This window comes from Populus alba, chromosome 19 (genome assembly GCF_005239225.2).
Source record: "Populus alba chromosome 19, ASM523922v2, whole genome shotgun sequence".
NCBI lineage: Eukaryota > Viridiplantae > Streptophyta > Magnoliopsida > Malpighiales > Salicaceae > Populus > Populus alba.
In genome coordinates this window covers 8,063,821-8,120,100 of record NC_133302.1, presented here as the reverse complement: position 1 = coordinate 8,120,100, position 56,280 = coordinate 8,063,821, and the positions used below count along the sequence as shown (strand labels likewise).

Below are 56,280 nucleotides of genomic sequence, written 5' to 3'. Positions count from 1 at the left end.
TGTGATGGATAACAAACAGTTATTTTCTACATAAATACTTGGATTGTGTGAAGAGAGAAGAGCGAAATTTTCTTCACAATCTCTCTCCAAGACCCAGAAACTGTTCATTTTCTGAAGGTTTTTTAGAAGAAGAATATGCTTAAATGTGCAGAGAAGATTATGAAGAAACTCTTGTATATATTTTTTGTATTTCATCAATGCAGTATACTCTGCTTTTATACACAATTTATGTAACTGATTCCGTTATTTTAGGAATCAAGATCATCTCATCCATCCACTAATGGAGGGTCATGATTCTTAAACATGTAAGAATGATTTGTAACAGTAAAAACTGATATAACTGCAATAACAGTTTTAACTGCCTTCTTAACTGTTTTAACAGAATTTCTTCAATCTCTTCATCCTTCTTGCTACAGTCCACGTAGTCTTCTTCAAAGACTTCAATCACAAGTAATCAGCTTAGCTTTCAACAGCCTCTCCTAAGCTGTTTACTGATTTAACTCCAAGATTTAGTCTTAGTTTCTTGAATCTGTCTTTGGGTAGTGTCTTTGTGAAGATGTCTGCAAGTTGTTCTTCACTTCTGCAGACTTCACATTAATTACTCTTTCTTGCAGAGCCTCCCTTATAAAATGATACTTCCTGTTTATGTGCCTTGTTCTTTGATGAAAAACTTGATTTTTGGCCATCGAAATTGCTGACATGTTATCATAGAATAAAAGTGTTACCTCAGCTCGCATTTCCCCAAAATCATCAAGAACAAACCGAAACCAAATGGCCTGAGCAGTTGCTTCAGATGCTGAGACATACTCAGCTTCTGCAGTTGCTTCAGATGTTGTATAACATCTGTTCTGAATATACACAGCTTCTGCCCAGAAGATTACTGGCATTCCTTTCTCTATCAACATGGATCTTCCCATTTCACAAATTGTTCTGTTTTTCCTATCTGCAACTCCATTCTGTTGAGGAGAGCATGTAACTGTCAGTTGCCTCTCCATTCATTGTTTCTCACAGAATTCTTCAAACTCTTTTGAAGTATATTCTCCACCTCTGTCACTTCTCAGCTTCTTCAATTTATATCCACTTTGCAGCTCAACAAATACCCTAAATTTCTTGAACACATTTAGTGCATCAGATTTTTTTTTTGAGGAAGTATACCCAGCACATTCTTGAGTAATCATCAATGAATGTGATGAAGTATCTGTTCATTTTCATACCATGAAGTAATCAGCTTAGCTTTCAACAAAAACCCTCTCTAAATAATAGGGTTCTGATTTACAAAATAAAACATTTAACAAGACACGCAACTGTTATAATTCCATGACTTATAGATAGATGCCGGAGTGGAGTGTATTGAGCATAACAAAATGATGATGTTTATATCTTTGAGATTTATTTTTTTTGTTTTATTACTATGAGCGATTAATAGGTTAAGGGTGCAAGGGCCATGGTATAGTAAATGAATATCATAAAAACATATTAATATCTCTTGGATGCTTTTTTGAACAGCAGTTTAGTGTGTGTGTGTATATATATATATATTTTATTTAACCTAAAACTCGTGATTCTAGCAATTACTAGACATATTAGCTTAGTATCACTGCGTGCCAATGGCTTTCATTGTAAAAGAAATATTTGGTCATATTATGCTCAACATATAATAGCTAAGACAATACAGACACGCCATCAACCAATATGTAAATCACACCATATATATATGATTTTTGGAACTTTATTGTCTGATCATTGTAAATTCTGAAAACCAAACCTGTAATAATCTTTAACAAGCAAACTTAAACCTGTTGTATATGGAGCATTACTAAAGCACAGCTTCATTTCCTTTTGAACCTCCTGCTTCGATTTTCTTCTTCAGTGACCTCAATCTGAATGTTCAGAATGTTGGTCACTTTTGGAAGCTTCCTCGTCCTCGTCTTCCTTCTTTCCCTTCTTTCCCTTCTTTCCATGCTTATCAGGACGAAGTCCACGGTGTTCATCATAAGTATCCCAAATGTCCATATGAACACCAGGATCATTAGTGCTGTAGTTGCTACCAAACATGATAGAATTGTTAAGAGCTTGGAAATTGCTATTAACGTAAGTCCCTGTGTTGGTTCCAGCAACTTGTTGGATTTCTGATCGTCCAACTCGCTTCGCATTGAAGCTCCTGTGTTGGTTCCAGCAAGAGTAACGATTCTAATGCCATGACCATCCTCATCAGCCACGCTTTCCTGGTTGTGGAGACTTGCACTTGGCTTGTGAAATTGATCAACAATGCGGCGTGTCATGTTATTCACCATGTCTCTAACTTCACGATCGAGAGGTTTGTTCTTGTTTCCGTCAGAAGCCATGATTTTTTGAGGTTGACAAGGTCGGGGCTAGCAAGGAATGTAAGAAAATGCAGGAGAATTTAAGTTATGGAATTTGGGTTGGAGCTAGAGGGGCTCCATTGAATTTAAGAGGAAATGTGAGGTGCCAACTGTTGGAAAGACTAATTAAATTAAAGGGAGGGAATAACTTAGAAGACACTATAAGAATTTGATTTATTAAAGATGGAAAAGAGAAAGGATTGCTTGGCAATGAGTTTACCTTCCACAATTTTTTTTTCTTTTTCTTTTGTGAATGATAATGCTCTCTTCTTATTCCATTAGTACCATGCTTGTGAAACAAAACAAGTACTCCATCTCATAAAGGGTCGACTGCCAGTGTGAAATTGTGGTAGAAAAATAAATTGAAAGAAAAAATTTTCACATTTTCAATTTCTCTAATTAGCTCACACAATAGTTTTTCCCTTTTCTTTTGGATCCTGCCAAAAGAATTAAATAATAATAATAATAATAATAATAATAATAATAATTATTATTATTTCATTTTGAATTGATTAACAAGCATGCCAATTGATTTTTAACCATGACATAAATTTATATTGAAAATTAATTTTATTTTAAAATTTTAGTAGAAGAAAACCATTTAAGGAAATTAACTATTTTTTCCAATTATGTTACATAAAAATTATCTGCAAAATATTTAGGATTTCACAAATAATTGAATAAAATAAGTAAATTATCCATGCATCAATATTAATTTGCATCGCTAATATAGTTAAAACTTAAGAGTAGGCTATTCATACCAGAATGAGAGGTTAATTATAGAATTTAACTTCTTACAACCAGACTTTAGATTTAAATAAATCAAATAAGGTTTTATACTTAATTATATAAAGAGTATTAAAAAATGAAAATTTAATCTCAACTCACAATTAATTAGCATATGAGTTGTTTTGAAGATATTTTTATAAAAGATTGTAAAGTTACAATCAAATAAAAAAATTTAAATTCTTAACTCTTAAAAGTTTATGTGTTTTTTTTAAATGAAAAAAAAAAAACTAAATTCTCACCTGTTGTCATTCTAAAAAACTCATGTTTTAAGAAGATGATTGGTTTTAAAACTCGGACCGACACTAGATTTGAACTGATTCAAGTTGAATAAAAATGAAAAAAAAAACCTAGTAAATCCAATAAAAAATCCGGATCGATCCTTTAAAAAAAAATTACAAGTCAACATAGATCATCCCTCTCAACCTATAACTGGAACCTTGCTCTAAGTTAATTGTATGTCATGTTTTACAACTATGGTTTTAGGACTGCAATGATTCCTTATTTACCGTGGTACGTAGTTGTAACATGAAGGATTCTCGGTTAGAAGTTGATAAGGTATATAGGTTCCAATAAATTTTATTTTTACCTTTAAAGATTATCAATATTTCATTTATTTTTTATAGTTCTAAATTTTTTAATTGCACCCTGTAATTCTTAAGAAGTATGAATTTTTTCTTTTTCTTACTAGGTAACTAACAAAAGTTTTGCTTTTTTTCAAAAAAAAAATTTCTTACTTTCTCTCAACCCATGTCTTATCTATCCCTCTCTTCTCCCATCAAAGATCCATTTAGCATCAGTACCCCCTACCCCCCTATATACATGTTTTTTTTCCTTCTAAATCCCTACACACATTAATACTAAATATTAAAATGCTTGGAATATTCACTGTACATGATCTTTAAATTTTTATTTTAGATAATTCAATCCTAATTTAAGGTCAATTGCTTCTTATTTTTTAGGTGAGGGTGAGATTAGAAGAATAGAGACATAAATAAACAGGATGCCAAACATAGGTGGCGTTTAAATTTTTTTAGAAAAGATATACTTTGGTACTCTAACTTTTAAAATAACACAAATTATATGATTTTCGTACCTTATTATTATTATTTTTTTCAAATTCAATTTTGGTATGAAAGTTCATTTTTGTTATTTTTTAATTCATGGTTGACAGAGAAGAGAGAGAGGTCGTCGGATTCCAATGGTAAAGAGAGAAAAACATCATTGACATCGATAAAGCCTAGAAGAAAATGCAAGTGAAAAACTTGTGGCCATATCTAATTCTGCTTCTTCTACCATTTTCGAGGACGAAATCATGTATTGATGCTTCACTGTTTTGTATGATCCGTGATGCTAAATGATTCTCTTGTAATCTCCATTTGTTGGAAAGTATCACTCAAAAGAAAGTGTAAAGAAGAGAATAAATAACAAACTATTATCGATGTTGGTTGCTTAAAGCATTGATGTGATTTGAAGAATTCAATTCTTCTTTCTACCCAATTATTCCAGAGTCCATTTATTTAGGGCAATATCTCTGCACATAAGCTTGTAGTACTGTCTGGTAAAGGAAATTGTTTAGCAAAGAGAGTGATAAGAAAGGTGCTACTCTACTTCTTGTTGGTCTTCTCGTGTTTTGTTAGAGAAGAAGAAGAAGAAGATGATAGAAAGAATAAAGCTTTAAATGTGCAGAGAAGATTATGAAGAAGTTCTGTATATTTTCTTATTACTTTCAATTCTGTAACCATTGCTTTTATACACAATTCATGTAACTGATTCCTTTATTTTAGGAATCAAGATCATCTCACGTGGGAATGATTTACAATTAGTTTTGTAACAGTAAAAACAGAAAACAGAAATAACGGTTTTAACTGCCTTCTTAACTGTTTTAACAGAATTTCTGCAACTTCTTCATCCTTCTTGCTGCAGTCTTCTTCATCGATTTTTATCACAAGTAATCAACTTAGCTTTTAACAGCCTCTCCTAAGCTGCTTACTGGTTTAACTCCAAGATTCGATCTTAATTGCTTGAATCTGTCTTTGGGTAATGCCTTTGTGAAAATGTCAGCCAGCTGCTCTTCACTTCTGCAGAATTTCATATTTATCACTCCTTCTTGCAGAGCCTCTCTTATGAAATGATACTTCCTGTTTATGTGTCTAGTTCGTTGATGAAAAAAAGGATTTTTAGCCATTGAAATTGCTGACATGTTGTCACAGAGCAAGGTTATTGCTTCTGCTTGCATTTCACCAAAGTCATCAAGAACAAATCTTAACCAAATTGCCTGAGCTGTTGCTTCAGATGCTGAGACATACTCAGCTTCTGCAGTTGATAATGCCACTGTATTCTGTTTAACCGAAGCCCAGGAAAATGCTCCACTTCCAAAACTAAATGCATAACCAGAGGTGCTCCTGCTGTCATCTTCACTTCCTGCCCAATCTGCATCACAAAATCCAACAAGAGTTGCTGATTGATCCCTTACGTACTCAATCCCATAGCTTAGAGTTCCTTGCACATATCTTAGGACTCTCTTTGCAGCTCCCATGTGAATTTTGGTAGGTCCAGTCATGAACCGTGACAGTAAGCTTGCAGCATACATTAAATCAGGTCTTGTTGCTGTCAGATAAAGTAAGCTTCCTACTATTTTTCTATAAAGACCTTCATCAGCCAACTCACTCCCATCCACCTTCTTCAATTTCTCACCAGTGACCAAGGGAGTAGAAACTAGTTTACAGTCCTCAAGCCCAAACTTCTTAAGCAAAGACTTTGCATACTTGCTTTGATGGATGAATACTCTTTGCTCAAATTGCAGTATTCCCATGCCCAGAAAATGATGAAGAAGTCCAAGATCAGACATCTCATATCTCTGCATCATTTCCCTTTTGAACTCACTAAGCATTCTTTCACTGCTGCCAGTATATACTATATCATCAACATAGATTGAAACAATGATTAGGTTACCTTTTTTATCAGACTTTGTATACAAGGTAGCCTCACTTGTGCTCCTCTTGAATTTGCACATAGAGAGATATGCATCAATTTCACTATACCAGGCCCTCGATGCCTGCTTTAAGCCATATAATGCCTTCCATAGTCTGTAAACTTTGTGTCCTGCTTTCTCTACAAGAAAACCTTCAGGCTGCTCAACATATACCTCTTCTTCAAGTACACCATTTAGGAATGCTGACTTGACATCCAATTGAAACAACTTCCACCCCTTCTGTGCTGCAAGTGCAATGAGAGTTCGAATTGTGTCTAACCTTGCTACTGGTGCAAAGGTTTTATTGTAATCAATTCCAGATTTCTGTGCATAACCCTTTGCTACAAGTCGAGCCTTGTGTTTCTGAACTGATCCATCAAGATGAAGCTTGGTTTTGTACACCCATTTCACTCTTATCATAGGTTTATCACTTGGTCTCTCCACCAGTTCCTAAGTATTGTTCTTCTCTATCACTTTCAACTCTTCCTTCATGACTCATGACCTCTGATCATCTCTTGGACCCATAGAGACACCACTCAAATACTGAAGCACAATTAGACCGATACAAGGTCATCGATCAACTTGCAAATGCGCTGTAAACAAGCAGATTTTCTATTTTGGATTAGCCTTTTTCTGATGTGTTGGATAACAAACAGTTATTTTCTACATAAATACTTGGATTGTGTGAAGAGAGAAGAGGGAAATTTTCTTCACAATCTCTCTCCAAGACCCAGAAACTGTTCATTTTCTGAAGGTTTTTTAGAAGAAGAATATGCTTAAATGTGCAGAGAAGATTATGAAGAAATTCCTGTATATATTTTGTATATTTCATCAATGCAGCAAACTTTGCTTTTATACACAATTTATGTAATTGATTTTGTTATTTTAGAAATCAAGATCATCTCATCCATCCACTAATGGAGGGTCATGATTCTTACACATGTAAGAATGATTTGTAACAGTAAAAACTGATATAACTGCAATAACGGTTTTAACCGCCTTCTTAACTATTTTAACAGAATTTCTTCAATCTCTTCATCCTTCTTGCTACAGTCCACGTAGTCTTCTTCAAAGACTTCAATCACAAGTAATCAGCTTAGCTTTCAACAGCCTCTCCTAAGCTGTTTACTGATTTAACTCCAAGATTTAGTCTTAGTTTCTTGAATCTGTCTTTGGATAGTGCCTTTGTGAAGATGTCTGCAAGTTGTTCTTCACTTCTGCAGAACTTCACATTAATTACTCCTTCTTGCAGAGCCTCCCTTATAAAATGATACTTCCTGTTTATGTGTCTTGTTCTTTGATGAAAAACTGGATTTTTGGCCATCGAAATTGCTGACATGTTATCACAGAATAAAGGTGTTACCTCAGCTTGCATTTCCTCAAAATCATCAAGAACAAACCGAAACCAAATGGCTTGAGCAGTTGCTTTAGATGTTGTATAACATCTGTTCTGAATATACACAGCTGTATTCACAGCTTCTGCCCAGAAGATTACTGGCATTCCTTTCTCTATCAGCATGGATCTTCCCATTTCACAAATTGTTTTGTTTTTCTTATCTGCAACTCCATTCTGTTGAGGAGAGCACGCAACTGTCAGTTGCCTCTCCATTCCTTGTTTCTCACAGAATTCTTCAAACTTTTTTGAAGTATATTCTTCACCTCTGTCACTTCTTAACTTCTTCAATTTATATCCACTTTGTAGCTAAACAAATGCCCTAAATTTCTTGAACATATTTAGTGCATCAGATTTTTTTCTGAGGAAGTATACCTAACACATTCTTGAGTAATCATCAATGAATGTGATGAAGTATCTGTTCATTTTCATACCATGAAGTAATCAGCTTAGCTTTCAACAAAAACCCTCTCCAAATAATAGTGTTCTGATTTACAAAATAAAATATTTAACAACACACGCAACTGTTATAATTCCATGACTTATAGATAGATGCTAGAGTGGAGTGTATTGAACATAACATAATGATGATGTTTATCTCTTTGAGATTTATTTTTTTTGTTTTATTACTATTAGCGATTAATAGGTTAAGGGGGCAAGGGCCATGGTATAGTAAATGAATATCATAAAAAATTATTAATATCTCTTGGATGCTTTTTTGAACAGCAGTTTAGGATCTACTATATATATTATTTAACCTAAAACTCATGATTCTAGCAATTACTAGACATATTAGCTTAGTATCACTGCGTGCCAATGGCTTTCATTGTAAAAGAAATATTTGGTCATATTATGCTCAACATATAATAGCTAAGACAATACAGACACGCCATCAACCAATATGTAAATCACACCATATATGATTTTTGGAACTTTATTGTCTGATCATTGTAAATTCTGAAAACCAAACCTGTAGTAATCTTTAACAAGCAAACTTAAACCTGTTGTATATGGAGCATTACTAAAGCCCAGCTTCATTCCTTTTGAACCTCCTGCTTCGATTCTCTTCTTCAGTGACCTCAATCTGAATGTTCAGAATGTTGGTCACTTTTGGAAGCTTCCTCGTCCTCGTCTTCCTTCTTTCCCTTCTTTCCATGCTTATCAGGCCGAAGTCCACGGTGTTCATCATAAGTATCCGAAATGTCCATATGAACACCAGGATCATTAGTGCTGTAGTTGCTACCAAACATGATAGAATTGTTAAGAGCTTGGAAATTGCTATTAACGTAAGTCCCTGATGCCTCAGGATCACCAAACGACACCCCATCAGGCAACTTGTTGGATTTCTGATCGTCCAACTCGCTTCGCATTGAAGCTCCTGTGTTGGTTCCAGCAAGAGTAACGATTCTAACGCCGTGACCATCCTCATCAGCCGCGCTTTCCTGGTTGTGGAGACTTGCACTTGGCTTGTGAAATTGATCAACAATGCGGCGTGTCATGGTATTCACCATGTCTCTAACTTCACGATCGAGAGGTTTGTTCTTGTTTCCGTCAGAAGCCATGATTTTTGAGGCTGACAAGGTCGGGGCTAGCGAGGAATGTAAGAAAATGCAGGAGAATTTAAGTTATGGAATTTGGGGTTGGAGCTAGAGAGGGGCTCCATTGAATTTAAGAGGAAATGTGAGGTGCCAACTGTTGGAAAGACTAATTAAATTAAAGGGAGGGAATAACTTAGAAGACACTATAAGAATTTGATTTATTAAAGATGGAAAAGAGAAAGGATTGCTTGGCAATGAGTTTACCTTCCACAATTTTTTTTCCTTTTTCTTTTGTGAATGATAAGGTTCTATTCTTCTTATTCCATTAGTACCATGCTAGTACTCTATCTCATAAAGAGTCGACTGCCAGTGTGAAATTGTGGTAGAAAAATAAATTGAAAGAAAAAATTTTCACATTTTCAATTTCTCTAATTAGCTCACACAATAGTTTTTCCTTTTTCTTTTGGATCCTGCCAAAAGAATTAAACAATTATTATTATTATTATTATTATATTATTTCATTTTGAACTGATTAACAAGCATGGCAATTGATTTTATACCATGACATCAATTTATATTGAAAAATAATTTTATTTTAAAATTTTAGTAGAAGAAAACCTTTTAAGGAAATTAGCTATTCTTTCCAATTATGTTACATAAAAATTATCTGCAAAATATTTAGGATTTCATAAATAATTGAATAAAATAAGTAAATTATCCATGCATCAATATTAATTTGCATCGCTAATATAGTTAAAACTTAAGAGTAGGCTATTCATATCAGAATGAGAGGTTAATTATAGAAATTTAACTTCTTACAACCACACCTTAGATTTAAATCAATCAAATAAGGTTTTATCCTTAATTATATAAAGAGTATTAAAAAAATGAAAAATTTAATCTCAACTCACAATTAATTAGCATATGAGTTGTTTCGAAGATATTTTTATAAAGATTGTAAAGTTACAATCAAATAAAAAAATTTAAAAATATTAAATTCACCTAAATTAGAAATTATTTGATTTTTAAAAATATTTTAACTCTTAAAAGTTTATGTGTTTTTTAAATGAAAAAAAAAATTAAATTCACCTAAATTAGAAATTATCGAACCAAATTTACTTTCTCACCAGTTGTCATTCTATTAAACTTAGAAACTCATGTCCTAAGAAGAGGATTAGTTTTAAAACTCGGATCAATACTATATTTTAATTGATTCAGGTTGACCTAAAAAAAATTATGAGTTGACCTAAATCATCCCTCTCAACCTATAACTCGAACCTTGTTTCGAGTCAATTGCATGTCAAGTTTTACAACTATGGTTTCAAAACTGCAATGATTCTTTATTTATTGTGGTAGTTGTAACATCGAGGATTCTTGGTTAGTAGTTGGATAAGGTATATAGGGTTCCAATAATTTTTATTATTACCCTTAAAGATTATCAATATTTCATTTATTTCTCATAGTTCTAAATTTTTAATTGCACCCTGAAATTCTTAAGAAGTCTGAATTTTTTCTATTTTTACTAAGTAACTAACAAAAGTTTTGCTTTTTTCATAATTTTTTTCTTACTTTCTCTCAACCCAAGTCTTATTTATCCCTCTCTTCTCCCATCAAATATCCATTTAGCATCATTACCCCCTACCCCCTATATAAAGGTATCTTTCCTCCTAAATCCCTACACACATTAATACTAAATATTAAAATGCTTGGGATATTCACCGTACATGATCTTTAAAGTTTTATTTTAGACAATTCAATCCTAATTTAAGATCAATTGCTTCTTATTTCTTAGGTGATGGTGAGATTAGAAGAATAAATATATAAATAAAAAGGATGCCAAACATACGTGGCGTTCCAAAAATTTCAGAAAAGATATACTTTGGTTCTCTAACTTTCAAAATAACACAAATTATATGGTTTTCGTGTCTCATTTCCTTTTCAAATTCAATTTTGGTATGAAAGTTTATTTTTGTTATTTTTTAATTCTTGGTTGAGAGATGAGAGAGAGAGAGATTGTCGGATTCCAATGGTAAAGAGAGAAAAACATCATTGACATCGATCTATGCCACTAAAGAGAAAATATTATTGTTGACATCAATTCACGATGCACAACATGATGGGCCTCGTCTCTCACCAAGGGCTTCTCCTGCTGCATGTCGGGGTTCTCGATCTTTAAACCGAGAATCTCCCTTGTCTCTTTTGGGAGCTCCTGCTATGGTGCCATCCCCTTGTACTTTTTCATCACTAGGACCTACAGGTACTGCTTCTGTGGAACCCAGTGCTGGTGGGGTTTTGCTTGCTAACACCCTAGGTTCTCCCACATTGAATAATGTCGTGACTGTGATTTCATTTGATGATGGGTTGGACGGGAATGCTCAAGCTATTTGTTGTGGGTTGGCCTCAAGCCAAGGTCTTAACCACTTCCCTACCTTAGGGCCTGACAAGCGATACTTTGCATCAAGGGTTGCTAGGGACCAGAAGCTTCATGCTAATGGCCCACCTTGCTCTACTTTTCCTTTATTGGTAGTGGATAGATCTGCTAATGAACCCCCTTCTAGTGACAGTGGGTTTTTTGGCGGTTTTGCCTATGGTACGTCCTCTGCCCTGCCACTTCCCTATTCCACCTCTTCAGGTATTTCTCTGCCCATAATTGATGCTAGACCAACTATGGTTTTTGCAATTTCTACTCCTAATAAGGGCCCATATTGTAAATCCCGAGAAAATATAAATAAAAAAAAATCAAGGCTAGATTAAATTTAAAGGAAATAAACTAAACTAGAAAGAAGTGGGGGCAAAACAAATACACTTAAAGAAGATGGGGCCTAAATGCAAATAAGAATAATTATAGAGCATAAGTACTCCTTTTGTCACAAAAGAAAACAGATCTGGAGATAACGTAAAGAAAGAAAAGAGGGAGTTTTATGTTCATTTTTACAAACCATCCAAGATTAAGGGTTGTAGGTAAAATAAAACACTGGTGGGAGAGGGGTTAACAAGAAGAGAAGAGGGAAGGGCCGGCTGCCATTAAAAAGAAAAAAAAAAGGGATCAAAACTTTTATGTGTATCGGGTAAGGTATTCTAAACCTGTTTTTATGAGTCATTTCAAGTTGATTTTGAATTGATGCCTGGATGTTAAACTATAGATTTTAGTTCTTAGACTTAAATTGAGGAAAAAGTATGAGTTACTAAATTAAAGAACTTCTTGTGTTGTGTGTAAATGGAAAGGCTGACGAATCTGGACAGTTTCGTCTCTTGATTTTCAAGAGATTTCAGGTAGGAGGATGAAAGAATTAGGATCAGATTCCTTATAGAAATTGTAGTTTTGAATGTTGGCTAATAAATGAAATTGGTCTTGCTCAAATTGGAGTTATAGAACTCCCGTTATGGGTCACCAAATGAGACAATGACAGTTCAAAAATGTCTAGACAGTAACAGTTCAGACAGTAACAGTTCAAAAATGTCTAGACAATAACAGTTCAGACAATAACAGTTCAAAAAATCTAGACAGTAACAGTTCAAACAGTAACAGTTCAAAAATGTCTAGACAGTAACAGTTCAGACAGTAACAGTTCAAAAATGAGACAGTAGCAGTTCAAAAATGAGAAAGTGACAGTTCAAAAACGAGACAGTAACAGTTCGGATTTTAAGTAGAAATAGTTCAAATATATGAATAAAGAAATGATGACTGAAAGAAAGACTTATTGGTTGTTGATATGTTTATAATAAAACATATCTGTGAGTGAGAAGAACTTATGGGATAAACCTGTGAATTTCAGGAGGGACCACAGGCGTGGGGCAATAACAACAGCAGCAGCAAGGGAGTACGAATAGAGCTTCTATTTCAAGTAGGTGAATCGCACCTATACTTCCTAGTAAATTTCCATGATTTATTTATATTACCAATGTGAAATGTGCATTTCTGAATGTATGGGTATTCAAGGTGAAAAGTTGTGTAAATTGCCAAATGATGAAATTATCATTGACAAAGGAAATATGAGAAGTACGAATTGAGTCGTAAACTAGCATACATTTAGTGTATGTTAGGATCCCGGATAATGGGATCACCATGTAAGGACTAACATACATTTAGTGTATGTTAGGATCCCGGGTAAGGGGATCACCATGTATCGGCTAGCATATATTTAGTGTATGTTAGGATCCCGGGTAAGGGGATCGCCATAATTGGACTAGCATACATTTAGTGTATGTTAGGATCCCGGAAAAGGGGATCACCATGTATGGGCTAACATACATTTAGTGTATGTTAGGATCCCAGATAAGGGGATCACCTTGGAATGACTCATATGGAGTGATGGTGATGGTACCGGTGATATTGGTATCGGTAATGTGATAAGCAAAAAGAAAAAAAATGATCATGTTCAATCTCTCATAGAGTCTATAATGAAGGTTGAAAGTGGTAGAGGGAACAATTAATAATAGTTGGACAAGGAAGGGATTATAATAATAATAAAAAAGAAAACTAGAAGGGAGAGGCAAATGAAGTATGAATACATGCTACTTTGTTAAATTGTTAGGTGTTCATGTTGTCATATTTATTGTAATATTCACCTTTCAATAATATGTATTTTGTTTCAGGATCATCCCATGCACGACAAGAGTAGGTCCTAGTTTATGCTCCTTTCTTGTAATCTAGTTTCTAGGGAGTATACCCTTGTAGTTTGTAAATATGAAAATGTTTGTATAACTTAATTTGTATAATTAATGTTTAAACTAGACTGAATGAATGTAACCATGTAGTTCATGTAATCATGCTTATGCCGATGTAATTATACTTATTTATTTTTATCCATCCATAATGATATCTTGTTATATAATGCATGTCGTAAATATTGTGGTTGATAAAAGTGGGCATAAGTGTGGAAATTGAAAACCCATGATGATTAGGTCAGGAATTTAGTTAGGAGATGCGAACTATTAGAAATGTAAATAAATTCATGTCAATAACCTCGGACCTTCCGGTATCATGAACATATATGTATATATATAAAAAAATAAAATTATTAAGTGTTTTATTTCGATTGATATGAGATTGTCGTTTATCCCGAAATGGGGGATGTTACACATATCTTATTCATTTTCCTATGACCAATAATGTTGACTCTTTTTCTCTGTTAGCTGAAGATATCGATACAAATAGGGACATCTAGAAATTTTGCCTAATTGGTTATGTTATTGACAAGACTCCTAAGTACAAAGTCTTAGGAAAATCCATAGCCAGCGTATTGAAATTGATGTAACTATATTATTCGATAGTTTCACCCATATTTAACTAGTGTTTTACCCATGTTATATATAAAAAATGCCTTGATATTCTTTGTTTTATTTTTTAAAGGCACTTTTGGATGAAAGATGCAAAAAGGAGTAAATTGGAGGTAATTGATAGATTTGACGTTCAGTCGATGTTTTGTGCAAAGCGTGAATTCTAGAGGTCGAAATGAAGTGATTACAGTGACACTAAAAAGCTAACATCCATATATTTTTGGAAATTTAATGCAAGAAAAATAAAAAGAGAAAGATCATGGAAATCACATTCTTCAAAGTCAAATCTTGCATTCTGTTAATGTTGACCTTTGGTCATTCAAAATTCAATATTTGGAGCTGTAGAAGTCCAATTGATGCAAACTCAATTGTTTTGGATTCTTGACATAAATACCTATCAACGCCCAAAATTTCAACAAAAAAAGATGTCATATGAGGGAGATATTAATTTTCAAAGATGACAGCTGAATTCTACCAGTAAACAGGTTTCGTGAAGGAACATGTCCAAATTATGTTTTGAAGCATCTAAACCGGTGTTCAAGTTTTTATTTCAGCAATTTAACTCCTCTAAGTCAAATCTTGAAGATTTAATGCAAATCTATTTCTTATTTTTAAGAAAATAGTTATTGAAGTACTTAAATATAAATTGTCAACTTAAGGGAGGGCTATTTTGTAAAATAGGGATCAGGGTTTCTTAGCATATAAACGGAAAGATAGATGAGAAAGAGGGCAGAAAGGGGGCAGCAATCAGAAGTGAGAAACACAAACTCTCCTCTCTACAAACCAAAAATAATGCTTTCTTCTATCTTTAAGGGTAATTGTTACATAGATATGCAAAGCTAAGCTCGTTTTCTTGGTTGCAAGGACACAACAAACCTTTGAATTTCAAGAATCATGAGATTTATTCTTCTTTTTATTTTTAGTTTATATTATGAATGAGTATGATTGTTTTCCTATACATATTTTCTATGATTGAACGGACTCTAAGTTGTTATTGTGAACAATCTATTGCTAAGTTTGATATCAAAATCGGAGTTGTGATATATGAACTTGTGAAGCAATTAAGCTTAATAATTATGGCAGAACTATGTTATTAAACTTAGGGAGAACACTTAAACAAAGGAACACAAGCTGCGGACAGCTTGGTTGTCAAGAGATTAATCAATTTATCTAGTTCTTAGGGCTGCCATTGAACTAAATCATTAATGCAAACATTATGATTGTTTGTTGGTTAGGGTTAATTATATGGAAAATCCATTAATTAACCAATGTTAAAAAAAGATAAAAATTCAGAATATAAATTGAAGTTTTGTTTCAAGGATTGGTTCTAATTTTTGTTGGTGGATGTGTGCTTGCGACCAAGGTTTATTTTCTTGATAAATTTCAGTTTCAATTGATTTTTATTGTTAGTTTAATTTCTTTCATAGTTTAAATCATCACAAATCAAAAACCCCCAATTGCATAATGTATAACATAAAAATCTGAACTAAATCTTCCTCGTGGGATCGACCCCTTACTTGCTCTATACTATCTTGTGTGCTTTGTTTTAAGCTTGGGTAATTAATTTGTGTGACCGCGACATCGCAACAGAAATTTATTTTCACTTTGACCCTTCATGACTCTAGCTGGTTAGTCTTCAGATTTTTTAAGTTGTTGTGGATGGAGGGAGGCTAATGGCGCTGCCACAGGAAAAAAAAGAAAGAAAGGGGAAGCGCCTGCACTATCGTGATTGATGATGGGGGGGATGCGGTGATGGACTATGTACTACTCATAATGTGGCTATGGTTATAGCCTATACTCACCATGGGTATGCTAATAATGAGTTAATCATGAGTTGGTTTGGCAAAGAGAGGGCTAGGTTTTTTCTGTGTGGGTAAGGTTGGATGGGGCTACCATGAGAGCTGGTTTTGGTTAAATAAGGTGTTGCTAGAGAGGAAGGGAGTCTATTGGTGGGGTGCCAATTTTAGGTACAACAATCAATTTTGATTGAATAATATGGTTTTGATAGAAACTTGCCGTGCATTGTGAATTATGGTTATGAGGATGGTGATGGTTGTGCTATTGGTTCATGGAGTTATCATGAGGAAGAAGTTGGTATGTTGTGGAAGGAGTTAATTATTTTTTGTTTGGCTTTTCGAGGGAGGGAGGGCAATGAATGTCATGTTTTTTTTTTTTCTATGCTTAACTAATTCTTTTATTTTTTTCCTTCTAAATCTCCTCATAAAATTATACCCTCTGATCTTTCTCCCTCCCTTTTAAATGTGTATATGTAACCACCTATTTATAAGTGAAATTTTCTTTGGCTTAAAGGCAAAGCAAACTAAGATCAACCATTGGATTTTTTAAAAAAATCATAAACATTCATTCACTAATTGTTGTGGGTGCGATGTTAGGTCGTTGGCGAGCTATCATGCCTTTTAAGAGGTATGTTGTTGGGAAAGGAAATGGGTTTGGGTTTGGGTTTGATCATAAGATTATGATTAAAGTTTATGAGTCACCACCTAGTATTACGGTTATTAGAAACCTATAGTCTGCGAGAGTCTAGGTATGAAACTAGTTATGTAAGGAGTATACGCATCACTCCTAGTGCACTCTACCTAAGGTAAGCTGCATTGTTGTTTGATTGTTTTTCTAGGTCGGATTTATATTCAATGGTCTTGTTGCTACTCAAATTTTGATTAATTTTTAGAAAAAAAACCAAAAATAAAAAAAAAACAACGAAAACCCCAAAAAAATGCATTCTTGATATATTTGCATTGTTTTTAGCATTTTCAACGTATAAATTAAAATTTCAAAGGTATTTTGAACGCGTTCAACTTTTAAAGCGTAAATTTTGCAATCACTGATTTTTCTTATTGAGTCGATGTTGATATTTTTTTGTTTTTAAAATAAATTTAAAATACCAAAAAACATTGAGGGACTAGTTTAAAAACCTAGCAATATTTTGACTATAAATACAGTGAAAAATGTCAACATTAGGGGAGGAGAAAATTTTTCGAGGCAAAGAAAAATTAAGGGGAGAAAAAAACCCCCTAAAAACCTAATCTATCCTTGATCTCTGAGAGGGGCCACCGCCTCCCTCGCTAAAAAAATTGAAAAGAAACCCTTGTTTTGGGGGGTTTTGAATTCTTGGCTTATTTTCTAAAACCACGGCAGCCGCCCACTCTTCCCCCCATCTCCCTGATTGCAACTCCCTTTCTCCACATCCACAGTCGACCCCATCATCCTCCATCTTCCCAATGCTTCTCCAAACCGAAGAGCCCTCACGCTCTCCTTCCACCTCTAATAGAGTCCATTCCCCTATCTCCACAGACCCGTTAATCTTCAGTTGCAGCCCCTCACCAAAATCTCTCTCTTTCAACCAAGGCCTCCCAAAACTAGAGCCCCTAACTCGGCCAACCATGCATCAAAACGGGGGGAAAAAAGAAGAAGCTCAAACCCTATCATCAAAAAAAGACAGTTTACTTAGGTTCTGGTTAAAGAAAATCACTAGATGGGATTTCAGGTTAACCCAACCAAAGATAGAGTTTGGAAGATAGCCTGATCGGGATCTCAGAATAGCCCGATTGTGCATGATATTGATCATTAATTTTTGATTGAAGGGGATTAATGTAAAGATAAAGTTTCAGATCAACCAAGCTTTGAGAAGATCAATTTTAGAAGTTTAGTTTTGTTTATCTTTACAAAACTTATTACGCAAAGTCTTTACTCTGTAAGTATTGTAAAGAAAAGGCATCTATTGTAACCCATTTTTGAGTCCCTGCACAAAAAAAAAAAGAAAAAATATATATATCAAAAAAATAATTGAAGTGAAAAGAGGATGCCAAAGCACCTAGAAAATGGTCAAAAATTGATTGAGGAGGTTAACAAATACAAGGATTGGAATTTGACAATATATTGTTGATTGGTGAGAGCCTTGTTGATGAAAAAAATTCAATTTGAGGAAGAAAAGTCCAAAATTAGATGTTTATGGACTCAATTAAGTTTTATTAAAGGTTTAATTGAATTTATAGAGGGTTTGATTGCACGAAAAATTTATTTTTAAGTTAATTTGGGCTTTAATTGGAAGAAATTAACGTTATGGGGTCAAATTATAATTTTTTAGAGTTGATTTGGTCACATCAGGGATTTAATGGCATAAATATTGAAGTTTAATGGCCAATTAGGGACTTAATTGAAAAAATCCAAAACCAATGACCAAAATAAAAAAGCACACAAATTGAAGGGTTGATTTGGAATTTGACGCATTTTGGCGCCAATTTTAGTTTAGATGAAACGGCGCATTTTGGTCAAAACGGCGTTATTTTGTGCATTTCACTAAAAAAAAAAGGAAAGGAAAAAAGCAAATGGTGCCTTTTTGAATGGCACCATAAGTCATCTTCTTTCCTTGGACGCGCAGATGATAGGGGAAGAAAATTTTGTTCCCCTGCATTGTCCACTATCTCTCTCCTCCTCTCTTCATTTGCAAAAATCCTGACACAGTCCACACCCCTCACTTGGCACCATGATGAAGACTGAGCAGGAAAGCCATACCCTGCGGGCGGTTAAGGCTACTACATAAAGAAGCCTCAGCCACCCCACCCTTTCTCTAGGATTGGTAGGGTACCTGCTCCCTCCTCCTGCCTATAAATACAAGGGACAAGAGCAGCATAGAAGAGGGGAAAATTTTAGAGAGATGGGGTAAATAAAAAAAAAAACAAAAACACATGGTGAGAAAGAAAAGAAAAAAAACAAACGAAGTGTGGAGAGAAGAGAGAACTCAAAATAGAGGGGAACGACAGAAAGAGGAGGAAGATTTGTGTGAAAGAAGGGGAGAACAGAAGAGAGAGAAGGGAAAATTTAGTTTGAGGAAGAAAAGTCCAAAATGAAATATTTATGGACTCGATTAAATTTTATTGAAGGTTTAATTGAATTTATAGAGGGTTTGATTGGAAGAAAAATGAATTTTTAAGTCAATTTGGGCTTTAATTGAAAGAAATTAAAGTTATGGAGTCAAATTATAATTTTTGAGAGTTGATTTGGTCAAATCAAAGATTTAATTGCATCAATATTGAAGTTTAATGGCTAATTAGGGATTTAATTAAAAAAATCCAAAACCAGGACCAAAATAAAAAAGCGCGCAAATTGAAGGGCTGATTTGGAATGTGACGCGTTTTGGAGCCAGTTTCGGTTTAATGAAAAGGCGCATTTTGGTCAAAACGGGGTTGTTTCATGCATTTCACTAAAGAAAAAGAAGAAAAAGAAGAAGCAAACAGTGTTGTTTTGAACGGCATTATAAGTCGTCTTCTTCCTTTGGACACGTAAAGGTTAGGGGAAGAAAAAGATTTTGTTCCCTTGTGTTTACCACTAGCTCTCTCTTCCTCTCCCCACTTGCACAAATCCTGACATAGCCCATGCCCCTCAACTGTCACCATGATGAAGATTGAACAGGGAAGCCACACCCTGCGGGCGGCTCAGGCGATTACACAGAGACGCCTCAGCCACCCCACCCTGTCTCTAGGATTGGCAGAGTAGCTGCTCTTTCCTCCTAACTATAAATATGGGGGATGAGAGCAGCACAGAAGAGGGGCAGATTTTGGAGAGATAGGGTGAAGAAAAAAAGAACGAAAACACAGGGTGATAAAGAAAAGAAAAAAACAAAAAAAGTGTGGAGAGAATAGAGAACTCGAAACAGAGGGGGATGAGAGAAAGGGAGGAAGATTTGTCTGAGAGAGGGGGAGAACAGAAGAGAGAGAAGGGAGAAACTGAAAAAAAAAAAAAGAGAAAGAAGCAAAGGAATTAAAACAAGGGAGAATAGAGACATGAAGGAGAAAGAAAAAGACACAAAACAGAATCAAACCAAGGATGAGCAGAAGCAAAGACAAGGAAAAAACAAAAAAACCAAGGAAGAAGAAATAGAGGAAGAACGCCCTTCTTCACCGCAGTAGCCACCTCAATCTGCGACAATAACATCGCCGTCTGGAATCACCATCCACTACTAGCACACCACCAGCCAGTTAGTGCCACCGTTTGCAGCTGTGTTCTGCTGCCTCCACCACCATAAGTCATCGTCAACCCATCAACCACGCTCCCTCATTTCAAGTAATCTTCTACCCTTCTCTATCCCCTCCTCATTTTGCATGTAGAACGTGAGTAATTCACATTTTGCAGCAAAAGATGAAAGATAATGAGCTAGTTTACTGTGTTGTGTACACTAACTAGCTAATTATAATTAACTGGTTACTGTGCTCAACACAGTAACTAGCTATTTGTCCCCTTGGGCTAGACAGTCTAGCACACATAGCTGGGCTAAGTCCAGCCATGTAGAAAGTAGGTTCTTTGTTTTTTGGGTCGGCTCTGGCCCGATTTCATTTTAGGCTGATCTCGACCTAGTTTCCTTTTGGGTTGGGTTTGGCTCATCCCAACAAAAAAAAAAAATTCAAAAAAATATTTTTGAAAGTTTGTGATTTTCTTGCATATTTTTCTACTGAATTTTTCTTAATATGAGTTTGTATTTTTATACCGTAAAAATATAAATCCGGTATTAAAATACCCGATTTTCATCAAAGCATTAAAAAAAATATTTTTGTTTCATGCATATGGCTAGGTCTCCCAAAAAAAAAATCATATCATATTTTCATACAATAAAAATTTTTAAAAATAAAAATATTTTAATATGCATTTTAGCTATTAAATAATTTAATTATTATTGTTGTTATTATTATTACTATAAAATTATTTATAAACTATGTGCAAGAGAGAGAATAAAAAAAAAAAAATCTGAACCCACTCGTGGGGTCATGTCACCATTTCTCTTCTACTTTCCATTTCCTTGTTGTGAAGCAGTGAAGGTTTAGTCTTAACAACAAAATAGAGATTACTTTTGTTTTTGTCCTTTAAGCGAAGGCATTTTCCAGGTAAAGGGTTTCCATTTTGTTTCTGTTTTTTTTCCTCTCTAAAATGGAAAGCCATTGCCTATTCAAGTTGCTTTGCCTTTACTTTTGCTGTTTTTCTATTGTAATCCCATCTGGGTTTTAGCTGTTTGACGGAATTTCTTAATTGGGTTATCACTGTGTTGCCTGTCTTTTCTATATTTGATATATATTTGGACAAAAGAATGAATATTTTTGTTTGATTCTACTTGGGGTGCAAGGATGATGCCTAAAAAGATAAACCCTTTTAATCTTTTTAAGAGTTAAGTGGTTTCTAGGGTTTATTTTAGTTACTGAAGTTTTGTTGAATGTTTTTTTTTTTTAATAGAATCAGATGCAGAATGACGTGTCTGATAGAGACAGCACCACCAGAGCTGGTGCTGGTGATTTAGCCCTTACTGAGGTTGACCTGGAGAAGCAGGATAACAGTAAGGCTTTGCCGCAAGAAGGCGGTAATGAGTTCTTGTCAGGGAATTCTGGTTTTCCACCAGTGATTGCCATTGCGTTTTCTAATGGTGAGTCTACTGTGGCTGCCAGCAAGGAAGAGTTGCCTGGTGTAGATTCTCCCAGAAAAGGGTCCTTGTCAAGGATTTCAAGTCTGCACGAACAATGCAGGTTGGTACTTATACTTCTTAGTTCTTGCTCTAGTTATAATTTTGTTGGAATCCATCATGTATTGTGTATTTTTCCCATTTTGATCTTGCTTGATTTGATTGGATTATGACATTAATTGACTATGAAAATCATGAGTCTGTTCCATGTCATAAACTTGTGAATTTTCTCCTTTGAAGTTGAAAGTTCCAGTGTGCTTTTATATGCACTTGATTTTTGGAACTCCTAGTGATCCCCTGGTATTCGTTTAGCGTTGTACAACATTAGATACTGAAATCTAAATCTTTATTGGCGTATTGGGACTTAATTTGCTGTTTTCCTTAACACCACATTTCAGGGATTGACAAAGTAGCATCATCCAGCTTGTGTTTGTAGTTCAGCGAACCAGAAGTATCATTTGTCTTATAATCTCATCCATCATCATGGTTTCGTATTCTAGAAGGGAAAATTGTTATATAATTTAATTGCTAAGATTAAAAAGAGAACCAGAACCATTATAGAGAAAAGAACTAAGATGAAGAGAGACATGGAACTCATCACATAAGCAATAATTAAGATTAATTCATTATTCTTCAGAGTTTGCCAGCAGGAGAAGGAAGAAGTTCTCATAGATCTTGGATGCAAATGTAAAGGTGGTCTTGCAAAAGCCCACCGCACATGTATAGATACCTGGTTTAGCAGAAGAGGATCCAACAAATGTGAGATATGCCAGTAAGTCAGTCCTTCACCATGTCTGTTTATGCTATGAAGTTTGGCACAGAGAGGTTGCTGAATTAACTTTATATAATTTAAACCTTTTATTTCAGGGCCGTAGCTGTAAATGTGTCACCTCCAGAATCCCAGCCAAGTGTAGGTATTCTATTTCTGAGAGCAAAGTTACAATGTATGCTTAAGATAGCAGTTTTCATTTTTATCTGGTCTAAATTATACATGCATTGGATTTGGAATGTGCTGCAAGCTCATACATCTTTTTTGGGGCCTGTCTAAGATAGTTTATCATGTCAGCTTCTAAAATCACAATGACACTGCTGGAAATGTGGGGTATGTTTTTCCAAAATACCAAAAGGCCAAGTGGCATGCTTTAAAAACCTGGATAAGGGTTTACAATATCTGGAAGCACTATTTATAGACTGTTGGTTTGGCAGCACAGATTGATGACAAGAACTTTTTATGATAAACCATGCAGTGCTTAATGTTGCTATTCTGTTTCTGTGATTTCATGAAGCAGACAAACTACTGGGTTTGGAGAATCGACCCTAACTTTAGACCACGAGATCACAATAGGGTAAGGGAATTGAGAGTATTTTTTTGGATATCGTATTCAGTGTGATGACTTTGAATGAATTCATCTTCAAAACAGGGTTGTTTTAGTCCACTTTGGGTGGCATTCTCAATTCTTACTGGTGGCCTCTTGTTGGATGTGCTGATATCCATCACCCTTGGTGTCTCTGCCTTACCTGTTAACATAATAATCGGTAAGCACGTCTATACTAGTTTTCAACAGTTAACTGACTTGTCCATATGCAAATAGTAGTTTTACGAAATGAAGAACAATATGCATGCTGATGTCAAAACTATGACACATTACACAGGGGTCATTGTTGTGCTCGGACTTGGAACCGCGCTTCGGCTAGCCCTGGACTTCTGCATTAAGTGGAGTTTTAGGAGACCAGTGCAGAGGGCAGATGCCAATGTGAATCACGGGTACCATCCAGCTTTGTAGGTAGGTAAACATGTATAGAATGAAGATAGAACTCACAAGAGAAGTCTTAATTTGTTGGGGCAGTAGCACACAAATTATTCACCTCATATATAGTATGTCATGTTATGTTTGGCGATGGTTGTTGATTATTACTCAAGTGTGCTCGCGTATGACAATACACCATTAAGTTTTGCGAAACTTCATTTCCCTACAGTTGTTGCCTTGAAATTTTATTCAACTTTATTTCCCCTTCAAAGCATGAAAAAAAATGAGTTACATTGGTGGAGAAATGATGTGGAGGGATGATCACAGAGATAATTGTCATCGGCCTTGGCCCAACGGGCTCTGTTCAATCAAGATTTGAAGTTTAGCAAAACGACGAGGCTTCCTCAAATCTTGATGATTTCTTTCAAAGACTATTATTATCAGGTTCTCTTTTCCAAAAGTTCTGGTGTGCTGCTGGACTGGAAAGGAATCAGCTCCATGTGTGGGGTCCAATTATGTACCCTCAGCCCTCACAATTCAAAAGACTGTTGGCTCTTTAGTGGGGTCGGGGTCTCATGCTGGCTCACTTTATGTGAGGACACCGGCTAATGAGAGCGGTATCATAGGCATGTGCCTGCTAAGAGGGCTACACGTAGGTTTTGACAACTATAATACCATATATGGGTTATATAATTAATGCAGAAAATCTACAATTAATAGAAAGACGACTCTAAGAAGTAATCGCATGTGAATCAATCTATTAGAACTTAGAAAAAGTGAAGAAAAAAAGGTAAAAAGTGAAAATATTCCTTGGAAGATAAGGTTAAGGGAAAGAGACAATTGAGCCAATTTGAAGATTAGTTTATAAAATGTTTTTTTTTAAAATTGTATTAAAATAATAATATTTTTTTTTTTTAAAATAGTTTTAATATGAAACAATTAAAAATATAAAAAGATTAGTCTAAAACTGAAAAATAATTTTTTTTTAAATATAGGTGAACAGTAAATGTGTACTTGAGAGCCAGCATCTGCATCTGGAGACAGGAAGGTTCGTAGTCCATTCACCAATCCACTAGTATATTGTTGTGTTTTGTTTTTAGAGAAAAGAATATATATAGGTCCCCAATATGGTTATGATTTCAAACCAATCCTCAAACTTACTAAATCTTGTAGTTTTAACACTTGGATGCCTATTACCTAATAATCCAATCTCCTCTAGTTAATTCCTCTTGGTTTAATAAAAAAACTAGCAATTTTTCAGGGATAGTTGTTAAAAAATTTATGGTATTCAGGAAGTAACTAATAATATATTATTAATTATTTTTTTGAAAAAAAAAACAGATATAGAGATTAGAGAACATAGAATCTATGACTAAAAAAACAATGATAAGAATATACTCGTGTAGAATTTATCTCCCACTTGTATCTTTCTTTTTTTTTTAGAAAAGTGAGTGTTTTATATTTATTTAAAAGCACTTGTAAAATTATTTTTTGCTAAATAATCGTTGATAATATATGCTTTTTTTTTTAGATATACTTTATAAATAAGTATCATCTACTCATGTTTTAGATGATATTTTTATATTGGCATCTTGATTGCATCTTTTTTTGTAGGTAGATTTTGCAAACAAATTTGGGAATTTAATCCATTTTATTCATAACTTAAATGATCCATCATTCTTAGCATTTATAAATTCTGTAGTTGATACTTGGTATCTAGATATTTTCATTATTTATTGAAATAGTCTAATATCAAACTCATTTTTATCTTCATCTTTGTGATTGTTCATTGCTAATATATATGTGTGTGTGGGGGGGGGGGGCGGGGCGGGCACGCGCGCGCGCTAAAATTTAATGGTTCAAATGTATATTTATTTACTCTATTTTAATGAATTAGATAGATATTTTTTCATTTCTTTAATGAAATAATTTTTTCTAGTATGATTATAAAATGATGCAATTAAAATAAATTTTACTTTAAGACGTGACTTGAATACATATCGAAAGATGAGGACTGAATCGTACTTGTCTTCACGCCAACAACATCGTACACATAAAATTCTTCTTCAGACCTGACATTGGACACTTGCTGTTTTGTCATGAAGCCATTGGCCAGTAGTACAAACTAAAGAGGTTGAATAAAAGAAGAACACGTGTGTTAAAGACTGATCATTTTAGTTGATCACAGACCCTACCGCCAATAACAACAATAAAATAGCAGGCAAGTACACTGAGAGATTGATAGATTTTGGAGTAACAGATGCAAACACTCAAACTTTGATTGAATTTTTTTCTTTGTTGGGTTTTGGTTAAAGAAAGGAAAACGAAGACAGCATGGTGGCTATGGTGTCTATGGACTCCCTACCTTTAGGGTTTAGATTCAGGCCAACTGATGAAGAACTGATAAGACACTACTTGAGACTCAAAATCAACGGTCGTGATTCTGAAGTCGAAGTCATCCCTGAAATTGATGTTTGTAAATGGGAGCCTTGGGATTTGCCTGGTAAAAAAAGAGAAAAAGAAAAATCCGTTCTTTTTTTTTTATTATTTATTTGTTTTTTAGGTGGGTTTTCTTTGATTTTAAAGGTTGAATCTTTGATATTTTTTTGATTGGTTGTTTAATTTATTTATTCCCTATGAATAAATTCCACTTTTTGCTTATCTGGGTAATTCCTTCATCACTAAGATTCCTTGAATTTACTAGTAAAAAATATTGATTTCTTAGAATCAGGGTATTTTAGTATCGTTTCTATAATTAAGTGCACTTAGTGTATAATTCTGATATTTTTAGCTAAATTTGGAGTCATTAGGAATGTGGGGTTTTTCTTAGGGTTACAAGTAGATTCCCTTGAACTTGCTATAAAGATTATCATAATGTTTTGGAAATTGGGTATTTTAGTATCCTTCCTATAATTCACTGCTGTATAGTTTACAATTCTGCTATTTTTAGCTAAACGAGAAGTGAATTTGAATGTTGGGTTGTAGGTCTATCTGTGATAAAGACTGATGATCCAGAGTGGTTCTTCTTCTGCCCACGAGATAGGAAGTATCCTAATGGTCATCGTGCAAATAGAGCAACAGATGCTGGATATTGGAAGGCTACGGGGAAGGATCGAACAATAAAGTCTCGGAAATCGGCTGGTAATACCACCTTGATTGGTATGAAGAAAACATTGGTTTTCTACCGTGGTCGTGCTCCAAAGGGAGAGCGTACGAACTGGATCATGCATGAGTATCGTCCCACTGAAAAGGATCTTGATGGTACCGGCCCTGGCCAGGTTGCTAGCGTTCTTGATCTCGTTCTTGTTATTAATTTGTTCATTTTGACATGCTATACTTGGTTGAAATGCTCAGTTTTGATTTCATTCGTTGGAAAAACTGAGGAAATTTTGTCTACATGCTGTGTAATTACTTTTTTGTGTTATGCTTTTTCCTATTAACCATGCATTCAATGTTAATTTATTTTGATGTGCGTATGAACATAATGCCGGCAGCTAAACTGAAGGAATTCAGTTTTAGTAGTAAGTGATGTACATGGAATCTATGTTTTTTTTTTCACTGTTGATTTTTGAAGTTACCAAATTTCATTTTGTGTTGTATCTGTACAGTGATGCTATTGTTGAAATGAATACCGATGATTCTCATTGATGCTGTTTATATCTTCAACTCACTTAGTTCCTCTTTTCACCTGGATCAGGTTGCATTTGTCCTTTTTCGCTTATTCAGAAAGTCAGAAGAGAGAACCAATGGTGTAAAGTATGATGAGATAGAGCAGATTGGATACTCTCCTACAGCTGCTAAGTCCTCTCCTGATAATGCATCATCAGATCTAGTTCAAGAAACAGCTACATCTGACATGCATTCAGGGAAGCAGTCAGAAGATATAAAGATATGGTTGCCTGAGTCTGACAACGTGACTACTAATTCTGTGGTGCCTGTTGATAGCTGCAGTAATAGACATGCAACTTCAGATATTGAAGATCAAGTGCCAGAAGCAACAGCTGTGGAGGTGAGTACTGGATTCTGTATTTTGGCCTCTTGTACTCCACTCAAGATAAACATTATGAGAAAGTTGATTTTCTTAAGTTTGTTTTTCAGGCATGTCTGCTGCTGGATGAAAGTTCTATTATACACGAGCCTGTATCTGGTGAACTTGATCATGAAGTTTTCTCCCCAGTGCGATCACATATTCCGGCAGACCTGGGATGCTACATAGATTCACCTTATGCCAGTGACTTTGGCAACGATCAAAATGAATTTCCTTTTCAGGATGTCTCCATTGAACAGGATGTATCCATCACAGAATTGTTAGATGGCTTCTTCAATAACCATGACGAGTGTTCTGGTGAAGAAACGAGTAAGAACAACTTGGGTGTTGGAAGTGAGACTCAGTTGTGTGGTCAGATACCACCAGGAAACTTTTATGCTCCGGACAATGGTATATACAGTTTCATGAACAATTTACAGGTAAAACTATGGTCTTTTGGTAGCTTTCAAATCACCATGTTGTTGAATCTATCTTAGCTGTCATAGCTCTTAACTGGTAAATCTTGTATTTTCTTATATTGCTGTTTGAGCAATTTGATATAGTTGATTTATTCTTATTTGAAAATAACCTCTGAAGCTCTAAAATCCTGTTGTAATTTTGATGTACACCAGCATGTTTCACTCATGAGAGTCCCAGCGTGGCCTAGTGATCAATTTTGTAGCAATGAGCTATTTCAAATGCAGCCTGCTCTCGGAACTTTGAGAGCACCCACTCCTGTTTTTTATGGAGAACTTGGAAGGGGAAATATTAATCATTTCGGCAATAATTTTGTTGGACAAGATGCTCCATCTGCCAAATCTGCAATCTCATCCTTTGGTGTGTTTAATAGTATGGAAGAAGCTACCAGTCAGATGACTTCTGTAGACAATGGCAGTGGTGTTAGCGGAACTGGAATCAAGATTAGGACCCGCCAGCCTCGAGTCCGACCACAGTCAGACATCTTCATTGCCCAGGGCAGTGGCCCAAGAAGACTCCTTCTGCAGGTGCAAACGAAGCTTTTGTCCGAGTCACTTGGATATTGCAAGGTTAAAGATGCAGGCTACATTGAAGATGAAGATGAGGTGCAATCAGCTGTAACAGAGGTAAGTGCTATCGCTCTACGACAATGTGGGGTTTCTGTTGAATGCACCCATCGACAATTGATTTCATACAATTATTTTCTGCAGGCCACTGGAGATGCTGGAAAACAGACCCCTACAGCTGACTATCTGCAGAAAGAAAGCCCACTTCCTAGTTCCAAGACTAGCAGGGAAATTGCTGAAGAATCTTCTTCAGATTTGAGGTTAGGGGCGAAAAAGGAAGGTGAATCCGAGAGCAGCCAGATAGCATCATCAGCATTTCCACCTGCACCTCCAGTTTATATCAGCATTTTCCTCCTCTTAATCGCAATCGTAGCATTTTCCGGAATATGGAGATCCCTTATGACCGTGAAGTTGCTCTGGATACAGGATGGTGCAAGTGATAATTTGTAGTGCATGTTTTCTTCCACGAGGAGCAGAATAGCACTTAAGAAATGACCTGTTGGTGGTGTAAATTGTGTAAGTTTTTTAGTACAGTAAGTAGCTCTGATTGTAGATGATGCCTTTGTTGTATGCATCTAGCAGCTTCTCATTCTAGTTGGTTTCTTTGCATTCGTGCATGTCTTTCAAATACAGTACAGGAGCTTCAAATGAAATGGCACAATGCTCATTCCAAGTTTTCACAAAGATTTGGATAATTTCATCTTTCTTTGGATTAGATCAAAGATAAATCATCCATATACCGGCTGTGAGAAGGTATTGTGTGTTCCTTGGTGGTTTTAGTGTTAAAGAATTAAGGGCGGTTCTGTAGTTTTGCTGCAGCATTGGAATCTCACCATCAAAATGGTGGGCTAATGCGGCAGAAAGCCAGAAACAAAGGGCTAACAGTACAAGCATTATGACAATGTGATCAAACCGAAGTGAAACTGGCTGTTTTGGAAATATTTTAGTAAAGACAATATCTATGATAATATTAAAAAAAGATTAGTATGTTAGCAACATAGTCTGTCCTGACCTGACCTAACATATTAACATGATGACTCGAAACGAGGTCAAGTTTTATTTTAAACCGGATGTTCTTACAAAAACAACAATGTCTTAGTTTTTTAAAAAACTGAAATTATGTTTGAAAAAACCACGTGAATGTTTTATAAAAAGCACACACATATAATTCTTACAGAGTTTCATCTCTTCAAGTAAAAGTTTCACAAAGCTCATCTCTCTAGACAACACTGATACCAAAGCTTAAGGAGCATTTAAGCCTAGACAATATTTCTTCTTCTCATCACCTAGATAAACACTATACTGAATTAAGTTTCATAGTATTTTTCTTGCAGATGTCACCGTTTCACCAAGTCTTTCAGGTCTAGTTTTATCAACCCAAGAAAAGCCCTTTAATTTTTCTATTGAGGATTTTTCTACCCTCATCAATTGGTGTCGTCTATGAGAATTCTATTCCTATTTCTCAAAACCTCTTTCCATGGTTGACGAAAACCCGATGCAACAACAACTATGCTAGCAACTATGTTTATGACTATGCCAACAAAATGCCAGTGGCTATGCCCCACATAGATGAGGCTGGAAAAATCTCCAGTAGAAAGACTGAGAGCGCTTTCCAAGGGATGATAAAAACTAGACCTGAAGTACTTTGTGGGCCCGACGAAACCTGCAAGAAAAACACTCTGAAACTTAAGTCAGTATATTGTTTGTTCAGGTGACAGAGAGAGTAAATATTCTCAAGGCTTAAATATTCCTTAAACCTTGTTTAAGTTTTATATCAGACTTTTGTTTTCTTAGACTTATGTTGTCTAAAGAGATAGACTCCAGAGAGATGAGCTATGACAAACCTTTCATCTAGAGAGATGATATATAGATTTTTTTAAGATAAATATCTTAAGAAATATCTAAGATATTGAATATAAATATCTAGGATATTTATAGGGATATTTATGGAGGTGTATACATTATATAAAAGATATGTGTAGTTTCTTCATGTATCATCAAAGCCCCCCAAGTGTGTTTGGAATACTTGACCTAGTAAGAGTGGGAGATAAAATACTTACAATGGGTAATGTTATCTTTTATGTATCATCATAGCCCTTCAAGTCTTGATGACACTTTTTGTGTTTACAATCCACCATAAAAGTAGTTTGTGGGTGTAGCCTTGGTGCATAGTCCTGTGCATAGTTGTAGTTGTGGGCATTACCATGGGTATAACTATGTATAGCAGCTGATGTAACCTTTAATGTAGCCACGTGGGGCATATACAAGGCATAGCTGCCGCTGCATTGGGGTTTCATCAGTCATGAAAAAAGCTTTTGAGAAATAGGAATGACCTGGCTTTTTGCTCATTTTCCAAAGATAACACCAATTGATGAGGTTGGAAAAATCCTCAGTATAAAGATTGAGATGCTTTCCATGGGCTGATAAAACTAGATCTAAAGGACTTGGTGGACCTGACAAAACCTGTAAGAATAACACTTCGAAGCTTAAGTCAGTATAGTGTTTGTTTAGAAGATGAGGAGAATAAATATTCTTTAAGCTTAAACTAGATAGCTTGCCTGCGTTTTGCTGCGGGCTGACCTAATTTTTCGGTAGTGTAAAAAAATGATGATTAAGTTTTGTAAATGTATTTTAAAAAAGGAAAAAAAATTAACAGCTCCACATTATATAAAGAGAACAAAAAAAAATATCGACCATTATCCTTCAGGAATCCAAATGGTGAAAGATAAAATAGGAAAAAAATGAATGAACAAAAAATAGTTAAAAAAAAAATCAGCAAACCTGGGTAATTAAATTTGAGAACAATCAAGATTATGGAATATGGATACAATGACGAAATTGAAAACAAATGAACATTTGATAAAGGTTTCAAGAATAAAAATTTAAAACCAAAACATTGAGGGCTAAATTAAAAATTTCTAATTCCACAAATTCACAAAAGAATCCAAAATAAAAATAAAAATTAAGTGAGTGAGTGAGGACCAAATTCATAAAAAGAAAAAAAAATCAAAATCAAAATACACCATTTAATACTCAAAATACTCGACACGACGAGTTGACTCATAACCCAAGGGACTCGGGGCTTAGGCTGACCTGGATCTCAAAAGTAATTGGAATAGAGTAAGAAAAACATTTGATTTCTAAGCTCAAGTTAATCTCTTAAAGTTGTAAACCGTGAAATTTTAAATTTAAGCTCAACTTAAAAGCTCAGTATAAAACAAATTTAATGATGAAGGGTAAGGTAAATTAATTTAATTAAAACAATTCTTGTTAAAAGAGCAAGATCTAATAAAGAGCACAAAAAAATCAACGCAATATAAAATCAATTTAATGTTGAAGGATAAAATGAATTATTTAATATAATTAAAAAAATCATTTTAAAAGCAGTAGATCCTGTAAAGACAAAAAAATAAGGAAACACATGTTACTCTAAAAAAGTCATAAAAGTCCCCTTCAAAGTGGGAACAAATACCAGATGATCACACAAAAGAAAAAAAAACCCGAGCAAACCCAACTTAACTTTAATAACTCGCGATCCGAGATATGAGATAGAGATAACCTCATAAAAAAATCAGAATATATAACAAAGCTCAACGCCCAATAAGTCAATATCAAATGATGAAAATAAAAAAAAGATATATTGTTTAAAAAGAATTTTTTTAAAAAATGAACTTAAACCTGGTTAATTATTAAAACTGGGTGATTGTTGGTGAATTTTGCAAGTGCATGAATCTTAACAAGTAATAAAATGATGAATAGAGTATCGTCACATGAGGATTTGCAAAAATTACTACCAACTACCAAAATCTTTTAAATTGTGATTTATTTGAGGAATCTAATGAGATAGTTTACAAAACAAAAATTAATGATTAAAAGCAAACAACCAACTAATTAAGTAGTATTGAATTCAATTCTAATGGATTCTAGGATCTCTGACTTACCGTAACTATTCATACGTGAATCTTCTCAATTGACTTAATTATTCTTAGTGTTGATAATCAAGTTTTGCTAATTTAAACACTAATCTCTCTCGAGCATAATGAAATATTTTGATAAGCAAACTTCATATACTCCATGAAATTTCTGAAGTTGTCAGAATTCATTAAGTAACTTAAAACCTTTAAAGGTTATAAAAGTTCAAAAGATATCTCTGTCCTCAAATAATGGCTAAAACAATTATCACTTCTCAGTCTCAAATCGAATCCCAAATCATGCAAACATTGGCCAAACGTACACAAGCATTAAGCATAGAATGAAATACTCAACAACTAGTGTATTAATTCAATTAAAGAAATTGTTCACATATTCATAGTTATGTTACATTAAAAAAAAATCTCAGAATAAGAGTCTGCTCCATAGCTAAATTAAAAATAAACAAACTTGATACGATGAACATCACTCAAGAGTGAGGGTTGACAGTAGAGCTGTTGGACTACTTCCATTCTGTTCTAATTTTTCCACCTCTATTTTGCTATGTTCTCGTCTATTCTTAATGCCGCCTCTTCTTGTTTTTTTTTTTTGGTTTATTTTAGGGTACCACTCTTTAGATACCGCTGCTCTCAGAAGAACATCCTTATATTTTGGCCTTTTCTTTTATGAGAGTGGAAAGAATGTTAATTTCCCTCTTTGCCTAAGATTCTTTCCTATCTTGATATTGTGGGCCAAACTTTGGGTGGATTACATGTAAATTAAGACTTCTCTATTTCTAGAGAAATTGTAAAAATTCAAATTTCTTTCCAATGAAGCTGATCTTGCAATTTTTTGACCTATGAAACTTGAGTTATGGGCCATAACCCAAGACAGTGCCTGGATTGCAGGAAGTTTGGGTCTAATTCGGACTATGTCTTTCGACTCATTTTTTAGTTTTCAAATTAGCAAAATTGAGTCATATGCTCTTCATATAATTTGTAGATCTATGTCTTAGATTTTCAAAATGGTGATGAATGCCTGAAACAAAGTTGTATAACTCTCGTTACAACCCAAAAACCAATGTGTGCTCAGCTTTAATTCCAGATTCTGCCTACTCCAATAATTTAGTATCTAAAAACACATTAATTTTCCACGAGGTCAATAGTTCAAAAAGACATCCAAAATCCTAATTAACTTGAGCAACACATACAAAATATTTAAAAATAAAACAAGAATAATCGAAAATATGCATGCAATAAATTCCCTTATCATGGATCGGGCTATGATTGTAGAAGACAAACACAAAAAAATAACGAAGCAAAATTTTCAATCATAAAATAATTGAAGAAAATAAAAAATAAAAAAATGAGGACAAAATCATTCATAAAAAATAATTAAATGAAAAATAATTAGGGATTAAATTGAGAAACAAAATAAATGAAGGAACAAATAAAAAAAAACAAAACAATAAAAAATGAGGACCAAAATTAAAACAAAAAATTTTAAAGGATGAAAAAGAATTAATGCAAATAATAAAAAATAGAAATTAAAAGAATAATGATCAAATTAGATAAAAAAAAATCTATGAAATAAAATGTAGAGGGATTAAATTGAAACAAAAAAAAAACCTTAAAATCAAAATAAATAGAAATCAAAGGAATATGGACCAACTTTAAAACAAATACAAATTGGAGGACACATGAATTTTTAAGAAATCAACACAAAAACCAATGCACGAGAGAGAGAGAGAGAGGAGGAAAACCTTCCATCACAACCAATCAAGCCAAACATGTGACACAACAGCTGCATCGTTGCCTGACACGTCGGATGACATGACAGTCAATAGATTTTGGCCATCATAATACATGTCATGCGCCTCCCGTTCGGCCGGGGGATGATGACACGTGTTGGTCTTTTATATTGATTTATTAATATTTTAATAATTCAAATTACTAAAAAATCCTTAAATGCATCCTTATATTGCAAAAAAAAAAACAAAAAACATGTGGCAAAGATGAAAATGCCCTCTCTTTTCAAACTTGGAATTTTAAGAGTCAAAGGCTAGACATGTCATTTTATTGTAGAAAAAATACACAAAAAAAAAACCTCTCTACAAGGTCAAAATTTTCGAGTTTTTAAAGTATCATCATCCTTTAATTGTGCAAATAAAATTAAAAATTCACAAAAGCCCCCCGACAAAAAGCCTATTTCGTTTGCTTTCAAAAGTAAAGAAGTAATTTCATTTCATATAAAAAAATAAATTTACTGAATTATCTCAATGAATTGATAAGTGATATTTTGATTTCCTTCAAAAGACAACTCTACCCCTACAACCAAGACAATTGCTTAGTGCAATGAAGGACAAAATGATCAATATAGTACTTGAATCCACAATGTTTATCCTCACTTGCTATGTGAAAAGCTTAGCCATTTTAGTTTAGTTTTTTGTAATGTTCCTTATATTTTGTTTAAATTTTATACTAGACTTGTATTTGTTTAGACATATGGTGTCTAAAGAGATAAGTTTTAACATATCTAATTCATTTAGAAAGACAAAGATATGTTTATATAGACTTTCTTAAGATAAATATCTTAAAAAATATTTAAGATATTTTATATAAATATCTAAGTTATAAGATATATAAATATCTAGAATATTTATAGAGATGTTTATGGAGGTGTATACATAGTATAAAATATTTGTATAGTTTTTTAATGTATGATCACCTGCTCAATTAAGAGTTGACTTGGCTAGCCCACAAATCTTGTCTTGACCTCTAATTTATGATTTTTATTTTTGAATAAAATGCTAGTTGAAATGTGGAAATTATTTTCTTCTTTGATCATTATTTTTCACTCTTAATGTTCGTTTCAATTATTTCAATGAACAATCAGAATAAACATAGGGTGGTCATGTTCAAGTTTCCACAACAATCTTCCCTGTAGCATGGCCATCGATACTCTTTGCCCAGGCATCTTCTGCCTTCCTTAATGGATGTCTGGAGTCGATGATCGTCTTAAGCTTCCCTTCCTTCACTAGTTTAACAAGACAATCCAGGCTCTCAATGCTGGGGCTTACGCTTAATATGGGCACCAGCTGTTTCTTGGAGAAGGTAAGTTTCTTGAGAGCAAAAGTCATCATGGCACTAGCGCCAGGAGTGATGTCAATAACCTTGCCACTTCCACTCAAAGTAGGTTCAAAAGTAGACCAAGAAATGCCCAGTGCACAGTGGAGCACAACATCATATTTCTTACCAGATGGGCTCTTGAGAGCTGCTCCTTCAGGTGTTTTGTAATCAAGAACCTCATCGGCCCCTAAGCTCTTGACCAGTTCGATGTTACGAGCACCACAGGTGGCTGTTACGTGTGTGTTTCCAAGCTTTGCTAGCTGAACTGCATAAAGACCTACACCACCTGAGGCAGCAGTGATCAGAATGTTTTTCTGCTGCCCGCTTCCGTCAAGCTTGATCCCACCATGCTGTGTGAGAGCCTGGTAAGCTGTGATACCTGAAACAAGTAAGCCTGCGCCTCCGGCAGCTGAAACTTCAGATGGCCTCACCACTGTCAAGCTCTCCTTTGCCACAGCATACTCAGCCAGTCCACCTCCGTGCTGCCATTGCACAACACAATAAATTCTTCGAATGTTAAGATTGGCGGACTGCGACCAGATATTATATGTTAAGATTATTTGTCATTTCTCAAAGTTTGCTTAGTCTAATTCATTTCCAAACATTGTCCCATCTCGTTCTTCCCTGATGCTGGCAAATCTAAGGCTTCAAAACACAAATTCATCAGAGGGGAAATGGCAGGAATAAGCACTTACAAGATGGCCAAGTTCTGCAACAACTCTGTCACCAATTTTGAAGTTCCTTACTTCTGCTCCAACCTCTACAACCTCGCCTGCCACATCCGTACCTGTTCAAGCAAACAAGAAGGAAAAAAAAAAAAGGATTTCTGGTAAAACTTCGACTCTTGTCATTGACAACAAACAATGTAAAAGAAAAAAAAAAAAAAACAGAGTTTTTGTTCAGAACTTGATATTCACTTGCACCAACAGGATTTCTAGTATGAGCACATAACATTAATTTAGTCGATTCGGTTCTTTAAATTATCAGATGATCAGCAAACTTAATCAGATAAACATCAAAACATCAGAGATAAGAATGCAGCTATAGAACTCAACAAAACCACTACAAATCTCCAAGTTTCAGACGCCACAGACAGTTCTAAAATAATGTTAGGATCACACAATTTGATAATAGAGAATTATCACAGAAAATAGAAGAAGAAATCACACAGACAGATTGTTTAACCATGCTTACGTCCAAGGGAAATAAATTTGCCAAATGCAAGAAAGTAATGCTGTATTACCAGGTATGTAAGGGAATTTGCGAGGAAAAAAAGGCCGCAGCTTGCCTTTCTGGATTTTCCAATCAATTGGATTCAGACAGGTTGCTTCCAGCTTCAACAAAACCTCGTATTTCTGAGGACTTGGAACTGGAACTTCAACATGCTACAATAAAAAATTATTTGTTTTAATAATCAAAATTCAGTCAGCAATTCATGTTCATCATGATTTTCGAATCTTTAAAACCTCGAAACAGAAGTTGAATTTTGAGCTAGAAATTCCCATGGTTACACAAATTAATTTAGATTTTGTAAAATTATCATTTCAATTACCTACGTATACGAAAAAAAAGTAAATTACTGTTAATAATCGTTAAAACATATAAGAGACTAACTTACAAAATCGTTAAAAATATAAGGAATAACTTACGATACAGAAAACAAAAACACCCTCAAAAGGTGAGAATAAATAAGCCAGGAACAAATAGAGAACTAATTAACAATGAAATTAAAAAAAAAAAAAAAAGAAGAAGAGGAAGAAGGAGGCGGAGGAGGAGGAAGAAGGGAAAATAAATATAAAGTAGGGGAAAAAAAAAAAAAAAACCTTTAAAGCAGCAGGTCCTCCACCATAAGAATCATACTGAATGGCATGCATGAGCTTCCCTGCCATTCCCATGCCTAACCAGGAAATCAAGAAGTTGATGATATATGCAAATTTGACGGAGCAGAAGACTTGCTAATGGTTTTTATGGATTTACTGGATACTTATTGTTGAGGAAGCAGCATTATTCTATTGACAAATACACCCTTTGATGAGTCAAATGGTATTGAATTAATTATGTAAAATACTTGATTAATTAATATATATCATAAATTTTATGTGATTTTCACTTAAAAGTTATCTTGAAATTTGAATTATAAGAAAATATAATTTATAGTTTTTTTTTTCAAATCATTATGTACAAAACACGCAAGGAGTTTTTTTAAAAAAAAACAATCAATGATATTACATCTCACATTTGAATCAACGGTGTAAAGTCAAAGTCAACCTTTGACTAAAATCAAACAAATACTTGTAGGTAGATATTTGAAAATCTTTATAAATCCAATAAAATTTTGTTTATATTATTTAGCAGGAATTATTTTTTAAAGTATTTTTTATTTTAAAATATATTAAAATATTTTTTTTTAACATTAGTACATTAAAATAAAAGTATTAATTTTAAAATAAAAAATATTAAGTCTTTTTTAAATTACAGTTAAACTGAAATACCAAAAGACATTTGAAATTACATTATGTTTCATGGTAAAGCAAGCCGAGAAACCTCTAACTGAAATGAGGTTATAGTTTTGTCAAAAATACTTTTCTAATTTTCTTTATTTATTTTGTACAAAATATTTTATAAAAAACCGGTTAACATAAATATTTTTTGATAAATCTATAAACTTAATTTATTTATTAAAAAATATTTTCAGCCTATAAATTATGTAAAATATTTCATAGACATCAATCAACTCATTTGTAGGATCTAAACATTTCAATTACAATCATATTCAATGTCTCCTTTCTTTATTAAGACAATTATCACTAACATCTCCATTCTAATACATCATTATTATTTCATATCCATTATATTTTTATATAATTATTTATTATAAAAATAAAAAAATAATGTAAAATGTTTTTCAACGCAAAATGTTTTTTGAAGTAACTAGCAAAAATCTTAATAGTTATTTGTAGGATTTATTTTGAAAAAATAAAAAAAATAGATACAAAGAACAAAATAAAAAATGATAAGAATATCTCCATCTAATTTTTTTTTTCTAGTTTTTTTTTATTTTTTTTCTTTAAAGTAGATCTAAAGAGTAACTAATAGGATATCACTAATTACTTTCTAAATACCTTAAATTTTTTCCCTCAATACCGTCTAAAATATCCAACTTTTAGATAGTATTTGATATTATGATAGTTATTGCTTTTCAAAGTGGATTTTGCTTATAAAATATATTAAAATAATTTTTTTATTTTTAAAAATTTATTTTTAATATCATCAAAATAATTTAAAAACATTAAAAAATTAAATTCAAATAAAAAAATTAATTTTTTTTTAAAATACAACCTCGCTGCTATAACAAACATTCCGAATGTATTGACATGAATGCAGAGAGGTTTTGCAGTTTAGGCTATGGAGCAAAGGTGGGCTAATGCGACAGAAACAAGGGGCTAACATAATCAACACGAGGAAGGGATCAAACCGTACTGCTGCCGGCTGTTTTGAAGATAATTTTAACAATGATAAAGTTTTGTGATCATATTTTTTTAATATTATCATGTGTTAGCATGACCACAGCGATAAAACTCGGACATGCCGACTCAATCTGAGACATTGAAATAATTAAAAATTTAGGTTATCTTTTTTAATTTAAGATTGATTTACGGTTCTTAATTTATTGATTTTTTATAATTATTTTTTATTAAAATAACATTATTTTAATTTTAAAAAAAATTAAAAATTAACTAAATCAGCCTTCCTAATTTTTGAGCGGAGTCTTATCCGAGTTAATACCGGTCAAGTTTTACAACCATTCTCTTTTGTTTCTGCTTATTCACCAGCTATAAATTAATCACAACTAACATATAAATTGATCCCAAGATATTATTATTCAATAAAAAAACTGTTGCCGTTACAAATCATAATCTGGGTAAAAACTATCCAGCTCCTATACAGTAGGGCAAGGCTAGTTTTTGGTATTGAAATCATAATTAATTTTTAAAGTGTTTTTATAGAAAAATATATTAAAATAATATATATTTAAAAAATATATATTTTTAATATTAAAATAATTAAAAAATATTAAAAAATCAAATTTTTACAAACACGGCAAACAGGTTAAAAGTAACCGAGCACATTATGTCATTTGACTGGGACAAGATAAAATTAGAAACCCAATGAGTATTTCTGTCAAGTAAAATTAGGTTTTCACTTAGACTGAGTGAAGTCATTAAAATACACATGAAGGACACGGATCATGAAAATATAATTTTATCTAAAAAAAATGATTTGATTAAATCCCTTATTCTATTCAAGAATAATCACACTAAGTAATTTGTTTATAAATTATTTATAGTTTTAAGCAATTTTATTTTTCTTAAATGTATAAATAGGATTCATCGTAAAAATATATTTATCATTAAAAATATATATAAAAAAATTATTGCATGAGCTAGGTTCATATAGATTAATATAAAACCTTTTATAATCATGAATACAATCATAGCTATAACGTTTAATTTGACTCGTTGACTTGAGTTTTTTTATATATAGATTAATAGGGATATTCAAGCTAATTTACACACAACTCAACTAATCACATGATACCTCAAGTTAATTTTAATTTTAAAAAATTTCATTTGAAAATTTATAGTTTTTATTAATGAAAAAAAACACGTTTCTTTTAAGGGTTAATAATAAGCTTGGATGAGGATTATATATCTCTAAAAATAGACAAGGCTTTAGCTTCCTTTTTTTCTTTCCTTTTCTAAGAAAACAACATTAAGGCTTCTTGTATAATTTCGATCATTATTATTTTTATTTATTTTTGTGTTTTAAAAAGGTTTTAATTTTTTTTTTATTTTTTTAAGTCAAATTAATAATTTTTTAGTATTTTTAGATTATTTTGATGTATTGATTTAAAAATTGATTTTTAAAACATACAAATAATATTTTTTTTTGTTACATTTTTTAGTATTATGGAAATACAATCTACAGATCACAGTATATCAAAACATGCAATTATAGATCACGGCAAATCAGCAGATGAAATTACACCTTGATTACAAGAGTTAAATACTTGTCTTTCATGTACATTCCATAGCTGTAATTGATAGTCTACACAGCTGTAATACATTCTCCTTAAGTGTATTGTAATGAATATAAATACAAGTGATCTCTCGTTGAACAAATCACGAGAGTTTCTTGCATCCTTCTAAATTGTTTTATGGTATCAGAGCATCATATAACCTCCATTTTTCGATCCACTATTATGGCTTCTTCTCCTTCCAACTTCGTCACTCCCATCAACATCCATAGCCTCGTCACGGTCAAACTTACCAAGGATAACTATCTACTCTTGAAAACTCAAATCGTCCCCTACTTACGTGGTCAGCGTCTTTTTGGTTTCTTGATGGAACCATCTCTAGTCCTAGCCCCCACCATTATTCTACCTAGTATGATCAAGATCAGATTGTGTTAAGTGCACTGGTCTCCTCTTTATGTGAAAATATTCTGGCATAAATGGTTGGCCTATCAACATCTGGAGAAGTCCGGGTTGCTCTTGAGAGAATGTTTGCCTCTCACTTTTTTGCTCACGCCATACAAACTAGACAATTCCTAGCCTCCATCGAGAAAGGTAACCTGTCAATTTCTGATTATTTTCAAAAAATGAAGTCCTTCTCGGATAACTTGGCAACCATTGGACAACCCCTTCAAAACCATGAATTTACAGCTTATCTTTTTGGTAGTCTTGATACTTCTTATGATGCTATATTGTCACCTTAATTTCCACTCAAATTGACAAAATGATCTCAGAAGATATGTTTAATCATGTTCTTGTATTTGAACTACATCTAGAACAACAATAAATCTCATTTGATAACTCTGTTAATTCGGTGAACATGGCCATAAGAAATGACCACAGATCATGTGTTGAAAGATATACACAACACCAACGTCTCCCTCAACACCAGTCCTATGGCTCCAACAACAAAGGAAGGGGATGTGGCTATAAAGAAAGAGGTCCACCTCCAAACTACTCCTCCAATCTGAGACTATAGTGCCAGGTCTGTGGCAAACTTGGTCACACTGTCATCTAATGTCATTACAGATTTAATCATACCTACCAAGGCACCTCTCCTCACATGGTAGCTCATATGAAAGCTTCCTTACCACCTCATAATAACAACTGGTATCCGGATACTGGTTCCATAAATCACCTCACCAGCAACTTCAACAACTTGTCTCTCCAGTCAGACGCTTATCTTGGCAACGACCAAATTCATGTTGGAGACAGGGCAAGTTTGCCTACAAAACATATTGGCTTTACTACTCTCTCCACACCAACCTCTTTTATTTTAAATAAGTTGTTGCATGTGCCTCAAATTCAAAAGAATTTAATTTATGTTAGCCAATTCACAAGAGACAATAATGTTTATATTGAATTTCACTCTTCTTCTTTTTTGGTGAAGGACGAAGCAACGGGGAGAGTTCTTCTGCATGGCAAACCTAAAGACGACCTTTACATTTTTCCAACCTCCATGACATCAATAAACTGTCCACAATCATACCTATCTCAACGAGTACCTCTTGATGTTTGGCACTATTGAATGAGACATCTGTCCTATCAAATTGTCCGTCATCTTGCTTCAAAGTTTTCTTTACCTACTTCGTCTAATAAAATCTCGGGTATCTGTTCAGCTTTTTAACAAGGAAAGAGTCATCGATTTTCTTTTACCTCTTGATGTCTGGCACTACCAAATGGGACATCCATCCTATCAAACTGTCAATCATCTCGTTTCAAAGTTTTCTTTACCTGCTTCGTCTAATAAAATCTCGGGTATCTGTTTAACTTGTCAACAAGGAAAGAGTTATTGTCTTCCTTTTTCTAGTTCTCAATCAGTTTCTAATTAACCATTTGAATTAATTTTCTCTGATGTGTGGGGTCCATTCCCTATCATGTCCACAACGGGAAATAAATACTATATTTCATTTGTTGATCATTTTAGCAAATTCACATGGCTATATCCAATCTCTAATAAATCCAGCGTCATGCCTATTTTTTGCTCATTTCAAAAACTTGTTAAACACCAATTTAATTGTAAGATCAAATCTTTTCAAACTGATTGGGGTGGGGAGTATCGCTCCCTTCACACCTATTTTACAAAAATTAGCATTCAACATCGAATCGAATCTCCTGCCCTCATACTTCCCAATGAAATGGATATGTCGAACGAAAACACCGTCACATCGTTGAAATGGGTCTCTCCCTCTTATCCCACAATCATGTTCCTCACAATTATTGGGATAACGCTTTTCTCATGGCCACATATCTTATTAATCGCCTTCCTACCTCCCCCTTTGGCATGTTACCACTTGAAAAACTCTACAATCATGTTCCTGATTTTTTATCCTTAAAAATCTTTGGGTGTGCCTGTTTTCCTTTTCTTCTTATTTTTAATCACAACAAACTTGACTTTTGATCTAAACGTTCTGTCTTCCTTGGTTATAGCAATTCTCACTGTGGATTCAAATGTCTTGATACATCATCCATTATGAAGGTATTTGTCTCAAGACATGTGATCTTCGAGGAAGGGTCTTTTCCCTTTGTCAATTCAAATACATCCCTACCTCAACCTCCATCCACCTTATATACAACTCTCCCCACCTCCCTTTTAAGGAACAATATTAGTCATACCCCGACACCAATTTCATTACCACTAACAACACCTTCTTCCTATTCTCAGCCATTTTCTTCATCCACCTTAGTCCCTGCTCCTTCCTAAAACTTATCACCACCCGACATAAATTCCTACACCCCTCCCAACGACTCTACTTCCATACCACAACCAACCCAACACATATCAGTTGCTACAGAAATCCCCTCACATCATCCTCATTAGATGATCACACAATCTCAAAACAATATCATGAAACCAAAAAAGAATCTTAATGGAACTATTAGGTATCCCCTGCCACAAACTTTTCTTGTAATAGGTATCATTCCAGAATCACCAACCTATTATTCAGAAGCTTCAAAATATCGTGAATGGCGTGCAACGATGGATGAAGAATTCACTACACTTATGAGAAATGGCATATTGTCTTTAATCCCTGCCACACCTAGTCTCAATATAGTTGGCTCCATGTGGATTTTCAAATCTAAACACAAGTTTGATGGCTCTCTTGAACGAAGAAAGACAAGACTTGTCGCCAAGGGTTATCATCAACAACCAGGAATTAACTTTGATGACACGTTGGGCCTTGTGGTAAAACCTACCATCATTCGAGTCATGCTTAGCTATGCTATCTCCAATTAGTGGCCGATACATTAAATTGACATACAAAACGCCTTCCTTCATGACAACTTATTTGAAGAGGTTTACATGCACCAAGCTCTTGGCTATATTCATCCTCGATTTCCTAATCATATTTGCAGACTAAATAAGGCCCTCTACGGTCTGAAATAGTCTCCACGAGCCTGGTACCATTGACTATAAGAGCACTTACTCTCTCTTAGTTTTGTGAACTCCTGCTCCGACACTTCTCTTTTCATCTACAGACACAGTTCAGCTTCATTATTCCTTCTTGTTTATGTCGATGATATCCTGATCACTGTATCAAATCCACTAGCTATCTCCTAACTGATCACTAATCTCAGTCATGAATTTGCTGTCAAAGATCTTGGTCACCTCAAATATTTTCTGGGCATGGGAGCACATCAGTTGGTCGAAGGTTTTCTTCTCTCGTAAAGCTAGTACATCTTTAACCTTCTCCAACGCACAAATATGGTGGATGCTAAACTAGTCTCTTCACCAATGTCATCTTCTTAGAAACTATCATTGGTCTCAAGTGCACCTTATTTGATCCTTCCAATTACTACAATGTAGTGGGAGCATTGCAATATTTGTCTCTGACTCGATCAAATATTTCCTTTGTAGTTAACAAAGTCTACCAAATCATGCACCAACTTACTGATGAATATTGGACATATGTGAAGAGAATCCTTCGATATCTCAAGTTTTCAATTCATTTCGGGTTACTTATTAAGCCAAGCACCTCCACACAACTTTCTATCTACTCTGATGCTGACTAGGTGGGCTATCTAGATGATCAAAAATCCACCGCAGGGTTCTGCCTATATCTTGGTGACAACTTAATCTCATGGAGTTCTAAGAAGCAACAAATTGTGGCACATTTCAGCACTGAAGTTGAGTACCAAGCAATTGTACATGCCACTACTGAATCTCTTTGGGTGCAATCCATGCTGCATGAAATTGGTATAGCTTTAGTCCAGTGGACAACATCGGTGCCACATATCTCACAGCCAATCCAGTTTTCCATGCACGTACTAAGCACGTGGAGATCGTCTATCACTTTATCAGGGAAAAAGTTCAACAGAAAACTCTTGACATGCGTTTCATCTCAAGTAAAGATCAACTTGCTGACGGGCTCACTAAACCAATTGTGTCTACCCGATTTGCCTTCCTCAGAGACAAGCTCAACATGATTTCATCCCCATTAAATCTTGAAGGGGCATGTTATGGAAATACAATTTGCAGATCACGACATATCAAAACATGTAATTACAGATCATGGAAAATCAGCAAATGAAATTACACCTTGATTACAAGAGTTAAATACTTGCCTTTCATGTACATTCCATAGCTATAATTAATAGTCTACACAGCTGTAATACATTCTCCTTAAGTGTACTGTAATGAATATAAATACAAATGATCTCTCGCTAAACAAATCACGAGAGTTTCTTGTATCCTTCTACATTGTTTTACTAAGTGAAAAATACTTTGAAAAGCAACCACAACTATACTTCCAAACATGGCCATAAGATATAAACTCATCTCATTTAGTACTTTTTATATCAACAGTAAAGAAAGATGTTTTTTCTATATTTTTATTATTTTTTAATTTTATTTTTCAATATTTACTTAATTTTTAAATTTATCATTGAATTTAAAATAAGCTCATGTGGTGAAGTGACAGAAATCCATCCATCCATCCACGTGTAAGAAACAGCCGAGTAGCTAGCTAGAACAAAGAAAAGGAAATCGCTTTGTTGATGGCTCCGTGGTAAATCCAATTCCTTTGCTTAATACATTAATTTCTTACTTTAAATGATCACTAGAGAAAACCACTAACCATTCTGACTGTTAAACTGCCGAACCTCTTTGTTTTTTCCTTTCTATGAACACTCACCTTCTTTACTGTTTCTTCTGTCAAGCTCAAGAATATTTTTGAAGGGGCAGAGCTGAATCTTGAGACTCTTGGCAATTCTTGAAGAGAAAAGAAGTGATGATACTGGTGGCAATAGTGGCGGAGCTGATGGAGGAGTACATGGCGTTTCTGACTAGGGTTTTGGAACATGTGTTTAATGATGCACCTTTTCCAAGAAGGGTTCGTTTTTCTCATTCTAAGTAATCTTCCTTTTGCTTCCTCTTCTCATCGTCCTCCTCCACGTACGGCTAGCTCCTAGACTTCACTGAAATTGTTTACACGGAGTTCTCCTCTCCCACCACAACCACCCAGCTCTTTGTTTATGCTTAGTTCCTTCGTTTTTTTTTTTTTTCTTTTTTTTTTTGCGGTTTTATCTCCTTTTGTTGAGTTTGAGAGTTTTTTGTATGATAATTAGTGGTTCTCTTTTGTAATTTAAGTGCTTTTAGTTTTCGGGTTTGGTATAGTTTTTTTTTTTTTTTATAATCTTAATTCATTATATTATGTTTGGAAAAATTAAATAGATTTTGTTTGAAATTGATAGAGCACTCAATGTATGTTTTGTGCGGTAGAGATTAGAATATCCTCTATTTTACTTCATGGATAATATATAGTTTAGAACAATTTCAATTTTTTATTTTCATTTCGGAAGACAGCAAATTAACAAGCCTTATCAATTTCTTCGATGAGTTGTAAAACAATGGCGACGATTTCTGAATTGGAGTTGCCTTTGTTTTCACTTCTTCAATGGGGAGAGAGAAAGAGAGAGAGAGTGATGGACATAGTGACAAACCCACCAGGAGATTAACAATATTTCAACCCTCAAAAAGGCCAAAAAAAAAAAAAGTCTTGTTCCTTTCCCTTTTTTTTGTTGTTGTTGTTTTTTTTTTTTTTAATTTACCACTTTTTTCTTTCCTTTTTTCTCAAATTTACAACCATAAACATATATTTTTTTATTTTATTTTATTTAATTAGGATTCACTATTATCAATAATTTTTTTTTTAACTTATTAACAAGTGGTTTGAAATCAATTTTCTATTATAATTAAATTCAATTTAAATTTTATTAATAAATAAATTGAATTTACATGATTTGAAGAAATGAAATGAAATTCATTTTATTTTTTATATTACTCTCAGTATTTTTATCTTATTCCTTTAAAATTCTCTAAAAAAAGATGAATATAAAAGTATTTTAAAGAAACTAGTTTTAACTTTTATTTTTTTTTAGTATAGTAGATTAGAAGAGTTAGTGCTTGATTTACTTTTTGTATTTCCTTAAAATTAAATTTAATTTAAAATCTAATTTCAGATACTCAAAATAATTTTAAATATGATATCTCATTAAAATTTCTAAACTTAACTCAATTTATGGAGTCACTTAATCATTTTTACATTATTTAACACTTAATTTGTAAATCATATCTCTTTAACATTTATCCTTTAATTTTTTGTATATTATACAAAACACAGCCTGGATAAGCTACTCAATCTGTGCAATACACGTGTCATTCAACTTCCTCTCAAGATGAAAAGCATGGCGCACCATCTGATATTAATTTACTCTCTCCATTATTGATGGTTTTGGCCTCCAAACATGAATTGTTTTTGTCGATAAGCTAATGATTTCACCTTTCCTGTCAATTTCTCCAGATAATGTTCTTGGTTTGCCATAATAATTATGACAAAGACAGCCCTCAAAATTTCTCAGTGCTTATCTAAATTTTACTTTAATTTTTTATTTTAAAAATATTTTATTTTTTTCTTTACTTTAATTTAATGTTTTTTTTTGTGTTATTAGATATTTTAATGCACTAATATCAAAAATAATTTTTAAAAAATAAAAAAGTATTATTTAATATATTTATAAATAAAAATATACTTTAAAAAATAACTATAATTACACTATAAAATTTATCGAAATTTCTCTGTACTTATCTAAATTTTACTTTAATTTTTGTATTTTAAAAATATTTTATTTTTTTATTTTATTTTTTTCTTTATTTTAATTTAATGTTTTTTTTTTGTGTTATTAAAATATTTTAATGTACTATATCAAAAATAATTTTTTAAAAAAAAAAAAATATTATTTAATATATTTATAGATAAAAAATACTTTAAAAAATAATCGCTTTATAAATTTATCGAGATTTCTCTGTACTTGAAAGTATTCTTTGCTTGATATGTTATTTCTTGCTGCTTTTTAGCATGTCCCAGATTGGTTAGAAATCAGCTTAATTGCTTTATTATTGTTCTTGTCGGAAATCTTCCTTGAAAACCTAACTTGGAGACGAAAATGTCTTTTTAATAATGTTTAATTGCTGTTTCGAGAAGAGTGCTTCGCATGTTTTTTGGGTCTGTCCGTGTTTTTGGAAAATAAAAAAAGACAGTTGAAATAAATGAGCTGTTTTTCTAAATTTTTTATTTGAATTAATATAGATTTATTTTTAAAATAAATTTATTTATGTTTTTGTTCTATCTTTTCAATGTATTTTTTTCCCTGTACTGAAATATTAATCAAATATAATGGTATGGAATAATTTAAATTAGAGCTGGGACTCATATTCAACTTGGAGGCTATAAAACTTAAATTTTACTCTCTAGGAGGCACATACTGGTTGTAGCTTTTTTATTTTATTTTTATTTTTTTATATCAATGTTTCAAATCTTAAGGAATGCTGTATGAAAATGAATTTTTTATAAATATGTTAAGGGAAAATTATCTTGATCATTCTTAATTTTATGTTTTACCCTAAATTATTATGAAAACTACTTGCTGGTTAATGAAAAATTTTAAATCAATTGAAATAATCAAAATAACCCTTTATATATTATATTAGAAAAGGGGATCGACTTTCGTGGGAAAAGGAGGCAAGAAATAAAAGCATCTCCCTTGGAGATGCTATTAATTTATATGGATTTTTAATAATGTAAATATGTTTTTTTTTTTTACTTTATATGCATTAAAATTATAAAAATATATTTAAAAGATCCAATTGTATTTTAATATACTTGATACACAATTATTTTAATAATTCAATATAACTTGGTTGATTTAACAGGTTTAAAACAACAATCTAAATAATTTTCAATGAACCTATTAAAGGATAAAATTAAAAAAAATAATAATTAAAAACCATCCGAGTCGGGTGAACCGTCAAATTAACTCATGAAATGGTCTTAAGATTATGATAATCTCATAGAAAGCAAACTAAAAAAAAATAGATTTAAAAAAAAAATCAAAGAAAAAAAACTAATAAAAAAAACAATTATTATAATAAATAGTGTTTTATAAGGTTTTGGCTTTTTTATTAAATACATATACATAGGAATTAATAACATTTTTATAAGAGATTGAAAAGCCACAATATATATTATATATTGTGGTGGGAAAGATCATTCAAAATCAAATCATTAGAGGAATTTTTTAAAAAATTAAAAATTATTATTTTAATATATTTCAATAAATAAAGCACTTTAAAAAATAATCACAACTACACTCTAGAAAAGATTCCTTTCTCAATTGTACACTAACTATTTGCTGTGATAATTGATAAAAAGAATCACAAACATTGAGGGGAATTATTGCAAAAGTATTTCATTTTTAATGAATCATTCAATGCTATTCAAGCACAAAAGATGAAAATACTGAAAAATTAGCAAGAGAATCACTGAAGAGAGAAATTAAAATCAAATTGGAACTTCAAGAGAATAATAATAATAAAAAAAAACAAAAATGATACCTGAGTAACAACAAATTCTTCCACAAAAACAATCTGATCGTTACAATTTCTCATACCTGAGGTTCTTCTCTCGCACCATGTCTCTCCTCGGCTCAACTTCCATCACCAAAATTTTTAAAAATGGCTTGTGCGATGGTCTACCACTGTCGGAGGAAGGACTGGAACTATATATGGCAAGGGACTGGATATTTTAGGACAAAATCAAGATCTATTGCTGAAGTTTGTATCAGACTCTGGCTACACCAAGACACAATTGCCACAAAATCTGTCTTTGAACAAGAATGTTTACTATTGTCTAACGACACATCGGCAAAGCAAAAAACCCTCCAAGGTGGCGTAATTCATCAGGAGATTTAGCTCTTAAGAGGGTTTGGTTTCCATGATTTAGCTTAAATATTAGCCCCTAGTGCTGCAGCCCACTTGCAATTTGATGCTAAGAATCAAGAACCTCCTCCATAATACACTTGCAAGTAGCTAGGCAGGCATCATATTATCATGATTAGGGGATAAAATTATTTAAAAACATACATTCGATAATGTTTTTTGAAACCCTTGTTCAAGGAACAAGAATTTTCTCTTTTGAAATAAATATCAAGAGAAACAAAAGAGGTGAAGGATATATCCATGGCAGTATCAAACCTTCCATTAAGTGAGAGAATAAAAATTATGTCAGTAATCTTCCAATAAATGTCCACACGGTATTGTTTCTTATCAGACAGTCCGATTCCAATGTTCGCAAGGTATTCTGAGAATTTTCTACTACATTTGAGAAAAAAGTAGATAACTTGGTCCCTCTACTTTGCACATGTGGTTAAATTAAGCTCTTTACTTTAAAATTGATCGGAATAATTTATTTGCTTTACAAATTCTAGATTAGAAGATCTGAATGGGTAAAGGGACTAACTAAAACTCACCATGTTGTATATGGATAAATTTAGATAATTTTCATTATATAACAAGTTAAAAAATTTAAATATTCATAAACTATCCATATCAAGCTTCGGGTATTCATTATTTAAATAATATTTATCATCCAATAAAAAATAATAATTAATATATATATTTGAAGTTTGTGTGTGTATAAAAATGATAAACTGATACACACACACATGTGTTAATATGTATATATTATCTTGTATTAAAAAAATCTAAATATTCTCTAAATATATTTATATAATATAAATATATATTTCAAATTAAGTTTGTGCATATTTTAAACCGAATTTGATAACATACATCTTTATCGGTTAAAATAATTATCTAAATTATTATCCCTACAACAAACAATTAAACAACTAATTTTCCTTTTTCTTCATTAATTTCTCCTCTATTTCATATTTTGGTTACATGGTTAGTGTGATTGCTGGAATATTACGTTGGTGTGATTGCTGGGATAATACCATAATTTGTTAGGAATATTCGGTGGTTATGATGGGAATAACAGTAAATTTATTATTTATTGTTAATTTGGCTAGTCTATGATGCTCCTACCTAATTGACGTACACATAAGTATATATACCATTGTCTTCTTCAAAAATATAAATATCAACTCAAAATATATTAAAAAAAACATCTTAACTCAATAGCTTAAACTATTAAATAATGTTTTTAATATATAATTTATATTATTCCCTAATTAAAACTCACCATGTTGTATATGGATAAATTTAGATAATTTTCATTATTTTTCAAATAAAAATTTTTAATATTCATAAACTATCTATATCAAATTTCAGATATCCATTATTTAAATAATATTTATCATCCAATAAAAAATAATAGTTAATATATATTTGAAGTTCATGTGTATGTATAAAAATTATAAACTGATATATATATACACACACGCACACGCACCTGTGTTAATATGTATATATCATTTTGTATTAATAAAATCTAAATATTCTCCAAATATATTTTATATAATATACATACATACATACATATATATATATATATATATATATATATTTCAAATTAATTTTATGCATATTTTGAATTTGATAACATATATATTTATTGGTTAAAATAATTATCTAAATTATTATCCCTACAACAAATAATTAAACAACTAATTTTCCTTTTTCTTCATTAATTTCCCCTCTATTTCATATTTTGGTTACATGGTTAGTGTGATTGCTGGAATATTACGTTAGTGTGATTGCTGGGATAATACCATAATTTGTTAGGAATATTCGGTGGTTATGATGGGAATAACAATAAATTTATTATTTATTGTTAATTTAGTCTATGATGCTCCTACCTAATTCACGTACAAATAAGTATATATACCATTGTCTTCATCAAAAAATATAAATATCAACCCAAAATATATTAAAGAACTATCTAAACTCAATAACTTAAATTATTAAGTAAGGTTCTAATATATGATTTATATTATTCCCTAACAAGCCCCCTCAAGTGAAAGCTCTTTAGACTTAAAATTTGTATAAATCTACATTATCTTGTGCTTAATTTTTATCAAATAAATAGGGATGATGAAATTCAAACTTGTAAGCACTTGATCATCAAGGCTCTGATACCATATTAAAGAACCATTTAAATCCAATAATTTAAGCTGTTAGGTAAGGTTACAATATATGATTTATATTATTCTCTAACAAAATATTCCTTTTATTTTCTTAATTAAGCTTCTAAAAAAAAATACTAAACACTATGAGTAAACTATAAACAGCCCCTCTAGTTTTTTAAAACTAATCAATTATTTTGAAACATATGTATATTTTGAAACAAGATAATATTAAGTTAAGCCTGTTTAAGACTGGTATATATCAAGTGACTAATAATCAGTTTCTGAAATAAATGACATTAAATCAAGAATAATTAATTAATCAACACCGGTCAATGAACTAATGAATTAATTAGTTTTCTGAAACTGGGAAGATTAATATCTAATTATTTATAATGCAATGCGAGAGAGATGAATTTATAATTTACTATAAATTAACATTTAGATATTTAAATAAAGTATTGATCTAGTGGTTAAGACATTGTTATATTCTTGTAAATGTGAAAACACAAGTTCGATCTTTAAAAAGTAGACTTATTGAAAGGGGCATCAATAAACCTCTAACGAGACTAGTCTCATTCTTTAAAAATATATGAGGATACCGGATAAAATCAAAATAAAAATTAAAAGTAATAGTGTGCATGTGGGACTGTAACTTTGCGAGGCTTTCTGTATAGATGGTGGAGAAAGGAAGAATATTGTAGAATATATGTGTTGATCATCACTTTGCATCAAAACCTAGCTTTCTTTCCTTAAGCCCATCCAATCCATATCACGTATGAGTCATGATATATATTCCTCTTCGTCGTCTATGTCATCGCAAGCTCTTGACCCCCACATCAAGAATACATAATTCATGTGAGAGGGAGATTAAGATACCATTCCCCTCTCTAAAAGAATTGTTTTTTAATGTTTTGATTATTTTGGAAGAGACCACATTTTCCAAATTCCATTGAATTTAAGCTCAAGAAAACTAGCAAATGGAATATATCGCATGCCGGTGGAATAGAACCTTGAAGGAAGCGATGCCCGATATTACTGCCTCCAAAGGAATATCTTCTCGGGTCTAGCTAGCTTGTCTTTCTAGCTAGTTTAACTCTCCTCTTCAATTTCCTTTGCTAGCTTTATGTGTTGAAGGGGAACCCTATATATATATGTTGACCGCCATGGCTGCCATCTTAGAGCGAGCATTCAAGGCTTTCTTATCTTCCATTGCTTACTCTTACTTTTACTTTCGAGAAGACCACGCGAGGTTCGAAAATATCAAGCGCAACATGCCTAAGGGGAGACCACTCTCTTTGCAGGTTCGCTTTCATCTCCTCCTTCAACTAGTTTTTCTTTTTCTTGTTTCTTAGCAATCAAGGTATCTTCTATATATATATTGCTTCGGCTTTCATCACCTTAATCTTCTCGTTCAACTTGCCAAGCAAGAGAGAAAATACAAGGGTTCTTTTTCTTGTTTTATTACGTGCATGTGGAAAACTCTTTTTTTTTTGTTTTTTTTTGTTTTATTAGGGAGAGGCATAGACGAAAAAGAAAAAGAAAAAGAGTCTGGTTTGTTCTATATGTGAGAAAAATATCTTTCTCATGGGTGAGAGGAAAAATGACTTTTGGATCTTATAACCCCATTTTGCTTGTTGTAGATACATGGATTTTTTGTAAAAATGATATGGATAATATTTTTGGTGAATAATTTGCATATATCTTTTAATTATTGTAAGTTAGAACTCCCTCATACAGCATATATATATATATATAGAGGGAAAAACAATACAGCCCTCATTTTTGTTTTTAGATATATCCAGGCTTGATTCTAACTCTTTAGAGCTTAATATAAAGAATGTTTAATTGGGAGGAGTTGGTTTCTTATGATTTGTTTATTTTCCTTTTGTTGTTTTTTTCTATTTCATGCAACAGTTTTTTGTGCTTTTCTTTTCCTCTACTTGTTCATCTGATATAAGTTAGGTTATTATTTTTATAGCTTTTTTCTTAATAAAATTTTGACTATTAACAAAAAAAAAGATATATCCAGGTTTTTTTTTTTTAAGAATAGAAATTTACATAGGCGGGAGTGTTTGGGTAATGATAGCAAATGCTTTTTAAAGTATTTTTTCTTGAAAATATATTAAAATAATATTTTTTTTAAAAAAAAAATTTATTTTTAATATTAATACATTAAAATGATCTAAAAATACTTTAAAAAAATATAAAATTTAAATTTTTAAAAACTCCTGTTAGGACCTCAAGCTGTAAAAGCATGTACCTCAACGCTCTTTCTTATTTTGCTAAGACTTCTAATTTTCATTAGGTTTCAAATGAAGTTATTTTTTTATGTATGTTATTTTGAACCCAAATCTTTGTTTCAAAAAAGCACTAATCAAACTTGAAAATCTTGACAGACAAATTTACTTTCCCCTAAATTAATTTTCTAATCATGGCACAACAATCATTTTACTTATTTATTTATTTATCAATTTACAGAAATTGATTTAATTTTAATAAAAACTGAAATATGTTTTTTCTTTTTTCTGTTTGATTTTGTTATGAAAAAATTATGAAAAAGCCAGTTTTCCCAAATATTCCTAACCCTAGAGAACATAAGAATCTTGAAGCTATATCAATTTAATGTAGGTCCAACATCAAATCAGAATCTCACCAAACCGTGTTTAAACCGTGTTTCATCTTTTTGCTTTATTAGACTGTGGAGCTCAAAGTCAGGATGTGCTGCACTGGCTGTGAAAGAGTTGTCAAAAATGCCATTTACAAGCTCAAAGGTATATCTTTGATTCCATTCTTCACTTTCGGCAAAACAAGAACAAATTAATATTTTTGTTGAATTCATATCTAATAATTTCCCTTCCATTCTTCAATTTATCCATGTGTTATCAGGTATTGATTCAGTGGAGGTGGACTTGGAGATGGAAAAGGTGACTGTAGTGGGATATGTTGATCGAAACAAGGTGCTCAAGGCGGTGAGGAGGGCAGGAAAGAGAGCAGAATTCTGGCCCTATCCGAATCCACCATTGTACTTCACATCAGCTAATCACTACTTCAAGGACACAACTAGTGAGTTCAAAGAGAGTTACAACTATTACAAGCATGGCTACAATCTTGCAGACAGGCATGGGACCATCCCGGTGAGCCACCGGGGAGACGACAAGGTCAGCAACATGTTTAACGATGACAACGTTAATGCCTGCTGTCTCATGTAATGTAGCTAGCTACATGTATCTTCAAGTTCCAAGTGTGTGCGTAGCTATGTGGAGAGGCCTGTGTGTAGAATCTAGGTGAGATTTTATCTGTATGAGGATGGAATGTATCATCAAGTGTTCATCCTCTTATCTGAGAACCATGGAGAAGTTTGTGTGTTGCTTTGTGTGTTCTGGTGGTATGATTGTTCAGTGGGAATATATTCAATGGAACAGCTAGCTTCATGCGCTTGTTTTCATGCCACTGTATTATCTATCCTTGTATAAAAAGATGTCCATATCAAATAATTCTGCCTTCTAGTTCAAATTCCAAGTCCTAATTTGTACTATAATTTGTGTTTTCATTATTCTTTTTGTTTTATAATGATAAAAAAAATATATATCAATTTTTTTATTTGGCAGTCAAAAAATAATTTCAAATCAATTTACACATTGAAGGACTCATTAATTAAAAAAACATCCGTTTTAAAAGTCTAAATTTAAAATGTCAAAGACAATAGGTATACGTAAATCTCATTTAATTTAACCATATTTGTTTAGTATTGTATTAGTTTTTGTGGTTAGGGTTGAAAAATTTATTTTCATATATATATATATATATATATATATTATATAAACCGGTTATTCTGATATATCTATGAGCAATGAAAACCCTAATAAGGGGCAACAAGGATAGTGCGTGGTGATTCCTGAATTATTGAATTTAAATAAATTTAGAATACTTCACGGCTAAGGATAAAATAATTGGATAGGCCAATCACCAAAGTGACTTCCCTATGGAGTTCCTCACCCTCCACTTGTTGTCAAAATAAGCGTCAACTTTTTTTCCAGGAGATTCCCCTCTCTTTCCCCTTTCGTTTCTTGCTGTTTTTTCAGACAGGTTTCCTTCTTTTAGAAGGCTAGTCATTCTCGCACAGTTTTG

General features: G+C 32.9%; 5 protein-coding genes, 1 long non-coding RNA gene and 1 pseudogene across 9 annotated transcripts; 4 read left to right on the top strand and 3 right to left on the bottom strand.

Annotated features, from left to right (window-relative positions):
• Positions 1-1,612: 1,612 nt before the first annotated feature.
• LOC118046732 (uncharacterized) lies at positions 1,613-2,443 on the bottom strand (annotated as a pseudogene).
• Positions 2,444-8,416: 5,973 nt separating this feature from the next.
• On the bottom strand, positions 8,417-9,183 carry LOC118046731 (uncharacterized). Its single transcript, XM_035055731.2, has one exon. It carries the CDS (start codon positions 9,076-9,078, stop codon positions 8,596-8,598), a length of 483 nt encoding a protein of 160 aa, XP_034911622.1. The 5' UTR covers positions 9,079-9,183; the 3' UTR covers positions 8,417-8,595.
• Positions 9,184-21,073: 11,890 nt separating this feature from the next.
• Positions 21,074-23,770, top strand: LOC118046730 (uncharacterized). 3 transcript variants are annotated; one of them, XM_035055730.2, is made up of 7 exons: positions 21,074-21,230; positions 21,574-21,860; positions 22,434-22,568; positions 22,664-22,706; positions 23,086-23,142; positions 23,218-23,332; positions 23,450-23,770. In XM_035055730.2, exons 2-7 carry the CDS (start codon positions 21,580-21,582, stop codon positions 23,578-23,580), a joined length of 762 nt encoding a protein of 253 aa, XP_034911621.1. In that variant the 5' UTR covers positions 21,074-21,230; positions 21,574-21,579; the 3' UTR covers positions 23,581-23,770. The 3 variants fall into 3 exon arrangements, with proteins under 3 accessions (XP_034911621.1, XP_034911620.1, XP_034911619.1); XM_035055729.2 differs by having other exon boundaries at positions 23,083-23,142; XM_035055728.2 differs by having other exon boundaries at positions 23,044-23,142.
• Positions 23,771-25,711: 1,941 nt separating this feature from the next.
• LOC118046729 (protein NTM1-like 9) lies at positions 25,712-29,298 on the top strand. 2 transcript variants are annotated; one of them, XM_035055727.2, is made up of 6 exons: positions 25,715-26,047; positions 26,530-26,822; positions 27,242-27,553; positions 27,643-28,011; positions 28,204-28,674; positions 28,759-29,298. In XM_035055727.2, exons 1-6 carry the CDS (start codon positions 25,879-25,881, stop codon positions 29,062-29,064), a joined length of 1,920 nt encoding a protein of 639 aa, XP_034911618.1. In that variant the 5' UTR covers positions 25,715-25,878; the 3' UTR covers positions 29,065-29,298. The 2 variants fall into 2 exon arrangements, with proteins under 2 accessions (XP_034911617.1, XP_034911618.1); XM_035055726.2 differs by having other exon boundaries at positions 25,712-26,047; positions 28,204-29,298.
• Positions 29,299-35,336: 6,038 nt separating this feature from the next.
• LOC118046728 (chloroplast envelope quinone oxidoreductase homolog) lies at positions 35,337-37,633 on the bottom strand. The gene is made up of 4 exons (XM_035055725.2): positions 37,475-37,633; positions 36,895-37,036; positions 36,347-36,438; positions 35,337-36,133 (listed from the first exon to the last, which is right to left on the bottom strand). The coding sequence occupies exons 1-4, from the start codon at positions 37,544-37,546 to the stop codon at positions 35,441-35,443; spliced, it is 999 nt and encodes a 332-aa protein (XP_034911616.1). The 5' UTR covers positions 37,547-37,633; the 3' UTR covers positions 35,337-35,440.
• An 8,011-nt stretch (positions 37,634-45,644) lies between these two features.
• Positions 45,645-46,339, top strand: LOC140955176 (uncharacterized). The gene is made up of 2 exons (XR_012168938.1): positions 45,645-45,734; positions 45,886-46,339. It is a non-coding gene; the product is annotated as an uncharacterized lncRNA (long non-coding RNA).
• Positions 46,340-53,187: 6,848 nt separating this feature from the next.
• LOC118046727 (heavy metal-associated isoprenylated plant protein 30) lies at positions 53,188-55,602 on the top strand. The gene is made up of 3 exons (XM_035055722.2): positions 53,188-53,453; positions 54,848-54,923; positions 55,039-55,602. Exons 1-3 carry the CDS (start codon positions 53,304-53,306, stop codon positions 55,359-55,361), a joined length of 549 nt encoding a protein of 182 aa, XP_034911613.1. The 5' UTR covers positions 53,188-53,303; the 3' UTR covers positions 55,362-55,602.
• The last annotated feature ends 678 nt before the right edge of the window (positions 55,603-56,280 follow it).

What these genes read in the sequence shown, in the direction of transcription:
- LOC118046731 (XM_035055731.2), bottom strand. Translation starts at nt 9,078, where the DNA reads ATGGCTTCTGACGGAAACAAGAACAAACCTCTCGATCGTGAAGTTAGA.
- LOC118046730 (XM_035055728.2), top strand. Translation starts at nt 21,580, where the DNA reads ATGCAGAATGACGTGTCTGATAGAGACAGCACCACCAGAGCTGGTGCT. An exon ending in GACCACGAGATCACAATAGG is followed by an intron (nt 23,143 to 23,217) that starts GTAAGGGAATTG and finishes TCTTCAAAACAG; the next exon opens with GGTTGTTTTAGTCCACTTTG. An exon ending in ACCTGTTAACATAATAATCG is followed by an intron (nt 23,333 to 23,449) that starts GTAAGCACGTCT and finishes CACATTACACAG; the next exon opens with GGGTCATTGTTGTGCTCGGA.
- LOC118046729 (XM_035055726.2), top strand. Translation starts at nt 25,879, where the DNA reads ATGGTGGCTATGGTGTCTATGGACTCCCTACCTTTAGGGTTTAGATTC. An exon ending in GGAGCCTTGGGATTTGCCTG is followed by an intron (nt 26,048 to 26,529) that starts GTAAAAAAAGAG and finishes GTTGGGTTGTAG; the next exon opens with GTCTATCTGTGATAAAGACT. An exon ending in CAGAAGCAACAGCTGTGGAG is followed by an intron (nt 27,554 to 27,642) that starts GTGAGTACTGGA and finishes TTTGTTTTTCAG; the next exon opens with GCATGTCTGCTGCTGGATGA.
- LOC118046728 (XM_035055725.2), bottom strand. Translation starts at nt 37,546, where the DNA reads ATGGGAATGGCAGGGAAGCTCATGCATGCCATTCAGTATGATTCTTAT. An exon ending in GAGGACCTGCTGCTTTAAAG is followed by an intron (nt 37,037 to 37,474) that starts GTTTTTTTTTTT and finishes TTTTTATTGTAG; the next exon opens with CATGTTGAAGTTCCAGTTCC. An exon ending in CAAATTCCCTTACATACCTG is followed by an intron (nt 36,439 to 36,894) that starts GTAATACAGCAT and finishes TTGCTTGAACAG; the next exon opens with GTACGGATGTGGCAGGCGAG.
- LOC118046727 (XM_035055722.2), top strand. Translation starts at nt 53,304, where the DNA reads ATGTTGACCGCCATGGCTGCCATCTTAGAGCGAGCATTCAAGGCTTTC. An exon ending in GGAGACCACTCTCTTTGCAG is followed by an intron (nt 53,454 to 54,847) that starts GTTCGCTTTCAT and finishes TTGCTTTATTAG; the next exon opens with ACTGTGGAGCTCAAAGTCAG. An exon ending in TGCCATTTACAAGCTCAAAG is followed by an intron (nt 54,924 to 55,038) that starts GTATATCTTTGA and finishes ATGTGTTATCAG; the next exon opens with GTATTGATTCAGTGGAGGTG.